Source organism: Cucurbita maxima, unplaced genomic scaffold, assembly GCF_002738345.1.
Source record: "Cucurbita maxima cultivar Rimu unplaced genomic scaffold, Cmax_1.0 Cma_Scf00029, whole genome shotgun sequence".
Lineage (NCBI taxonomy): Eukaryota > Viridiplantae > Streptophyta > Magnoliopsida > Cucurbitales > Cucurbitaceae > Cucurbita > Cucurbita maxima.
Genome location: NW_019272045.1, coordinates 715,176 through 783,243, shown reverse-complemented (window position 1 = coordinate 783,243; position 68,068 = coordinate 715,176). Strand labels below are relative to the sequence as shown.

General features: G+C 36.4%; 3 protein-coding genes and 24 non-coding genes across 31 annotated transcripts; 2 read left to right on the top strand and 25 right to left on the bottom strand.

The window, feature by feature from the left end:
* Positions 1-180: 180 nt before the first annotated feature.
* On the bottom strand, positions 181-252 carry TRNAC-GCA. Its single transcript has one exon. It is a non-coding gene; the product is annotated as a tRNA-Cys (tRNA).
* An 86-nt stretch (positions 253-338) lies between these two features.
* On the bottom strand, positions 339-410 carry TRNAC-GCA. The gene has a single exon. It is a non-coding gene; the product is annotated as a tRNA-Cys (tRNA).
* Positions 411-657: 247 nt separating this feature from the next.
* Positions 658-729, bottom strand: TRNAC-GCA. Its single transcript has one exon. It is a non-coding gene; the product is annotated as a tRNA-Cys (tRNA).
* An 86-nt stretch (positions 730-815) lies between these two features.
* TRNAC-GCA lies at positions 816-887 on the bottom strand. The gene has a single exon. It is a non-coding gene; the product is annotated as a tRNA-Cys (tRNA).
* An 87-nt stretch (positions 888-974) lies between these two features.
* TRNAC-GCA lies at positions 975-1,046 on the bottom strand. Its single transcript has one exon. It is a non-coding gene; the product is annotated as a tRNA-Cys (tRNA).
* Positions 1,047-1,292: 246 nt separating this feature from the next.
* TRNAC-GCA lies at positions 1,293-1,364 on the bottom strand. Its single transcript has one exon. It is a non-coding gene; the product is annotated as a tRNA-Cys (tRNA).
* Positions 1,365-1,594: 230 nt separating this feature from the next.
* On the bottom strand, positions 1,595-1,666 carry TRNAC-GCA. The gene has a single exon. It is a non-coding gene; the product is annotated as a tRNA-Cys (tRNA).
* Positions 1,667-1,913: 247 nt separating this feature from the next.
* Positions 1,914-1,985, bottom strand: TRNAC-GCA. The gene has a single exon. It is a non-coding gene; the product is annotated as a tRNA-Cys (tRNA).
* A 246-nt stretch (positions 1,986-2,231) lies between these two features.
* TRNAC-GCA lies at positions 2,232-2,303 on the bottom strand. The gene has a single exon. It is a non-coding gene; the product is annotated as a tRNA-Cys (tRNA).
* A 247-nt stretch (positions 2,304-2,550) lies between these two features.
* On the bottom strand, positions 2,551-2,622 carry TRNAC-GCA. Its single transcript has one exon. It is a non-coding gene; the product is annotated as a tRNA-Cys (tRNA).
* A 246-nt stretch (positions 2,623-2,868) lies between these two features.
* Positions 2,869-2,940, bottom strand: TRNAC-GCA. The gene has a single exon. It is a non-coding gene; the product is annotated as a tRNA-Cys (tRNA).
* A 246-nt stretch (positions 2,941-3,186) lies between these two features.
* TRNAC-GCA lies at positions 3,187-3,258 on the bottom strand. Its single transcript has one exon. It is a non-coding gene; the product is annotated as a tRNA-Cys (tRNA).
* Positions 3,259-3,504: 246 nt separating this feature from the next.
* Positions 3,505-3,576, bottom strand: TRNAC-GCA. The gene has a single exon. It is a non-coding gene; the product is annotated as a tRNA-Cys (tRNA).
* Positions 3,577-3,822: 246 nt separating this feature from the next.
* TRNAC-GCA lies at positions 3,823-3,894 on the bottom strand. The gene has a single exon. It is a non-coding gene; the product is annotated as a tRNA-Cys (tRNA).
* A 246-nt stretch (positions 3,895-4,140) lies between these two features.
* Positions 4,141-4,212, bottom strand: TRNAC-GCA. The gene has a single exon. It is a non-coding gene; the product is annotated as a tRNA-Cys (tRNA).
* Positions 4,213-4,299: 87 nt separating this feature from the next.
* On the bottom strand, positions 4,300-4,371 carry TRNAC-GCA. The gene has a single exon. It is a non-coding gene; the product is annotated as a tRNA-Cys (tRNA).
* A 247-nt stretch (positions 4,372-4,618) lies between these two features.
* On the bottom strand, positions 4,619-4,690 carry TRNAC-GCA. The gene has a single exon. It is a non-coding gene; the product is annotated as a tRNA-Cys (tRNA).
* Positions 4,691-4,776: 86 nt separating this feature from the next.
* Positions 4,777-4,848, bottom strand: TRNAC-GCA. The gene has a single exon. It is a non-coding gene; the product is annotated as a tRNA-Cys (tRNA).
* Positions 4,849-5,094: 246 nt separating this feature from the next.
* On the bottom strand, positions 5,095-5,166 carry TRNAC-GCA. Its single transcript has one exon. It is a non-coding gene; the product is annotated as a tRNA-Cys (tRNA).
* Positions 5,167-5,252: 86 nt separating this feature from the next.
* TRNAC-GCA lies at positions 5,253-5,324 on the bottom strand. Its single transcript has one exon. It is a non-coding gene; the product is annotated as a tRNA-Cys (tRNA).
* Positions 5,325-5,556: 232 nt separating this feature from the next.
* On the bottom strand, positions 5,557-5,628 carry TRNAC-GCA. Its single transcript has one exon. It is a non-coding gene; the product is annotated as a tRNA-Cys (tRNA).
* Positions 5,629-5,714: 86 nt separating this feature from the next.
* On the bottom strand, positions 5,715-5,786 carry TRNAC-GCA. Its single transcript has one exon. It is a non-coding gene; the product is annotated as a tRNA-Cys (tRNA).
* A 247-nt stretch (positions 5,787-6,033) lies between these two features.
* TRNAC-GCA lies at positions 6,034-6,105 on the bottom strand. Its single transcript has one exon. It is a non-coding gene; the product is annotated as a tRNA-Cys (tRNA).
* An 86-nt stretch (positions 6,106-6,191) lies between these two features.
* TRNAC-GCA lies at positions 6,192-6,264 on the bottom strand. The gene has a single exon. It is a non-coding gene; the product is annotated as a tRNA-Cys (tRNA).
* An 8,237-nt stretch (positions 6,265-14,501) lies between these two features.
* Positions 14,502-20,571, bottom strand: LOC111465726 (INO80 complex subunit C). 3 transcript variants are annotated; one of them, XM_023110244.1, is made up of 5 exons: positions 20,503-20,571; positions 20,179-20,389; positions 16,278-16,345; positions 16,005-16,132; positions 14,502-14,837 (listed from the first exon to the last, which is right to left on the bottom strand). In XM_023110244.1, exons 2-5 carry the CDS (start codon positions 20,351-20,353, stop codon positions 14,834-14,836), a joined length of 375 nt encoding a protein of 124 aa, XP_022966012.1. In that variant the 5' UTR covers positions 20,354-20,389; positions 20,503-20,571; the 3' UTR covers positions 14,502-14,833. The 3 variants fall into 3 exon arrangements, with proteins under 3 accessions (XP_022966012.1, XP_022966011.1, XP_022966013.1); XM_023110243.1 differs by having other exon boundaries at positions 20,179-20,529; XM_023110245.1 differs by lacking the exon at positions 14,502-14,837 and having other exon boundaries at positions 16,001-16,132; positions 20,179-20,530.
* A 1,409-nt stretch (positions 20,572-21,980) lies between these two features.
* On the top strand, positions 21,981-30,103 carry LOC111465564 (GPN-loop GTPase 1-like). Its single transcript, XM_023110006.1, has 7 exons — positions 21,981-22,125; positions 22,825-22,914; positions 23,791-23,926; positions 26,591-26,817; positions 27,862-28,152; positions 29,248-29,453; positions 29,539-30,103. The coding sequence occupies exons 2-7, from the start codon at positions 22,831-22,833 to the stop codon at positions 29,813-29,815; spliced, it is 1,221 nt and encodes a 406-aa protein (XP_022965774.1). The 5' UTR covers positions 21,981-22,125; positions 22,825-22,830; the 3' UTR covers positions 29,816-30,103.
* A 1,396-nt stretch (positions 30,104-31,499) lies between these two features.
* Positions 31,500-64,791, top strand: LOC111465339 (protein CHROMATIN REMODELING 20). 3 transcript variants are annotated; one of them, XM_023109657.1, is made up of 25 exons: positions 31,500-31,921; positions 32,082-32,144; positions 34,128-34,223; positions 34,300-34,392; positions 38,875-39,065; positions 39,150-39,396; positions 39,738-39,851; positions 43,067-43,150; positions 45,930-46,481; positions 46,789-47,078; positions 47,866-47,956; positions 48,062-48,277; positions 51,745-51,864; positions 52,880-53,046; positions 54,368-54,509; positions 55,757-55,906; positions 55,984-56,039; positions 56,119-56,422; positions 57,458-57,593; positions 60,095-60,156; positions 60,322-60,548; positions 62,190-62,393; positions 62,915-62,993; positions 63,082-63,350; positions 64,030-64,791. In XM_023109657.1, the coding sequence occupies exons 1-25, from the start codon at positions 31,802-31,804 to the stop codon at positions 64,403-64,405; spliced, it is 4,449 nt and encodes a 1,482-aa protein (XP_022965425.1). In that variant the 5' UTR covers positions 31,500-31,801; the 3' UTR covers positions 64,406-64,791. The 3 variants fall into 3 exon arrangements, with proteins under 3 accessions (XP_022965425.1, XP_022965424.1, XP_022965426.1); XM_023109656.1 differs by having other exon boundaries at positions 38,875-39,067; positions 39,146-39,396; XM_023109658.1 differs by lacking the exons at positions 31,500-31,921; positions 32,082-32,144 and having other exon boundaries at positions 34,123-34,215; positions 38,875-39,067; positions 39,146-39,396.
* The last annotated feature ends 3,277 nt before the right edge of the window (positions 64,792-68,068 follow it).

Sequence of the window (68,068 nt, the reverse complement as noted above, 5' to 3'; positions counted from 1 at the left end):
ACATTATGGTCGATCAAGAAACGGGGTGGAAAAAATATGGGCCCAACCAAGTTTGAAAGTGTGACCTCTTGATATGCAATCAAATACTCTACCACTGAGCTATGGACCCTCAATTGCTAAAGGAATTCATTGGGCTTTCTGTCAAGGTTAGAAAGCAAAACATTATGGTCGATCAAGAAAAGGGCCCAACCAGGTTCGAACTGGTGACCTCTTGATCTGCAGTCAAATGCTCTACCACTGAGCTATGGACCCTCAATTTCTAAAAAAATTCATTGGGCTTTCCGTCGAGGTTGGAAAGCAAAACATTATGGTCGATCAAGAAGGGGGTGGAAAAGAAAAGGGCCCAACCAGGTTCGAACTGGTGACCTTTTGATCTGCAGTTAAATGCTCTACCACTGAGCTATGAACCCTCAATTTCTAAAAAATATTCATTGGGCTTTCTGTCGAGGTTAGAAAGAAAAACATTATGGTCGATCAAGAAACGGGGTGGAAAAAAAATGGGCCCAACCAGGTTCGAAAGTGTGACCTCTTGATATGCAATCAAATACTCTACCACTGAGCTATGGACCCTCAATTGCTAAAAGAATTCATTGGGCTTTCTGTCAAGGTCAGAAAGCAAAACATTATGGTCGATCAAGAAACAGGGTGGAAAAGAAAAGGGCCCAATCAGGTTCGAACTGGTGACCTCTTAATCTGCAGTTAAATGCTCTACCACTGAGCTATAAACCCTCAATTTCTAAAAAAATTCATTGGACTTTCCGTCGAGGTTGGAAAGCAAAACATTATGGTCGATCAAGAAGGGGGTGGAAAAGAAAAGGGCCCAACCAGGTTCGAACTGGTGACCTCTTGATCTGCAGTCAAATGCTCTACCACTGAGCTATGAACCCTCAAGTTCTAAAAAAATTCATTGGGCTTTCTGTCGAGGTTAGAAAGAAAAACATTATGGTCGATCAAGAAACAGGGTGGAAAAGAAAAGGGCCCAACCAGGTTCGAACTGGTGACCTCTTGATCTGCAGTCAAATGCTCTACCACTGAGCTATGAACCCTCAAGTTCTAAAAAAATTCATTGGGCTTTCTGTCGAGGTTAGAAAGAAAAACATTATGGTTGATCAAGAAACGGGGTGGAAAAAAAATGGGCCCAACCAGGTTCAAAAGTGTGACCTCTTGATATGCAATCAAATACTCTACCACTGAGCTATGGACCCTCAATTGCTAAAGGAATTCATTGGGCTTTCTGTCAAGGTTAGAAAGCAAAACATTATGGTCGATCAAGAAACAGGGTGGAAAAGAAAAGGGCCCAACCAGGTTCGAACTGGTGACCTCTTGATCTGCAGTCAAATGCTCTACCACTGAGCTATGAACCCTCAAGTTCTAAAAAAATTCGTTGGGCTTTCTGTCGAGGTTAGAAAGAAAAACATTATGGTTGATCAAGAAACGGGGTGGAAAAAAAATGGACCCAACCAGGTTCAAAAGTGTGACCTCTTGATATGCAATCAAATACTCTACCACTGAGCTATGGACCCTCAATTGCTAAAGGAATTCATTGGGCTTTCTGTCAAGGTTAGAAAGAAAAACATTATGGTCGATCAAGAAAAGGGCCCAACCAGGTTCGAACTGGTGACCTCTTGATCTGCAGTCAAATGCTCTACCACTGTGCTATGAACCCTCAATTTCTAAAAAAATTCATTGGGCTTTCTGTCGAGGTTAGAAAGAAAAACATTATGGTTGATCAAGAAACGGGGTGGAAAAAAAAATGGGCCCAACTAGGTTCAAAAGTGTGACCTCTTGATATGCAATCAAATACTCTATCACTGAGCTATGGACCCTCAATTGCTAAAGGAATTCATTGGGCTTTCTGTCAAGGTTACAAAGCAAAACATTATGGTCGATCAAGAAACAGGGTGGAAAAGAAAAGGGCCCAACCAGGTTCGAACTGGTGACCTCTTGATCTGCAGTCAAATGCTCTACCACTGAGCTATGAACCCTCAAGTTCTAAAAAAATTCATTGGGCTTTCTGTCGAGGTTAGAAAGAAAAACATTATGGTTGATCAAGAAACGGGGTGGAAAAAAAATGGGCCCAACCAGGTTCAAAAGTGTGACCTCTTGATATGCAATCAAATACTCTACCACTGAGCTATGGACCCTCAATTGCTAAAGGAATTCATTGGGCTTTCTGTCAAGGTTAGAAAGCAAAACATTATGGTCGATCAAGAAACAGGGTGGAAAAGAAAAGGGCCCAACCAGGTTCGAACTGGTGACCTCTTGATCTGCAGTCAAATGCTCTACCACTGAGCTATGAACCCTCAAGTTCTAAAAAAATTCATTGGGCTTTCTGTCGAGGTTAGAAAGAAAAACATTATGGTTGATCAAGAAACGGGGTGGAAAAAAAAATGGGCCCAACCAGGTTCAAAAGTGTGACCTCTTGATATGCAATCAAATACTCTACCACTGAGCTATGGACCCTCAATTGCTAAAGGAATTCATTGGGCTTTCTGTCAAGGTTAGAAAGCAAAACATTATGGTCGATCAAGAAACAGGGTGGAAAAGAAAAGGGCCCAACCAGGTTCGAACTGGTGACCTCTTGATCTGCAGTCAAATGCTCTACCACTGAGCTATGAACCCTCAAGTTCTAAAAAAATTCATTGGGCTTTCTGTCGAGGTTAGAAAGAAAAACATTATGGTTGATCAAGAAACGGGGTGGAAAAAAAATGGGCCCAACCAGGTTCAAAAGTGTGACCTCTTGATATGCAATCAAATACTCTACCACTGAGCTATGGACCCTCAATTGCTAAAGGAATTCATTGGGCTTTCTGTCAAGGTTAGAAAGCAAAACATTATGGTCGATCAAGAAACAGGGTGGAAAAGAAAAGGGCCCAACCAGGTTCGAACTGGTGACCTCTTGATCTGCAGTCAAATGCTCTACCACTGAGCTATGAACCCTCAAGTTCTAAAAAAATTCATTGGGCTTTCTGTCGAGGTTAGAAAGAAAAACATTATGGTTGATCAAGAAACGGGGTGGAAAAAAAATGGGCCCAACCAGGTTCAAAAGTGTGACCTCTTGATATGCAATCAAATACTCTACCACTGAGCTATGGACCCTCAATTGCTAAAGGAATTCATTGGGCTTTCTGTCAAGGTTAGAAAGCAAAACATTATGGTCGATCAAGAAACAGGGTGGAAAAGAAAAGGGCCCAACCAGGTTCGAACTGGTGACCTCTTGATCTGCAGTCAAATGCTCTACCACTGAGCTATGAACCCTCAAGTTCTAAAAAAATTCATTGGGCTTTCTGTCGAGGTTAGAAAGAAAAACATTATGGTTGATCAAGAAACGGGGTGGAAAAAAAATGGGCCCAACCAGGTTCAAAAGTGTGACCTCTTGATATGCAATCAAATACTCTACCACTGAGCTATGGACCCTCAATTGCTAAAGGAATTCATTGGGCTTTCTGTCAAGGTTAGAAAGCAAAACATTATGGTCGATCAAGAAACAGGGTGGAAAAGAAAAGGGCCCAACCAGGTTCGAACTGGTGACCTCTTGATCTGCAGTCAAATGCTCTACCACTGAGCTATGAACCCTCAAGTTCTAAAAAAATTCATTGGGCTTTCTGTCGAGGTTAGAAAGAAAAACATTATGGTTGATCAAGAAACGGGGTGGAAAAAAAATGGGCCCAACCAGGTTCAAAAGTGTGACCTCTTGATATGCAATCAAATACACTATCACTGAGCTATGGACCCTCAATTGCTAAAGGAATTCATTGGGCTTTCTGTCAAGGTTAGAAAGCAAAACATTATGGTCGATCAAGAAACAGGGTGGAAAAGAAAAGGGCCCAACCAGGTTCGAACTGGTGACCTCTTGATCTGCAGTCAAATGCTCTACCACTGAGCTATGAACCCTCAAATTCTAAAAAAATTCATTGGGCTTTCTGTCGAGGTTAGAAAGAAAAACATTATGGTTGATCAAGAAACGGGGTGGAAAAAAAATGGGCCCAACCAGGTTCAAAAGTGTGACCTCTTGATATGCAATCAAATACTCTACCACTGAGCTATGGACCCTCAATTGCTAAAGGAATTCATTGGGCTTTCTGTCAAGGTTAGAAAGCAAAACATTATGGTCGATCAAGAAACAGGGTGGAAAAGAAAAGGGCCCAACCAGGTTCGAACTGGTGACCTCTTGATCTGCAGTCAAATGCTCTACCACTGAGCTATGGACCCTCAATTTCTAAAAAAATTCATTGGGCTTTCCGTCGAGGTTAGAAAGCAAAACATTATGGTCGATCAAGAAACAGGGTGGAAAAGAAAAGGGCCCAACCAGGTTCGAACTGGTGACCTCTTGATCTGCAGTCAAATGCTCTACCACTGTGCTATAAACCCTCAATTTCTAAAAAAATTCATTGGGCTTTCTGTCGAGGTTAGAAAGAAAAACATTATGGTCGATCAAGAAACGGGGTGGAAAAAAAAATGGGCCCAACCAGGTTCAAAAGTGTGACCTCTTGATATGCAATCAAATACTCTACCACTGAGCTATAGACCCTCAATTGCTAAAAGAATTCATTGGGCTTTCTGTCAAGGTTAGAAAGCAAAACATTATGGTCGATCAAGAAACAGGGTGGAAAAGAAAAGGGCCCAACCAGGTTCGAACTGGTGACCTCTTGATCTGCAGTCAAATGCTCTACCACTGAGCTATGGACCCTCAATTTCTAAAAAAATTCATTGGACTTTCCGTCGAGGTTGGAAAGCAAAACATTATGGTCGATCAAGAAGGGGGTGGAAAAGAAAAGGGCCCAACCAGGTTCGAACTGGTGACCTCTTGATCTGCAGTCAAATGCTCTACCACTGAGCTATGAACCCTCAAATTCTAAAAAAATTCATTGGGCTTTCTGTCGAGGTTAGAAAGAAAAACATTATGGTTGATCAAGAAACGGGGTGGAAAAAAAATGGGCCCAACCAGGTTCAAAAGTGTGACCTCTTGATATGCAATCAAATACTCTACCACTGAGCTATGGACCCTCAATTGCTAAAGGAATTCATTGGGCTTTCTGTCAAGGTTAGAAAGCAAAACATTATGGTCGATCAAGAAACAGGGTGGAAAAGAAAAGGGCCCAACCAGGTTCGAACTGGTGACCTCTTGATCTGCAGTCAAATGCTCTACCACTGAGCTATGGACCCTCAATTTCTAAAAAAATTCATTGGGCTTTCCGTCGAGGTTGGAAAGCAAAACATTATGGTTGATCAAGAAGGGGGTGGAAAAGAAAAGGGCCCAACCAGGTTCGAACTGGTGACCTTTTGATCTGCAGTTAAATGCTCTACCACTGAGCTATGAACCCTCAATTTCTAAAAATAATTCATTGGGCTTTCTGTCGAGGTTAGAAAGAAAAACATTATGGTTGATCAAGAAACGGGGTGGAAAAAAAATGGGCCCAACCAGGTTCAAAAGTGTGACCTCTTGATATGCAATCAAATACTCTACCACTGAGCTATGGGACCCTCAATTGCTAAAGGAATTCATTGGGCTTTCTGTCAAGGTTAGAAAGCAAAACATTATGGTCGATCAAGAAAAGGGCCCAACCAGGTTCGAACTGGTGACCTCTTGATCTGCAGTCAAATGCTCTACCACTGAGCTATGGACCCTCAATTTCTAAAAAAATTCATTGGGCTTTCCGTCGAGGTTGGAAAGCAAAACATTATGGTCGATCAAGAAGGGGGTGGAAAAGAAAAGGGCCCAACCAGGTTCGAACTGGTGACCTCTTGATCTGCAGTCAAATGCTCTACCACTGTGCTATAAACCCTCAATTTCTAAAAAAATTCATTGGGCTTTCTGTCGAGGTTAGAAAGAAAAACATTATGGTCGATCAAGAAACGGGGTGGAAAAAAAAATGGGCCCAACCAGGTTCAAAAGTGTGACCTCTTGATATGCAATCAAATACTCTACCACTGAGCTATAGACCCTCAATTGCTAAAAGAATTCATTGGGCTTTCTGTCAAGGTTAGAAAGCAAAACATTATGGTCGATCAAGAAACAGGGTGGAAAAGAAAAGGGCCCAACCAGGTTCAAACTGGTGACCTCTTGATCTGCAGTCAAATGCTCTACCACTGAGCTATGGACCCTCAATTTTTAAACAAATTCATTGGGCTTTCTGTCGAGGTTGGAAAGCAAAACATTATGGTCGATCAAGAAGGGGGTGGAAAAGAAAAGGGCCCAACCAGGGTTCGAACTGGTGATCTCTTGATCTGCAGTCAAATGCTCTACCACTGAGCTATAGACCCTCAATTTCTGTCGAGGTTAGAAAGCAAAACATTATGGTCGATCAAGAAATGGGGTGGAAAAGAAAAGGGCCCAACCAGGTTCAAAAGGGTGACCTCTTGATATGCAGTCAAATACTCTACCACTTATCTATGGACCCTCAATTGCTAAAAAAAATTCATTGGGCTGAAAGGAGGTGGAAAAGAAAAGGGTCCAACCAAGTGACCTCTTAATCTGCCGTCAATTGCTCTACCACTAAGCTATGAACCCTAAATTGCTAATAAAATTCTGGGCTTTCTGCCGAGGTTAGAAAGAAAACCATTATGGTCGATCAAGAAAGGGGGTGGAAAAGAAAAGGGCCCAACCAAGTTCAAACTGGTGACCTCTTGATTTGCAGTCAAATGCTCTACCACTGAGCTATAAGTGATCTAGATTAATTTATTTATCCGTCGTATAAACATTTTTAAATAATTTTTATTAAAATATTAATATTTCTAATTTTTAAAAAAAAAATAAAAATATTAATTAACAAAAAATAGAAACAACTTAAGGGGTGTTTGTGTAATTTACCAAAATGCTCACTATTACTATTTGATGAGTCACAAACCAATAGAGAAAAAGAATGGTAATGAGTTGGCTCACATTTTATTTTGATATTATTTAATTTTATTTAATACTATTTATTTTAAAATTAGAAGTCTTTTCTCACCAAACTGTGAGGCATAAATGGTGACACGTGTACAGAACAGTAAAAAGTTAAAAGTTAATTTGGAAGATAAATAAAGACTTTGATGACTCATCATTCTTATCCTTTAAGTATTAATTATTTATTGAAAAAAAATGTTTTTTTTTTTTAATTTCATCACATTAAGAATAAGAAATGTTCACCACCATTAGCTTTTTATTTATTTATTTGACACAAGAACAATTGGCTTTCTCAATGGGGTAAAATAATAATAATAAAAAGATTCCATTTCAAATAAAAAAAGATTCCATTTCAAATAAAAAAAGATTCCAGGTCGGTCTCTACAACGGTAGTGTTATTCAAACAACATTCAATTTATATAACCTAGTCTAAGTCTAATTACTTTGTTGGCTTAATCACTAATTCCTGCATCGATATTCGGTTCATCCGGTTTGTCGAGATGTAAGTACTGAAACGACGCGCAAAATTCAAACCCGAAAAGGATCAGGGCCGGTGGTGGGCATTTGGTGAGCTTTTTCAATCCTCTCGAATCATAAACGGGAAAAGGCATTAGTTGACCGGCCTTAAGAAAGAAATTCTACATTCTCGATGGTTTCGCGACCAGGTTACCGGAAATGACCAAAGAACAAAAAAAAAAAGCCAAAATTACTTACGGTGTTTTACGATATTATAATTAAAATATTTTTAAGAAATGAAATTATCTAACTCCGATAATTAATCGAACTTAGCTCCAAATATTTTTAATTGGCTATACAATAGTCATACTAACTTAAACGCTCGTAAATACATTAAACATGGCTCTAAAATGGTCCAAAATAGTACAATAGCATCTAAACTTCAATTTTAGACATTTTAAAATTGGACTAGAAGGTAATGTAAAATGGTCCAACGCTTACGGGAGGTTACACTAGAAGGTCGATGTAAAACGTGGATCTTCATCTGACACAATTAATATTGGCACTTCGTGTAGAGTAACAATCTCCCTTATATATAACTGTGCACCATTGTCTACCGTATAGGTTGTCTTCCTAGGTAGGAAGTGAGCTATCTTGGTAACTTTGTTGATGATCACCCATATTACCGTGTATTCTTGTAACGTTCTGGATTAACCTTTGATGAAGTTCATTGCTATATTTTCCTATTTTTATTCGAATGCATTTGAAGGTTGTAACAACCTTGTTGTCCACTGCCTTGATGCCTTCACCTACTAGCATACCACGCATGGTTCACAAATATTCCAATGTATTTTTTATACTACGGCATCAGAAGTTTTGTTTCAAATTATTGGTAAATTTTAGTGCTACTTGAGTGCATAGAGAATGATGAATCGTGCACTTCCGTTCGTATCTCATCCTTCAATTCTTCACTCATTAGCAAACTTCTAACTATAACGAACCCTTGTGTGGAAAACGAGAGAAAAATCATGATAAACGTTGTTTAACTGACATAGGGGCACGCTTTATGTGTGGTAAGAACAATCATACACTAGAAAATTGTTTTAAGTACAATACTTCTGGCTCGAAATGACCCACAACTTCAGATCAGGTAAGTTCCAGCAATTAGACTCAACGAAAGGGTATAGTGTGTGCCTCCATTTGTAGGGTGGTTGAGGACACGAACGTCGTAGTGAAGTAGAATGTCTATTGTTGGTCACTACGTCATTTGTATTGTAAGATTCTACTCAACTCGTTCATTCATTTGATGCATTTGTGAGACAACTTTAGTTAGAACGAGAACCATTTGATGTGGAGAAAGTGAACGACATGTTAAATGTTAGTATCAGATCGTTTATTGAATGTGATACCACTAATAGTTGCAATCAGGGTTCTTTGATATCATTCTCAATACAAATTGGTGGGTCGAGAACCATGTCAACATTGATTACTACTACAAGAAAGTTGTATTCATGCAATGACGAGGGCAAAGCCTTTCAACCAATGTGAGGAACATCAGGTGCGTTGAAGTTATCGTGGCCTTAGTACCACTTGTTAATGGGTTTGTCGATGTTGTGAAAATTAAATACAACTTCTAATAAATTTAATTTCCTCATTTCATGTAACTACACGAAATTTTCTACCTAATTTAAGGTTACTACTATATACATATCATGAACATTGAATGCAGAAATACTTCATTTAACCTTTCATAAAATGTCGAAAAAAATTAATTATTCTTATAATCATGGTAACTTGAATTCTAAAAAAAAATTAATAAGTTTCATTTTAAAAAATAATAATAATTATACATCACTCGAAATAAAATCGAATACGGGACTGATTTTAATCCTTAGCCAAATTTCATAAACAAAAAAAATAGAGGAAAAATATTAACTGATACTAAATTAAATACAGAAATTCAACATATCAGCCAAAAATAACACAAGATTGATACTTAAAAAAATGATAGAAGGAAGAAGATGATATGTATAGAAATATATTAGCCAAGCGTTAGACTTGCCAAGAGGACGATTTTCCTCGGAGTAGTAGCAGTTACCTAAGCATTTCACCTGCATCTTCCTTTGAATTCGGGCCACGGCTCGATCTCGACACAAATTTTCGGTACTGAATTCTCGACAACACGTCGATTACAGCCTCTCATCATTTGCTTTGCTTCGGCTCGATCGAGAGAGAATTTTAGAGAAGTTCAATGAAGAACTTGTAGTAAAAGAATGGTACGTGTAAGGCTTGCCTTTATAAATAAAAATATTAAGAGAAAATTATTTTTTTTTTTAAAGAAATATGTAATTATGTTTAATTAATTGAGTGGGAATCTTAGGTGAACTATCTAATTGGTGGTCTTTTTAAATTTATTTATTTATTTTTTTAAGATTAATTAAAAATTAAAAGTGGTTCATTAAGGGTCCACTAAGGATTTAATTATATATAATTTTTTACATCTTAAACTATAACAAACCCTACCCATAAGCTAAAGTTGGTCGAGGTCGAGGCCATGGTTATGTAAAAGCTTTTCATTTTAAAGATTGTCATGATCAAAGCTAGGAGTTGAGGTCGAGGCTATAACCGTGCCCTATTTATATCAAGTAAAGTTTATGTTTAAACGAGGGTCATTTGATATAAAGATAAGAGGGTTTTCTGTATGTGCAGAGCACAGTACGATGAAAGTTGTAAGAATGGTCGAGGCTGAGCTTACGGTCATACCCTACTCATATGAAGCACTATTTATTGGAATCGAACTGATGGGCATCTCCCAATCGAGTAGGGTAGGTCCATAAGCTCGGTTAAGTTATCTCCAAGTAATTGTAATCGTCTTTATGTTGGAGGTGTTACTCCTAAGGAATCTTAGAGTCATCTCCATGCAATTTGACGAGATATCCTAAGGATAATTCACGATTCACCTTGGAGCATTTGAATCTGAGAAAACTCATAATCAGCTCAAAAGGTTTGATGAACCATTCTTAGGGTTATTTTGGAAGACGAAAGGAAAGTCACCCAATAGGGACTGAAGAGCAACATCTCGAGAAGACATGTTCAATTAGAGGGTTATACTCCCAAATTTGGTTCCTTATATCGAGACTATAACCACTCAAAGTACAACTATAATTCCAAAAAGACAAAATAAACCCAACAACGATCAAACTTGAGGAAACACAAGGGACTCGAGATCAAAAGGGAGGAATTGGATCGACTGCCAAGAGGATACGCGTCATGCATATCGAAGAGTAGGAATTGGATCTTTATTGCTTTTAATTTTTTATTCCCTCGTTCTCCTCCCCACCCAATGTGGGATATCACAATCCACCACCTTTAGGGTCCAGCGTCCTTACTGGCACACCGTCTCGTATCTCGTTGGCACTTGTTCCTTTCTCCAATCGATGTGGAACCTCCACCAAATCCACTTCATTTAGGGCCAGTGTCCTTACTGGCACACCGCCTCATGTCTACCCCCTTCAGGGAAGAGCCTCCTTATTGGCACATCGCTGGATGTCTGGCTCTAACATCATTTGTAACGACCCAAGCCCACCACTAGCAGATATTATTCTTTTTAGGTTTTACCTTTCAAGCTTCCACTTTAAAACGTGTCTGCTAGGGAAAGGTTTCCACACCCTTATAAAGGGTATTTCGTTCTCCTTCCCAACCAACGTGGGATATCACATTAATGTTCAAACCTTAGTTTTCAAACTTATTAAATTACATAGACCAAATCTTTAGGATAAAATTTTAAATTATATGAATATTAATTAGTATATGTTAAGCACACATAAAGGAAGATATTAATTATTATAATATTGAAAAGGAAAAAAAAATTATTATTATTAATGGACGTGAAGGCTGAATTAATTAAATCTTATAAACCAAAATTAGGCCATATCCCACAAGTGCTACTTTAAGTTTTCATTTAATTTTTTTTTTTTTTAAATATTCATTCATAACGTTTTTGCAAAGTAATAGTCCTTTTCGATATATTTATTAGATTAAATATTTCAAATATTTCAATAATATCCTTAAAATTTAAAAAAAAAATCTCAAAAATATTCTTATTGTTAATTTTAAATGAAAGTCGTTACTAATTTGTTTCAAAAATGCTCTTGAACTTTACAAAGTTTTATTAATATTTTTTAATTTAAAAAAAAATCAAAAATACGGTTAATACTATTTGAAAAAATACCCATAAAATTGTAAAATTAACGTTAACGTCATATATACATATTGTCAATATATGAACAAAAATAGTCTATCGACACGTCATTGATTATGTACAAACGTTTTAATGTAATTTTGAAAAATTCATGAATATTTTTTAAACGTCGTGCTAACATTTTTTGAAATTTTTAAAAAATTGAAAAACAGTATTTTTTTTTTTTAAATAAAGTATTAATAGTTTTCATTTAAGGGTATTTTTTAGATTTTTTAAATTTAAAGGTATAGTTGAAACTCGACACAAAAATACAAATTTCAAGAGTATTTTTATTTATTTAACTTATATTATTAATACAAAAAAAATTATAAAATATATTCGATATGGTATGAAATGGGTTCAAATTATTGTTTTTGTAACGAAAAGTTCAATACAATTTTAAGTTATTAATATTCGTAAAATTTTAACGTTTATTAACCGTTAATTCTTTGAACTCGAGTCTCCAATGGTAATGATTATAAACAGTTGAAATGAGAAACCAAGTTAAGGTGACAACAGGGATAAATTTCTCGACATAATTGATTGAAGAAAAAAATATAAGACGAACGATTTTTTCGTTCGTTGGTTCGTTATCTACTTATTCGATGTGTTAGATGAACACGACTCTCCACAATGGTATGATATTGTTCACTTAGAGCATAAGCTCTCATAGCTTTGTTTTGGGCTTTTCCAAAAGGCCTCAACCAATGGAGTTAGTATTCCTCACTTATAAATCCATGATCATTCCCTAAATTAGTCGATGTGAGACTTTCATCATCCAACACCTCCCCTCGAACAAAGCACGCCTCCCCTTAATCGAGGCTTGACTCCTTTGGAGTCTTAGTCATTTTTTACTGCCTTCGCACCTTCAAGGAAGCTTGACTCCTTTTTTCTTTTTAGAGTCTTTTGTACGACATTCGAGGATTTGCCAATATATTGGCATGGCTAAGTTTAGGGCATGATTCTGATACCATGTTAGATGAACACGACTCTCCACAATGGTATGATATTGTCCACTTTGAGCATAAGCTCTCATGGCTTTCCTCAGCCAATGGAGTTAGTATTCCTCACTTATAACCCATGATCATTCCCTAAATTAGCCGATATGGACTTTCATCATCCAACACGATGCACTATGCCAATAAATTTTAAAATAAAAAATAAAAATTGTGGTTCGAAATCCAATGGCCCGAATGCAACTAGAAAGTTTTTTTTGGGCTAAGTGGAAAAAATAAATAATAAAAATTAAGGAAAAAAAAAGTTGCTTTATGAATAATTGGGTCACCAAAATTATAAAAATGGTTTCTTCTGTTGAAACTGCTTTAATGATGTCATCAATGACGTCATAATGCTTTTGAGCCTTTTCCATTGTTTATCCCATTATTTGTGTTTTTTTTTTTTCAATAAAGTTGGAAAGGATTCGAGAGTAATTTTAAAATTATTAAAAAAATACTTTTATTATTATATTTAATAATTCTTTAATTATTTAAAATTAATTTAATATTTAATTTTGTCTTCTAATCATAGAAATTAATTTTAAAATTAAAGATATGTTTTGAAGTGATGATTTTAATCAATTTTAGTTTATTATTAAATTGTGTGATTAGTTTATTGTGTTTTTTTTTTTAAAAGTCAAACTTTTAAGTAAATTTAAAATAAAATAAAAAAAAAAAAAAGTGGCTTTATTTGCTACCTAACATTGGAAAATAAAAATAAAATAAAAACTTTAGTGATCCAAAATCACTTTGTGACAAACACACTCAAAGTAGGTTTAATTTATACCATATTCCTCAACTTTTGTATTTATCCTATTTTAATCTCAATTTTCTTTTTTAAAATTATGTTTTTTTTTTTCTGTATAATAAATTATCCAAAAATTTAAAAAAATCATAATTTTTTTTTTTTTTTTTTTGAGTTTCTAATATTTTGCTCAACAAAATAAGAAAATTGGCGACAGTAATATTTATATAAGTTAAAATTTTCAAAAAAATCAAATAGTTAATAGTGGAACGGTTCGATGAAAATCCCACGTTAATTTAGGGAATGATTATGAGTTTATAATTAAATAATAATATTTTTATTGTATGAGGTCTTTTGCGGGAGCCCAAAGCAAAGTCATGAAAGCTTATGCTCGACAATATCATACTATTGTGGAGAGTCGTTCATAAACTTTTTATCTAATTAGAAATGTTTTTAATGTTACATATTTGAAGCTTAAAGTAATTGTTTTAACCATTAGCCCAAAGCCTAAAATTAACAGATATTGTCTGCTTTTGATCCGTATCATTGAGGATTCCAGACCTTTATAAAAAAAAGGATGATTTTAAAACATGTTTGTTAGGTAGAGGATTTCCATACCTTTATAAAAAAAGGATGATTTTAAAACATGTTTGTTAGGTAAAATCTCGTTGTAAATGTTACAAATTTAAAATCAAATTTTAAAAACTCATAAATTAGAAGTAAGAAAATTACAAGTCTCAAAACCCACGGGATAGGAATAGAGAAAGAGGGAAAAAACGAAGATTTCACATAGTACTTTTGATTGAAAAATCAATCTGATTTATTTCGTACCTTTCGCTCAATGAAAATATGGGTCAGATTCTACCGGATCAAACCTATGGGACTTAAGGAATGATCGAAGGGAATAAAAAAAGAAAAAAAAGAGGGAAAAATAAGTAAATAAAAATGACGTAGAAGAGCCCAGATTCCAAATGAATGAAAACGTGACTAAATTGGTCCCATAGAAGTAAGAAAATTACAAATCTCAGTCTTTTGAGACGGCTAGATGACATAAACCATCACGTGCAGTTATTTTCTTTTTTAAAACAAGGTATCAAATCTCCTTTCTAAACCATAACGGGTCCTTTCATCGAATCATGTCATTTGTTCGTCGAATCATGCATGATCAAACAATATTTGTACAATAAACGTGACATATCATTATTTAGTTACCGACATGGATGGTACATAGAAGTCCTAGAAATCATTCAAGATTCGAGGTATAGAACCGAGTTTTAAGCCTTTAATTTCCTTCAACTGCAATCCCATTAGGGGGATGTTTTCAGCTTGGAGAGTTTTAAGGCTAATAGTTCCAAAGGCAAACATAAAATGTATTCCAAGACCATTTAATACACAAAATGATTGAATCAATACACAAATGATACATTTAAGTATTCACACTGCATTTTCTGCCACGAGATGGAGGGCTCGTTCGACACCGAGCTAATCGGCAATAGAAAAGCAGTATCTCCTCACCTGTAAGAGTTAGATGCATCGGATTGAAGTACTCAGCCAAACATAGAACTTGTGAGATAAAACTCCAAGAAGCAGTTAAGCAGGAAGATATTCTAATGAAAACTCAGTATTTCAGAACCCATTCATATCACTAAATATATGATGCTTTTCAGGGCTCGACGTGACATGATTTCTACTTAAGAAACAAACCAAAGAAACAGCCTAGATTATTGGTTGAATATCGAACACATCAACTATAGAACTGCGTGGGGTTTTGAGACCAATATTCATATCGATTCCTTAAAGTTATTTTTCCAAATAACTTGCACTAATTGGTGTATGGTTTAACTGCTCAAGCCCACCGCTAGTAGATATTGTCCTCTTTGGGCTTTCCCTTTCGGGCTTTCCCTCAAAGTTTTTATAATACGTCTGCTAGAAGAGGTTTTCACACCCTTATAAAGAACGTTTCATACTCCTCCCCAACCGATGTGGGATCTCACAATCCACCTCCCTTCGGGGCTCAGCGTCATCGCTGGCACTCGTTCCCTTCTCCAATCGATGTAGGACCCTACAATCCACCCCCTTTTGGGGTCCAGCATCCTTGCTAGCACACCGCCTTGTGTCCACCCGCCTTCAAAGCTCAGCCTCCTCGCTAGCACATCGTACGATGTCTATCTCTGATACTATTTGTAACGGCTCAAGCCCACCGCTAGCAAATATTGTCCTCTTTGGGCTTTCCCTTTCGAACTTCCCTTCAAGATATTTTTAAAACGTGTTTGCTAGAGAGAGGTTTCCACATCCTTAAAAAGAATGCTTCATTCTCCTCCCCACCAATGTGGGATCTCACATATAGTATCTGGGTGCATACAAGGTGCATAGAGGCAAAAGCTCCTCATCACTTCGCCATTGAATTCTTAATACCTTGAATCTTTAGCTAAGACTTGATAAAAAAAAATGGAGTCTGCCTCTTTCGGATCCGCATAGATGAAAGAAGATGGCAGTCAACAAGTGATTGTTTTTTCAGCTTAAATATAGGAAAGGAAAAGATTACTCAAAACTGAATGAAATTTAATGTGTTCAACTAGCTACCAGGGCATGTGACATCATCTAAATTCCATGTTCAAAGACGGTGTCAATGGTAATGATTAAAGATGAAGTGATCTTATAAAAAGAAACTTCAGAAATTACCTTAAAACAACAGCTGCATTTCTCATGGCCAAATACCTCTGAACGTACTCATTAGGAAGTGATCTTATGACCTTGAAGATATCAGCATTTGCATATCGAAGAGTAGTCCTGGGATCATAGTATGGTGCCTGAATAATAACAACGTCACTTCCTGAAGTGATTTCAAAAAGGGTATCTTTTTTTTTTCTTTTTTTTTTGAAGAGAACAAAGAAATTAATTGTTGTTCGAGTTTAGAAAGCAATGTTGAGTCATAAACTGCCAAAAGTCACATACCTCATATCCTGTTATATCACAAATTTTCTTGCATGGATGCATTGAGGGAGGTGACTCGATATTAACATCTGAAAAACGAATGAAAGGAACAATTTATACTCATTTAGTATAAAATTCAAAACTTTCAATAAGGGGTATAAAAGTATAAAATTCCAAGACTGCTTAGTTTTTTAATGTGTTATTGCCAATGAAAACATCAATACTCGTTAAGAGACCCAAAAACAGCAGATTTATTGCTCTCTCCTACTGGGTTGGTGCCTCCTTGATCAGAGGGAGGAAACTAGCTCCATCACACTAGTTCAACACACGGAAAAAGCTCAGGAAAGCAGAACTCATTTCATTGGCGGAAAAGGAAGAGCAATCTTGGAGACAAAAATGTAAGAAAACTATGGTTAGAGAAAGGTGACATAAACTCCAAATTTTTCCATCGTATCATGGCTACAAAGAAACGAAAGAGTACCATCATGGAAATTTTATCCACACAAGGCAGAAGTTGTTTAGTAAACGAAAAAGAAATTGTATCAGAATTTATGTCCTTTTACACGTCCTTATAAACAAAGGACAATGCCCTCTGCGAATTTCCCCATGATCTTGACTGGAATCCTATTGATCAACAGCAAACTGCCTCCCTCGAGGTATGTATATGTATATGTAGCCATTAACACAGTACATGTATGTAATATGTAGCCATAAATGTCATGAGCATGAAGCAAGACAGTTTATGGTTTTACAAAATGTTTAGGTATGAGAGTAGCTAGCCTTCCTGAATTTGGAAGGACTGTCAAGTATGGTGCTCTTTTGCACCCTTGGGCACACAGACATAACATAGTTAGTTCCTAAAAGTTTGGTGTCCACACACATTACGAACTGAGTAGGAGATCAAAATGGCTCAAAGAAAATGGGGGGAAAGAATGGAGACCATGGAGATGAAAATGCAAGAAATGAATGAGGAATTGCAAAGACTCCTACAAATAAAAAAAGTGATGGAACACCTTGCAAAAAGTGTGTTGAGGTGACGGTACTAACCACATAGCATGACATCCAATAAACTAATGCTATAATACTCCCGAAATAACCCATAATAAAACAGAAATCAATGGCGTACTTAGGGTAGGAGAAACAGTTGGTAGAAGAGGAGAAGCACACAAAAGGGAGAGTACATGAACCACCGGAGACCTCGAGAATACAGAAAGGAGAGAACCACATGGAAGAAAAAAATAATGAGCATCTAGATTGGAGTAATTTCAACAATGCCAATTATTTTTGTGAGATCCCACATTGGTTGAGGAGGAACGAAGCATTCTTTATAAGGGTGTGGAAACCTCTCCCTAGCAGATGCATTTTAAGAACCTTGAGGGAAAGCCCAAAGAGGACAACATCTGCTAGCGATCGGCTTGTGCTGTTACCATTTTAGATGAGAACCCAACAGATGGCTATCTCAAAATCCATCAATTTTTTAATTTGAAGAAGCTGACTGTGGTGATAGCGATACTTCATAGCAAAGCTCTACCTTGGTAAACAATCCATGATCAACTCTATCCCCTTTATGTAACTAAGAATCCTCTTTGCGAAGTTGTGGGATATAAAAATGCATAGGATTTCCAAGAAATCCTTCGATTTCTTCCGGAGCCACTACAAAGAAGTTCCAGGAGTTACAAAGGAAACTTCGAGGTTCAATCCACTTTTGTATCTTATTGAACAAAAGTGGTGATATTGTTCCTACATTGATCAAGAATTTTGATTTTTGGGAAGTATCATGATCATCCAATAAGAAAGGTTTCAATTTCTTCGCTTTCGTGTCTCTCTAAAATTGCAGTCATGGGTGATGTCTCTAGTACAAATCCAGGATGGCCCAGCTATGCCAAGGAATGGTGGTTTCATAATTGGCTGGAGAGTGTTCATTATGTTTCCAACTCTCCCTTCAGGGGGAGCTTGTGTGGGCGATTCTTGGCCATCAAGAAGAAACGATGTTGTCAAAGAGCATGACAACTTGTCAGGGAGATGCTTAAAGGAGCTTTCATTAATAATTGGACCTGGTAAGTTTACCAAAAACAGCTTTCACAACCACAAAAGCCACTATGCATTTCTTGTGATGCCCTTCAATTTGTCCCGTTGTTGGCTTCCCAAGCATTAATGAACCACAAAGATTTTGTTCTTACCTTTTTATCCAAAAATATGAATGAATATACAGGAACATGGATTGAAAAAACAGCCCAACAAAGGAAGCACCATAAGCTAAAAAATGAACTTCAATTCAAAAGAATAAAGCTAAACCAACCAATACAGAAAGACCATAGTCACCGAGATCAATATGGAGGCGTTAAACTTAATAATCTCCCGTAACTCCCCCACAGATCTCTCGCCTCTCCGAAAATTCTATGGTTCCTCCCCATCCAAATCCTCCAAATAATGGGAGGGAAGAAACAAGTCTTCCATAGAATGTTGCCTTTCCCACTAATAGGAGGAAACAACAATCCCTATTCCAAACCAAAGACATTTCAAAAGCTGCCAAAAAAGGTCCAAATCGACTAAGCAGTTTGGCAATGTAATAGCCCAGCCCACCGCTAGCAGATATTGTCCTCTTTGGATTTTCCCTTTCAGACTTCTTCTCAAGGTTTTTAAAACGTGTTTGCTAGAGAGAGGTTTCCACACCTTTATAAAGAATGTTTTGTTCTCCTTCCCAACCGATGTGGGATCTCACAATCCACCCCCTTCAGGGCCCAACGTCCTCGATGGCACTCGTTCCCTTCTCCTATCGATGTGGGACCCTCCAATCCACCCCTTCAGAGCTTAGCTTCCTCGCTAGAACGCCACCTTGTATCCACCCCCTTTGAAGCTCAGCCTCCTCGCTGGCACATTGCTCGGTATCTGGTTTGATACCATTTGTAACAGCCCAAGCCCAAGCCCACCACTAGCAAATATTATCCTTTTTGGGCTTTCCCTTTCGGACTTCCCCTTAAAGTTTTTAAAACGCATATGCTAGGGAGAGGTTTCCACACCCTTATAAAGGATGTTTCGTTATCCTCCCTAACCGATGTGGGATCTCACAAGCAACCTTTCCAAAGACACTTCAAAAGCTTCCAGAAAAGGTCCAAATCGACTGAGCAGTCTAGCAACCTTTGGAGATAAAAGATGACAAAAGCTTCAAATTTGCTTCAAACATCTATGAATTGGTAGAACTTTGATATTGCTCATCTTAGATGACCTTGTTTTTCTCCTCTTAACTTTCTACTAATTCAATATTATATCATATGAGTTTATAATCAACCAATATTACCATTCTAAATTGAAAGCTTTAAAGAACATAAACTAAATTTTAAAAAATGCTCCAACATCAAGAACTAATTCATACATCTAACCTATTAAATAATTATCAAACAAAAACATCGCATCCCAATCCGCACATCAACCTCAAGGTTTTTAAAAAACGTCTGCTAGAGAGAGGTTTTCACACGTTATAAAGGGTATTTCGTTCTCCTCCTCAACCGATGTGAGATCTCACAATCCACCCCCTTCGGGTTCCAACGTCCTCGCTGACACTCATTCCCTTCTCCAATCGATGTAGAATCCTCAATCCACCCCCTTTGGAGCCAGCGTCCTTGCTGGCACACCAACTCGTGTTCACCCCTTCGGGGTTTAGCCTCCTCATTGGTGCATCGCTCGACGGCTCAAGCCCACCGCCAGCAGATATTGTCCTCTTTGGACTTTCCCTTTCAGGCTTCCCCTCAAGGTTTCCACAATGCATCGCCTTGGGAGAGGTTTCCACACTCTTATAAAGTGTTCCGTTCTCCTCTCCAACCGATGTGACAAATAAATTTACAGACAAATACCTTAGGTGTAATCAAATATGGGAGAAACTGTAAGAGACAAAATGATTAAAACTGAAAGAGAGAAATCTTACAGTTGGGTTCATCAGATGAGTAGTTGTGATAATTCTCGGCTTGAAGAATTTGCTTCAGATGCTTCCAGTGCCTGCCTCTGGATTGACCTTTCGGATACTTCTCGTACATTTGAATTCGCTTGAAATTCAGGTGAGTCGGCAACACTAACTCTGCTTCTATCACCTCCGGCTCCATCGTCAACTTCTATTAACGCCTTCTGGTTTCTGAAATCTTTCACGACATTCAAAGGTTATGAAGAAATTTCAAAGAAACAAAGCTCTATAGAAGCATAAAACCCTACGCATTGCTCGACTCCATTAGCGGCCGGTTGAAAAATCTCCTACCTGTTATAATCAATCAAGACGACTGAGAAAATTGAGACGAACGATCTCCGATTTATTTAATTTCTTGAAATAAGTCATTTTTAATTTCAGAATTTAACTCTCAATTTTATTTTATTTTAGTTCATGTTTTAGAATGAGTTATTATAATTAATTTATTGTTATTTTTTTAAATTAAATTAATAAAAATACCCTTCTAATTTTTTTCTCAAAAATATTTTTAAACTTTCAAAATTTTAATAATGCCATTAAAATTTTAAAAAAATTAAAAAATATATCAAACTCTCAAACTTTTATTTTATTAATTATTCACGTACAACGAAAATAAACAAAGGAATGGTGAACGATTCGGAATCTGAATACAGCACTTATATGCACTGACATTCTCATGTGACATGGTCATGTTATTTACTCATCGAAAGTTCCTATGATTGAACCACCGAAAAAAAGTGCACATCGTTGGTATACGTGCTAACTTTCATTCCTTTAAGTCTCTTTTAGTCCTTCTATCCTCAGGATCATATCATTAGAATGTGATATTGATTCATTTATGAATCCCTCTTAAGACGTAACAAAAAACATGTATGAGTTCCATTAAACATACATTTGAGACATGGGTATCGTCTAATTTAGCATAAAAGTACGTTATTGTGTGTCTCCCTCAAGTTGTGCGTACTCCTTAAGGAGGCCAGGTCGACCTAAGTTGGCATCGACTTGGCGTGACAAGGGTGTGCTACCACATGTGCTGGGTCATGTTATATGTAAGCCTAACACATCTACGGTGTGTAGATGCGCCTCAGTTCAACCGTCTTTATTTCATCATCCATAAACATTACAAATAAGGAGTTTAAATTTATCTTTTCTCATACTCGTTTTGTTATGCAACAACTCTCACGATAAGCATACACAATCATCGGTAGTAAATGTAAAGAACATCGATCCCATCGAATCTTTATAGACTTTTTAAAAGACTAAAAAGAACTAATAACTTAATAGGTTACTTATTTACTAAAATTATTAATTAATAAAGATTGATTTGCATAGTTATACCTAATTACATAATAATTAATTAATTCAAATGTTTTAATAACTATAATTAATAAAATAGTATATTGTAATAATTATCATATTTGATAAAAATTATAATTATATCTCATTTAAAATAATTTAATCACCGTATTTAATTTTTGAAATACAAGATGTATAATTAATTTTTTTTTATTTTAATTAGTATCCTACTTTTTAAACATTAAAAATAAATTTTTTAATTAAAATCATTCATTTAAGAATTATTATTAAGACTATGGTTAAATAAATAAATAAATAAATAAAACGTAAAATTTAAACTATAATATACTTAAAAACTAAATTAAAATAAAAAGTTAAAATTTGTTTAATAAAAATAAAATATTGTATGCGAAAACTGAATAAAAATACTAACCCATTTTATTTAGAATGGGTCCGTTATACAGCAAATTTACAAGAATTTGCCTATCCAATCAAAATAAACCCTTGACCTCTCATTTTCTTCCCTCCGGCTACTCCTTCCATTCCCTTTCAGCAGCTCAGTGCCGCCGCAGCCTTCCTCCCAACGTTTTGGCACTTATTTTCTACTCTTTATTACTGGTACTTTCCCATTTTTCATCTATGTCTTCCTTTTTTGATCGCTTGAGAACTCAAACGAGGACAATAAATGAGTTGTTTTTGCTTATTTTTTTAGTAACAATTGCTGAATAGCAATGGAAAAGTAATCCTTCCTGGGAAGAATTGGGACTTCTCGAACTTCCGCGTGCTACCCTCTGCCTTTTGATTTCTTGCATGTGTCTGTCAATTTAGGGAATTGGGTTTTGCCCAATAAAGAAGGGAGGAAATTGTTTTGATCGACTGAAGAACTTCCTCTGCAGATTAGAGTTGGTTTGATGAGTTTATGAATTAAATTTATGGTCGTCTAGATGTATGCTGGCGTTTTAGGGGCTGTTTGTTAGGTTATGGAGCCTAATATCGTGTAGTTTCTTAGATAGAATCTTATCTATTCTCATATTTAGTTTCTTAGATAGAATCTCTTCTCGTATGTAGTTCTTAAAATGGATTATCTTATGTATAACTACGGAAGTCATCGATATATAAACTCCTAGTCGCATGAAGTTTTCTATCTCGGTGTCTCTACTTATATTTCTACTTGCATCATTTTTCTTTTGTTCTTCATTTAGATTGAGTGTGTGAGTTGTGCAATCCTCGCACTGTTCTCGACCAACTAGGAGGAGGAAGGAAGAACAAGTTTGAGGCTTATTTCCTTGATTCATTAACTTTTGTTTGTTGTTTCAGCTGAAAATGGAGGTCGATTCTGATGTTACCAAACCACACGATGATGCCGGGTGCAAGCCAATGGAATCTGATGATTTAAATGCACATCAAGTACTTCTAAGTTCCTTAGTTATTTTTTTTTTTTCTTGTTTCTCTTGTGAATGTGAAAATCCTTTCTGTTTACTCGTTAGGTTGGAGATATTAAATAAGCATTGCGTTTTACTTTCTTTATTATATGTATATGTTTGGATCATTTTTGGACCATGTTCCAATAATTTGTTGAGTGGTTGTCTTGATTTGCGTTTTTTTAATATTTAGGAGAAGGGTAAAGAAAAAAAGGAAAGTGTGGATTTGTTTAAGAACTAAATATTGAGTTATAATCTTATTTTTGTCTTGTTTCTTCAAAAATATGTACAATAAGAAAGTTGGAGGCTAGTTATGAGTTAAGAAGTATTGATACAGATACAAGACACGGATATGACATGACGCAGACATTGTGACACGTACTTTTTAAAAATCAAAGACACAAACACGACAAAGATACATTTATTAAAATGTATATCATTTTTACACAAGAAGGAAATTCAATGTCCGTAAGCTTGTGCATCTAAATGCTTAAGAATATGAATTTGATATATTTTGCTCTCAATGTTATTGTATGTCTATTAAGTATATTTAATGATCGATATGTGCCTTACAAATATTATACCTATAATCGACTTTGTACTACTTAGTGTTAATGAGTGTCTGATACGTGTCCCACAAATGTCAGTGTGTCCAATTGTTTGACCCTTGTTGGACATGGACATGCTAGCCAAACTAAAGTTGCCGTGCTTTTTAGGTTATAAGATTTTAAAAAAGACATTGGGTTTTACTTTCTATGTGTGTTTGTGTGATTCGGTCCGTTTCAACTGCCTTGTTCCAATAATTTGTTAAGAACTCAAGATCTTTTCTTGATTTGTAGTCTTTTTGGTATTTGATATTAAGGATAAGGGTAAAGCTAAAGAGGAGCTTGCTGATTCAATTAAGAACTTAAATATTGAAGAATCATCTAGGCAGGCAGGGTCTTCAGCCACAAACTTCAGGCGAAAACCAGTTATTATCATTGTCATAGGAATGGCAGGTAATTTTCAATGAAAATTCTTGTCGCTGTTGGAGTTTGGATGCATATTAAATATTTGAACTTATTTATGGTTTTTACCCCATGGTTTATGATGTTTGTCACTTCCAAAAAGTAAAATTAATAAATCCCCTATTTCATGTGGGATGGACACACTTCTGCTAGCTAGTTTTTTGAGTGTACCTACCCATGTTCCTTCATTTTTCTCGAATCTCATATGGTGTGCCCAAGACCATTTAGGTACTGTTGAACTTTTTCTAGGACCAAATTGAGGAGGTTCTACCTGGTGAGGTGGGGTTTTGTCACCGTTTCCAAGGAGCTCAGAAGCTCGAGCGTAGGAAATATGAGTGAGTAAATATTGCCTCCTTCCTAAAGGGATCTGGAGGTTCCATTAGGACTCGAGGCTCCTCAGTATAAGGATCATGTTAATATAAAACAGTCAAATCTCTTGGAAACTTCTTAGGCAATCTAAGGCCCGGGTTTTGATATCATGTTAGGTTTTTTATCTTCTTTTCCACGCTTCTAAGTGTTTTCAATATCTTCTGTACGGTTGAGGCTAGAACGAAATAGAAAAATGATACAAGATAGATAAGAGAGTTTTAGTGAGTTATAAAGCAGAGGTTTTATAAAAGGAATATAGTGTGGAAAAGAGCTAGTTTGTTTGTTTATTTAGAGATATACATCTTTGTCTTTGGAGTTGATTGTCTTTGTTCTACAAAGGCTTGTTTATTTCTTCTTGTTCTTGTATCATTTTCAATTGTAAAGAGGAACAATTTAGTGGCGCGCTTGGAAGATAAGTCATTGTGCATCTGTAACGGATGGGTAGATTTGAGATAAATTTGGGTTCATGGGTTCTTGCGGTTTAAATTAACATCTCCTTGAAGAAATATTTTAAAGGGTATCTTCACAAGTTGGTAATTTAGAGATCATAAAAGATCTGCAATATCAGTTTCTTGCTGATATAAAGTTGATATGAAGTTTTTGGTTTGAATAAGATTGTTTTACAAGTGGTGTTTCCCAAGCTCGTGATTTGTTTGTTGTCCCAACTATTGAGTTTGCTGGGTTACACGAAGTTGCTGGTTGTTTTAATGATTTATTTGATATTTGGAGCGGAAGACATCGCAGAGTCCTTGAGATGGTCATGAGTTTGGTATTGCTGTTTTGGATTGTTTTGCTAGATATATAGCAGGATCTTGAGATCTAATTGTTGGGAAAAAAACGGCTCGTTTGCTCGCTTTTGGATCTTTTAGTTGGTTCCCTATTTGTTTCATGTATTTAGTTTTGTTGGTCGTTTTTCCATGTAAGCTCTTGCTACTCATTTTTTTATTTTTCATTTCATCAATGAAAACTTATGCTTCCTTTCGAAAAAAGAATCTCTGGGATATTATGTAATAGCCCAAGCCCACTGCTAGTAAATATTTTCCTCTTGGGCTTTCCCTTTCGGGCTTCCATTCAAGGTTTTAAAATGTGTTTGCTAGGGAGAGGTTTCCACACCTTTATAAATAATGCTTCATTCTCCTCCCCAACCAATGTGGGATCTCACAATCGACCCCCCTTCAGGGCCCAGCATCCTCGCTATTGTAAATTGTCATAAGTTTTGATTTGATTTGGTTATTTGGATTAGATTTGATTTGGTTTTTGGATTAGATTTGATTTGGTTATTTGAATTAGATTTAGTCATACCAGGGTTTAGTTATATATCGAGATTTGATATCGGAATTTGATATCGGGATTTGGGAGAGTTTTGAGGGCCACATTGTATTTCTTGAGTGACATATTGGTGAGAGTGAGTTTGTAGTGTGAGAGTGAGGTATTCACTTGTAACACTTGGTTTATTAGTGATTGGTTGCTACTCGTGGATGTAGGGGAACTTTTTCTCTCTGAATCACGTAAATATCTTGGTGTCTCTTTGTGTAATTCCGTTCATTGGTGTTGTGAGTACATTTGTTCCACTTTCGGCACACAACACTCGCTGGCACTCGTTCCTTTCTCCAATTGATGTGGGACCCTCCAATCCACACTCCTTTGGGGCTCAGCCTCCTCGCTGGCACATCACCCGGTGTCTGGCTTTGATACCATTTGTAATAGCCCAAGCCCACTGCTAGTAGATTTCATCCTTTTTGGGCTTCCCCTCAAGGTTTTTTAAACGTGTCTGTTAGGGAGAGACTTCCACACCTTTATGAATAATCCTTCGTTCTCCTCCCCAACCGACATGGGATCTCACACATTGAGGCTTAGTTTATTTTGTGATTCAGAAACGAGTTTCTAAAAAAACATGGAATGCAATATGAAACGAGTTTTTAGATGGATTGTTGTTTTGAAACCCCATTTCCAAAAATAAGTTTACCAAGTAACCCAAGAATTCTTATGAATGTCATGGCATTTGGTCATTTATCAAAGCTAGTCTTCTGATGATTTGGATTGGAAAGGAATAGGAGGATCTTCAAAAGGTTAATACAAGCTGTTTTGTTGTGTGGGGTACTGCGTTTGGTCTCGATCTTTTGTAATTATGATTTCTTGGTGCCAATTGGTAGATTTTTTTCGTCTTCTTTCTTGGCTTTTACAGGCTTCTACCAGCCGTGTTCGTTTTATTTTCCTAAAGGAACGCTCGTTTTCTTAAAGAAATGTTATATAGTTGTGAAAATTTAGTTTTTTTTCTTTTTCCAGGAAGTGGGAAGACGACCTTTCTTCATCGTCTGGTGTGCCACACACAGGCATCAAATATCAGGGGTTATGTAATGAACCTTGATCCAGCAGTAATGACACTACCTTATGGTGCAAATATCGATATAAGAGACACCGTGCGGTACAAGGAAGTGATGAAGCAATTTAATCTTGGGCCCAATGGAGGAATTTTGACTTCACTTAACTTGTTTGCTACAAAATTTGATGAGGTGAAAGTTCATATGGGTCTCTTTCTATTATGTTCTTTTTTCCATCACAACAATCAACATGGTAGGCATAGCCAATTTCCCCTCCCCTCCTATGATCTTTTCGGTGGTTATTGTGTGTTCAGGATGTTAATTGTTTGTAAAAGTCTAAGCCTACCGCTAGCAGATATTGTCCTCTTTAGGCTTTCCCTTTCAGGCTTACCCTCGAGGTTTTTCAAATGTGTCTGCTAGGGAGAGGTTTCCACACCCTTATAAAGAATGCTTCGTTCTCCTCCCCAACCGATGTGAGATCTCACAATCCACCCCCCTTCAGGGCCCAGCGTCCTCGCTGGCACTCGTTCCTCTCTCCAATCGAAGTGAGATCTCACAATCCACCCTCCTTTGGGGCCCAACATTCTCGTTGGCACTCGTTCCTCTCTCCAATCGATGTAGGATCTCACAATCCACCTCCCTTTGGGGCCCAACATTCTCGCTAGCACTCGTTCCTCTCTCCAATCGATGTGGGATCTCAGATCCACCCCCCTAAGTGGCTTAGCGTCCTCGCTGGCACACCGCCCTGTGTCCACCCTCCTTCGTGGCCCAACGTCCTCGTTGAAACATTGCCCGGTATCTAGCTCTGTCTGATACCATTATGACAATCCAAGATCACCGTAGCGAATATTGTACTCTTTGAGCTTTCCCTTTCGGGCTTCCCTCCAAGGTTTTTAAAACACGTATGCTAGGGAGAGGTTTTCACACTCTTATAAAGAATGCTTCGTTCTCCTCCCCAACCGATGTGGGATCTCATATTTTTTTCATCATTTGTTTTCTGAACGGTAAAAAGGGAGATTTAATGCTTTGTTAAGTTCATGAATTGTTTTAACAGAAGAAACAAGTTCATGTATTAAAGCTTGTTTCTGTTTTTATGCTATATTTTCCTCATATCATGTGCATCAAGATATGACCTTACTTTAACTGGATCTGTACCATGGGTTGTGTAACTGCCCTTAAGTACAATTATATGCATTGAGTTGAGATTGATGACATATTTCCAATGTTGTGTATCAGGTAATTGGAGTGATTGAAAAGCGAGCAGATCAGCTTGATTATGTTCTTGTTGATACTCCTGGTCAGATTGAGATATTCACATGGTCTGCATCTGGAGCCATCATTACTGAGGCTTTTGCTTCAACGTTTCCCACTGTAATTGCTTACGTCGTTGACACACCTCGTTCATCTAGTCCCGTGACCTTCATGAGCAACATGCTTTATGCCTGTTCTATCCTCTATAAGACAAGGTTACCAGTTGTGTTGGTTTTCAATAAAACCGATGTGGCAAAACATGAGTTCGCTTTGGAGGTAATTTGTCGGAGTAATTATAACCTTTCTTAATGATTATTTGTAAGAATAGAACGGATCACCTAATCGTTGACCCTCGTGTTATAGACCTACCCTTCAAGTTCTGAGTTTAAGTCGTTATAAACATAATAAGTTAAATGTCTCATTGTCTATGTTTATTAAGGTTGGTTTAAGGGAGGCGAAGTCTCTCAAAACTATTGTGGTTAGTCGGGTGAGTCATGTATGTGATACGAGGATTGAGCCTTTGACATTGTGGTTATTAAGGTTGCTTTCAGGGTGAGCAACACCTCCCAAAATTATAAGTCTTAGTGGTGTGGAGTTAGCCATGAGCAATGCTTTTGTGAGATCCCACATTGGTCGGAGAGGGCTACGAAGTATTCCTTGTAAGGGTGTGGAAACCTCTCTCTAGCAAACACGTTTTAAAACCGCGAGAATGGTTGGAGAGGTGAACAAAGCATTCCTTTTAAGGGTGTGAAAATCTCTCATTAGTAGACGCGTTTTAAAATTGTGAGGCTGACGATGATACATAACGGGCTAAAGTGGACAATAGCAGTGGGCTTGAGCTGTTACGAATGATATCATAGCTAGGCACCAAACGTTGTGTCAGCGAGGACGTTGAGTTTGTGAGATCCCACATTGGTTGGAGAGGGGAACGAAGCATCCTTATAAGGGTGTGGAAACCTCTTCCTAGCAGACGTGTTGTAAAACCGTGAGGCTTACGGCAATATGTAACGGGCAAAAGAGGACAATATTTGTTAGTGGTGGGCTTGAGTTGTTACGAATGGTATTAGAGCTAGGCACCGAACAGTGCGCCAACAAGGACGTTGATCCCCAATGGAGGTGGATCGTGAGATCCCACGTTGGTTGGAGAGGGGAACGAAACATAACTTATAAGGGTGTGGAAACCTTTATCTAGCAGACGCGTTTTAAAACCATGAGGCTGACAACGATACATAACCGGCTAAAGCGAACAATATCTGCTAGTGATGGGCTTGAGCTATTACAGCTTTGTGCACGTATTTCTCTTTTTAGATTATCATTATATTACAAAGCTCTAGAAATTTTAGACTGTTAAAGAAGAAATTATGCTTGCAGTGGATGGAAGACTTTGAAGCATTTCAAGCCGCAGTCAGTTCGGATACTTCTTACACCTCCACATTAAGTCAAAGTCTTTCCCTTGTGCTGGATGAGTTCTATAAGAACCTGAAATCTGTTGGAGTCTCTGCAGTTTCCGGCTTCGGAGTGGATTCTTTCTTTAAAGCAATAGAATCCAGCGCTGAGGAGTACATGGAAAACTACAAGTAATGATAACTTGACATCGGCCGTGCTGGTTCGAGACTTGCTTCAGTTCGATATTTACGCTACTTTTGGCTTTTTTATTTTCAGGGCAGAACTCGACAAGAGAATTGCCGAGAAGCAGCGATTAGAGGAAGAGCGTAAACGGGAAAACATGGAGAAGTTGAGGAAAGATATGGAGAGCTCCCGGGGACAAACCGTGGTTTTGAGCACCGGTTTGAAGGACGAGAAGAGTAAAACTAAGATGGTTGAGAACGAAGATGAAGAGATTGTCGATGAAGATGACGATGATTACGATAGATTTACCGAAGAGGAGGATGTCATCGACGAGGATGACGATGAAGAGGTTACTCGTTTCTCCTTTTAGTTGTGAAACGGACATGATTGCTTATGGGAAAGTTATTATGAAAATTGTGTATAGGTTTTACCGAGAAACGAGTCACTGGGTCAACCCGAACACGATATTCTGGCATTGTTTTCGACATTTGGACAAGGTTTCCTTCTTGGATGCTCTTGTGATACTTGATTTTTATGATGATTCATGCCATCTTGTCGGATTTTTGGTTTGGAAGCTTGCTTTGTATGGTAGTAATGTTGTACATTTGGATGGTTTTATGATGCTATTTATAAAATCAAACGATGAGAATTGATGTTCACTCGATATCGCTCTCGCTCTCTTTTTCGGACCCTTTCTATTCTCTTTCTAATATGGTTCCCATGACCTAGAAATCAATCACTAAACCAATTTGAGTACCCCCACATAGATTACTCCAATATAGCATGAAGTCGCTAACGCTGAGTTGACTCCTATGCTGTTTAGCTATGCCCTGTTTGGTCTCTTGACATAGTAGAGATTTCGTAGCACATCATGAACATCGGGTTAAGGGGCAGTTGAGCTACTCAAGTGAAACGCCCTACCTTACTACCCTTACTACAACATAGATCTACCGTTAGAAATCACTGTTGTGTTGAATTAAAACTAGAACTTCAATTTTAAGGACGCTTACCATTTATGTATTTGATTCCTAAACTTTCACAGGCATTTATTTAGTTTTTTACTTCAAAAATTGTACGATAAGGTCTTGACTTAATTAATATATTTCAAAATTCACGAATCAATTAACACTGAAATTGAAAGTTTATAGTCTTATTAAACACGTCAATATGTTGATATCTCGTGGAGTAAGTCCCCGAACATGTTTAATTAACAAAAAATCTTAAATAGAATTCATGTCCAAATTTTCATTAACGTAACCTTCTTATAAATATTTCCAAATAAAAATGTAAAAAATTTCAACACTCAAAATAAAATTTATGTGACGTAATCTTACGTTCAAAATAACTGTTCCGACAAAAAGTCATATCGATGTCCCATTTGTCCAATTTTTAAGTTACTTAACTGAGCAATCAAAATGGAACTCAAAACTTTACGTTAAAGTATAAAATTCAACCACTAACATTTAATATAGTTAAAACGTTTGGAGAAATCGATGAAGATCTATAAGCGGAGAAATTGTACAAGAAGACAAGAGCGTATCTAACAATAGTAACCGTTATTTTTTTTTAAAAGTTTAAGTATTAATCTTACTTTTTAAAATTATAAATATTTTTAAACTTGGGGTTACGTTAAGACTAATATTAATTTTTTAATTGAAAATATTAACAAAACTTTTAGGGTTTAATTTTTTTTTAATTAGCATATATACTCTTAATCTCTAAAACGTTTTAAATTCCTCAATTTTGGTATCTTTATTATTAAATATAAAACTTTAAATAAAAATGAAAAACACCTAAAATAGATAATTATTTTTTTATTTATTTATTTTAATGAATTAAAAAATACCCTTCGTTAATATTACGTTTCAAAAATACTCGTAAAATTTAAAGAGTTTAGAGATATTTTACGAGCGGTTAATAGATGATTTTTGTCTATATATTAGCGATAACTTTTTTTTTTTAATTATTAATGTTAATTTAAAAAATATTTAAAGATATTATTGAAATATATAAAAATATTTATATTATTATTTAAAAAATAATTTAGCCATCCGAGCATCGACCCGAAAACCTCTGGATGGTCTACGACGTTTGAACTCCCAACCACGATGGTCTGAATATCAAGTCTTTGAAGTGTCGAGAGCAGAAGGGGCTTGATTTCAACCAAAGTTGCTTCGAATTCCATTCTCAAACTGAAGCAACTGAAATTGAATCAACAAAGCGGATAGTTCGCTCTGCAATCCGTTTCCAGGAGTTTGGAAGCATCATTTTTGCATTCAACTACTGCCGTCAAGCTTGGTTTTATAGGTCACCTTCTTTGAACTTATGAATTTTTTGGTTTTGATTTGATTTTGAGATGACGGAAAAGCACGAAGACGTTGAAGATGTAGGCAGTGTGTCTACCGATTCTTTTATCGATGACTCTGAAGATGATGGGCCATCTACATCTGGGCAGGACGAGCAATTGCATCTCGAGGCAAGCGACATTTTAAATTTTCATTTGTGTTTGGGAAGTTTCGAGTTCACTTGTTGCTATGTATCTTGCTAGTCATTAATATCTGTTTCAATTCTACTAACTTCTCTGATCTTAAGTATGGTAAGTTCGTTGTTTGTGTTTGTTTTTGTTCATTGAGCAGGAATCTTTGACAGAGCAAGAGATAGAGGATTTGATGGCTGAGTTTTTGGAAGTTGAGAGTAAGGTGACATATTATTCTCTTAGCTTCAAGGACTTTGTTCCTCATGTTTTGTGATCGTAGTATTGGTATTTAGCTTCTATTCTGATAGACTCCTTACTAACAAACTTACATTACAACCATGGTGAAAGTACTCTAGATTGTGTCACATACCATCGGATTTCTCTCAATGTGTAGTTGAGATTTTCTGCAGCAGTGGAGTTCAAGGAGTTAGACATCTGTGTCCAAAAATATTTCCGAGGTTTTGAATTTCGGAGATGTTGATAGAAATATCGATGTTTGAGGGCTATTTTTTTGAAAAAGAATGGAAACTTTAACAAATTTTAAACTAAGCCATTTAACATTATTTTTAACACATATATCCATGAATATGAGATCATATCATTCAATACAAAAAGAAAGAAATTAGGAAAGAAGATTCCATGAAAAAAAATGGGAGGGGGTTATAAAATATAAAAGTAGAGAGATGGAAAGAAGTGAGATTAAAATAGTTAGAGATAGAGACCAATTGAGAGAGTACATGGATTCCAAAATAGTTAGTTATGATAGAGAAATGTTGGAACTTGTCGAAGGATTTTTCCAAGTCAAGTTGACAACTACACCTTTTTGTTTGTTTGTTTGTTTCTATTCATTTATATGTTCCTTTGTCATGAGGGATGCATCAAGGATCTACAATCCCTCTACGAAAGCTATTTGCTGCCTAGTAGTCGTGAAAGGGAGGACTTTTGTAAGACGCTTTGATAGCACCCTTGCTATGATTTTGTATAGTATGGTCGCAAGACTTAAGAGTTGAAAGTTGGTGATAGAGCAGACATCCATTTTCTTTGAGATCAAACAGTTGTATGTTTCATTTAGGTTACCACTGATAATTCCATTGTGAAAAAAATCTCGAACCACTCATAATCTCGGCTCTCAAAATGTTCCAACATTTTTTAAAAGTTCTGAGGTAAAACCATCCGATCATGGGGTTTTGTTGGAGTCTAGGAACTGTGTCGCTTTGCCTACCTCTTCTTTGGTGAAAGCAAACTTGAGGGAGGTTGCTTGCTGTTTGTCAATGGGCTCCAGTCAAGATCATGGGGAAATTCAGTGACAATATCGACCGTTGTATATAAGGACGTGTAAAAGGTCACAGATTGTGATACAATTTCATCTCTGTTTAGTAAACTTCTACCTTGTGTTGATAGAATTTCCATGATGGTACTCTTTCGTTTTTTTTTTTAAGCCATGATATGATGGAAAAATTTTGAGTTTATGTCACCCTCCTCTAGCTATCATTTTGTACATTTTTGTCTCCAAGATTGTCCACCTTTTCTGCCAACGTCATAAGTTTTGCTTTCATGAGCTTTTTGTATATGTGTTGAACTAAGGCGATAGAGCCCGTTTCCTCCATTTGATCTAGGAGAGCAATTTCAATAAGGGGTTGGTTTCTTTTTGTAGAGGTACAACTAAAAACCTCCTTGTTCCATTTCTTTTAAGACTTCTTTTAGCGTTTTAAGTTTGTTGATGAAACATTGCCTTGACCATCTACGGAGGGGTGTGATCTTCCACCATTATTCTATAATTGACAAAAATTCAGAGTTGTTCAGCTACATATTCCTGAAATGGAAGGGAGAGGGGCTATTTATAGCAGCCCATAAAAAGTAACTGAGATAATGATCTGATGTAGGCCTCCCTTTAGATTTTGGTACTAAGAATTTTTTTGATGACCTTGTATTTCTCATTCTTTTGAACTGGTGGACTTTTTCCTAACCGTAATTTTGTAGTTTATTAGCTTTAGAGTTTTTTGTTCTTGGCTCCTTTTATTCTAGATTTTAAAAAAAGTTGCACTTGCATATTCCTTTGTTCATTCTCAATGAAAGTTGGTTTCTTCGTGTAAAACAAAAAATAAAAATGAAACCCATTGGTTTTGGCCTCTTTTGCATGAGCTTTCTTTTTAATATATATTTATCAGTTTTCTAGCACGAAATATCTACCTTATGTTCATGTTAGGCCGCAGAGGCTCAAGAAGCACTTGAAAAGGAGTCTCTTTCCAAAGTGGAGAATGAAGTTCGAGAAGAATTGGCATTGACTCTTAATGGTGATGATGTTAGTTGTTGCCTTGTCTCGGTCTTTTTTAATTCTGTTGTATTTACCATCAATAATGTGCTTTCTTGTCTTACAGCTTGAAACTGCGGTTGCAAATGAAATGGCTATTTTGGTAGAAGAGTGGGAAGGTGTGCTTGATGAACTTGAGATTGAGAGTGCTCAGTTATTGGTATGCTTTTCGCTTTTCTGTTGGGCGTGTTTAACATCAAACTAATATTTTAATACCTAAATTTGTTAAATTGCAATCATGTTTGATCATAGCATCGGGAGAATTGGGAAGTTTTTCTGTAAATTTATTCTCTCTCATGCTTTGCTTTCTGATTTTAGCTTTTTCTCCCTCGTGAGTTTTCTATCTCTTCTCTAGTATTAGACTCTTATTTATCTCATCAATGGAAAGTTTCGTTTCTTGTTAAAAAAAGCATAGAAACAAGGGCCAATTTGTCATTCCATTTACTTGAGATTGTTCGTTGTTGGTTTGGCTGCAATTAAAATGGAATTCATTCTTTCGTTCAGTTTATCAGTTGTTTGGTTGGGGATGACCAAAAAAAAAGTTACGGGAGGATCATTGGGTGGGTGATAAGCCATCATGCGTGTTATGTTTGCATCTCTGTCATTGTTCAAATAAGATGCTGCATTTGGTGGCCTTGGTGATGCTTTCTCTAGTTCTTCCTCTTTTATTTCCTTAGAATTCTGGTGTTCGATGTCTGACCGTGGGGTGAATGATGTGGTGGGTCTCATTTCTCTTCTACATCTCTAGTTTGCGATACCTAGGAGAAGGGATAATAGAATATGGACCCCAATACTTTTAGGAGCTTTCTCGTGCCATTCCTTTTTCATGTCTTGTCCAACCCTTTTCCTTCTCCTGTTGTCTTGGTTTCTTCTGCGTTGGAAAGTTATAATTCCAAAAAAGGTTGAAGTTTTTGTGTGGCAAGTGTTACAAGATGGTGTGAATACTTTTGATTGCATCAAGAGGTATTCTTCCTATGTGTTGCACTCAGAATGGTGCATTCTTTGTTGGAGGTATGAGGGGAGCCTTGACCATTTGTTGTGAGAGTATCAATTCGTTCTTTACCTTCGGGGTTATGGAGGAGTTCATTCAAGGTTTGTGGTGTGTGCACAATAGAGATGAAAAATTGATGGTGATGGAGGTGCTTTTAAATCCTCCTTCTAGGAAGAAAGGAAAGTGTTGTGTCAAGCAAGTTTCTATACAGTATGAGGTATTTGGAAACGATAGAATTTTTAGAGATGTTAAAAGATTGGGTGAGGAGGTTGACTTAGTTTAATGCCTCCTTGTGGGTGTGCTCTCTAATCTTTTTTGTAATTATGATCTTAGTATTGTTCTCTTCGATTGGAGTCCTTTTACATAGGTAGGGTTATTTTATTTTATTTTTATTTTTATTATTATTATTTTGTATTCCCTCCTGTTCTCCTACGTAGAGAGGGGGAAAAAAAAAAAAAAAATTCCAAAATGGTTTTTTTTTTGGTGGATACATTGATATATGGTAAATGCCCTTCCAACCATTTCCCCTTTCTTACCTTAGGTCTCTGTTAGGCAGAAAATAGACCTTTGAGCTTCTGGGATCTCATTACCATGAAGATCTCTTTAAGACTTGGCACATGGTTTGATTCTTCTCCAAAGGGTGCAAACTTATGCTTATACAATCTATATTTATAAATATATTTTATAAGAACGAGATATCCTGTATAAGAAGGCCACACAAAAAACAACCTAAAGGCTGGGGTAGAGAGAACCCCTACAAAAAAAAGAAAGCTTTTACAAAATATCCTTCCCAATTCCTCAAGTCATGGAGAGGCTGTCGTTACACGAGAAATCCTTTTGAAAAGAGTTTCCCTACATATTTTTGTTTAGTTTACACTTGGTAAGCGAGAAGGGAGCTTAATATCTTCCCACTGTTTGTGAGCATGCTAACTCCGAAAGGCAGTGGTTCAGCATTCTCAACTCAGAAGCACTTTTAGCAAACATCAAATCTTATTTCTGACGTGATGATTGGTCGAGCTCTGGCTGCCATAAACTCAAATTCCCAGTCAGGATGCCAAACTTGTGATCAGTGGGACAAAAACAAAGGCAGTTGGGCAATTTCCTTAAGGAGACCTATTGAAGGTGGTGACACAGAACGATTGGAACACTTTTACCACCGCCCTTTAGAGAAACATCCTCACTGCCTTACCTGACCATCTTTCTTGGACTCTAAAGAGAGATGACGTTATCTCTGTCAAGTATTTGTAGATTTCCTCTCAATTAATGAGCAATCTCTGCTCCCACTTTTTTGCAAATTTTGGACTGCAAAGCTACCCTAAAAGTGGAAGGTTTTCCTTTGGTCTTTATTGTTGGGAGCTTTCAATGAAGCTGATAAAGTTTAAAATGGAAAATCTCGACAGGGCTCTCTGTCCAACATGGTGCTCCTTGTGCAAGTGTAATGGGGAGGACTCAAGCCACTTGTTCATATCCTGTCTAGTTGCGTCCTACCTTGGTCCTCCTCCCACAAAGGCTTCAGTATTCCTTGGGTCTAGCATAGAGACATCAAGGCTACGCTGTTCCAGAACTCCCCTGGCCTTCTTTCTTATTCAGACCAAAAACGAATTTTGTGGCTCCTTTCCACCGCTGCTATCTGTTGGGTTATCTGGCTTGAAAGAAAAAGGGCGTGTTTTTGAGGCATCAACCACTTGGTTAACTCACAGATGATGTCTACTACTCTACAACTTTGTGGGCTGTCAAATCAAAATGGTTGTGTAATTACTCTTTACTTTGCTTCCAACAAAATGTGAGCTCTTATACAAGCTCCTCAACTTGTTAGTTCTTCATCAATAAACTTCCCTGTTTCTCTATGCATAAAAAGGGATAATTAATTATTGTATCTTCCATCAGTTTTGGACTAGAGAAAGATCTTTTGTGGGTGCCACTTTGTCTTCTTCCCTCTTTTATGGAATGCCTGGCTGGGGAGAAATTGAAATACTTTTTGAGAGCTTGAAAGCTTTAGGGGGAGGTTGCTCTATAGCTAGGTTTCATGGCTCTCTCTGTTTGGATGTTGATTTCTGAGGATTTTTGTGGCTATCATTTTTCCTTTTATCTCAGTGAGTAAAGCTCTTTTTGCAATCTTTATGTTGTTTCTTTCTATAGGCTCCTTTTCCTTTTTCCTTTTTTTTTCCTGTATTCTCGGTGTGCACTCTTTCATTTTTCTTGGCAAAAGCTTAGTTTTTAATTGAAGAAAAAAGATGTTGAACTTTGGCAAGTCAGGGAGGTATTAAGTATTAATAGGGATGTATTGGATGTTATTAGGACGTTAGAAGTGTAATTGTAATTACTTGGGAAGCAGGTTAGAGTGGATGGTTATACACAAGGGAGTTTGGGGTTGGCAGAAATTTGGAAACTGGTTCATGGTGGTACTTAGGAGAGAGAGCCCTTCATAAAGGTCATTGCATGTGTAGAATGTTATAAAAAATAAGGCCATTACTTGTGTAGTTATTCTTCGCTATTGTACTACAATTTCAGTGTTATTTTCTTTGTATGAAGACCCTAACATGAGCTTGATAACACTCTCGGTAAAGAAGTTAGCGACTGATGGTGAAACAAATACTTCGCCTGACAACACTATTGCATCAGCCACTGCAGCAAAAACTTATTCATGTCTCCTGCAGGATTGCTGCAAACTGGCAGCCTTAACGATCCTTGAGTATATATGGGATGTTATTACCATATAATTTGTTGATACGCTTCCTCGAATCTTCAGGGAAGATATTTTTAGTGACAGGATTGTTAAACAAAAAATACATGCCCCACTCTTTATATCGATGTAATATAAACACCAATGTCTTTTAATTTTTTTTTGAAATTTAATTTTCAAGGACAAAGAGGTTTCGTTGATGAAATGAAAAACTAAGGTTTGTTTGTTAACCATTTTGTTTTTAACAATTTTGCTTGTTTTTTCATTATTTTTCTGCAATGAATTTCGTCTTTCATGAGAAAACGAAAACAAGTTTTTGATAGATACATTTTTAGTTGTTAAAACTAAGCTTGGTTTTTGAAAACCTAGGTAAAAGGTAGATAATAAATCAAGGAAATACATGGGTGGAAGTAGTATTTATAAGCATAATTTTCAAAAACCAAAAAACCAAAAACTAAATGGTTATCAAACATGGCCTAAATGAGTAACAAATTGGACTTGAAGATCTATAAGAAAGCAACTGAAAACAGAAAGCTACTTCCCAACAACTATGCCAAAAGATCAACACAAACCAACCAAATAAAGAACACCCTAAACAATACAACCAAAAATGGTCAACTAAGATCACCAAAGCTTGATATAGTTTACACTCCCAAGCAACTAGACAAAAGAGGAGATTCAAACTTTGAAACCATGCACCATTTTCTCATGAACCAAATACAGATGTTTTCCTTATCAAATAATAAAAGCTCTAGGTGATATCTCTTTTAGCAGTTTTTGATAGTATTAAAGCTTCTCTGATATTTTAGTCATCTTCTTATAAATGTATAGTATCTTTATATTCGTAATTTTCTTTATGAGTTGTGTGTATGATCTGGGGTGTTGTTTATGCTCTGTAATATTTTTATTCTGTGAGTTATGAATTTCTTTTATCCAGGATGCTTTTATTTATTTATCTCTCTGAATAGGAGCAACTTGATGGTGCTGGCGTCGAGTTACCGAGTCTCTTCAAACAAATTGAAAGTCAGGCTTCTTATGGTTGCTATACTGAAGCTTGGAAAAAGAGGATACACTGGGTAGGGTCTCAAGTAACTGGCGATCTTCTTGCATCAGTATCTGACGCAGAGAAGACCCTTCAAACCCAAAGGCCTGTAAGGAGGTATAACATGCCCTTATGATTTTGTGAAGCTTGAAAAAACTTTGATTTTCATTCATATGCATATAAAGTCTGCTTTGGGCGTAGACGACATGGTAAACTTTTGGAGGAGGGCGCAAGTGGATATCTGCAGAAGAAATTCTCCACTCACGAGATGGAGGGAAATGGATCAGAAAATTTGGAAGTTGATTGGTGCTCTCTTAATAAAGTTTTTTCAGAAGGCTCAAATAACAATGAAACATTATTCGGCAGCAAGAATTGGGCTTCTATTTACTTGGCCAGCACTCCTCAGCAGGCTGCAGAAATGGGACTAAAATTTCCTGGAGTTGATGAGGTACGATGTGTTTTTTTTTTTTAATCATTATTTTTGTTCCTGGAGTTGATGACTGTTTGAAAGGAAAGATTTAGTGGGGTAGAGTCCTCGATGACTATCCAATAAAAGATAATGATAAAAACTAGTCATCATTATTTTGTTCCTGGAGTTGATGACTGTTTGAAAGGAAATGCATGACCGGCTGATTAAACTATGTAAGAAGATTTGCTGTAGGCTCTTTAAAATATGTTGAGGACAATTTTTAACTCTTGTTATTATTGACGTGTGTAACCTATTGCCTCTATATCTGTTTATTCTTCATTGTGAACAACCTAAGAATAGATTTCATATCGTTTTATCAGGTAGAGGAAATAGATGATGTTGATGGAAATTCTAGTGATCCGTTTGTTGCTGCTGCCATTGCAAATGAAAAAGAGTTGGATCTTTCTGAAGAACAAAAGAGAAATTTCAGAAAGGTAAATAACTTCTGTTAAAGAAACGTTCCAATTTATACTATTAAAAATCCTTGTATTCATGAGAATTTCAAAAAAGAAAAGTGCAATAATATTATTTAAAATCATTGCATTCATTAAAACTCAAAAAGTTCTTCAAGGGTTTCTTCAAACGATATTCTATTCTGATCGAGACAATAAACGAAGATAGAAACCTGTGGTGGAAAAGGTTTAGATGGAGCACTCTTCTATGTTCTCTTTATTTGGCTATGTTATATGCTTGGTCAAAATGGATCTTAATCTTGCTTTAAGCGCCCAATGTTTTTCTCAGAAACATTGGTGGCAAGGAGATGCAAACCGTTATGTCATTTTTCATTTTTCTAGTTGCTGGAAATCCTTGGTTGCCGATTATTGAGGAGTCCTGCCCGTCAAAAAGCTAGACCAAGCTCATTTGCCAGGGGCTTGAGGTTCTGAAGTGGGCAAGAGACAAATCAAAAGGCACACCCGGTCGGGAGTCTTCCAGAGAACCGTTCGCATTAGAGGAAAAATGTCAATGGTTGCAATTGGGGAAGTCGGGGATCAAATGAGACAAGTGCCAACCAAGTGCTAAGTTCAGCACAATGTAAGTCCTTATGGGGGGACGACACTGGTACAGAGAGGAAACCTAGTAAAGTGGGGGAGAGCCCAAGTGAATGGGTTGCTCACCCGGTAGATGTGCTCCAAGGTGGGAGCACGCGTATATTCCTTGAGTCACTACCTAATGTCTTAGGTGGGTGACTTCACAAGAGGGTCAAGACCAGCATCAGCTGGATGTGGGCAGAGAGATGAAGCTGCGGCAAGACCAGAGTACTGTCAAGGCAAGATTTGCCACATGAAGGGGGCCAGTGAGAGTTGGCTGAAGTGTAGTGCTAAAATGGGTTGTGTCAAAAGCTTTGACTTTGCTTCTGTATGGGATGTGGCCACGATGCGAGAATGTTGTGGATAGGCTTGAGAGCCCCACCCAGAGGGGTGTGCCACCTATGTACTCAAAGAATACGAGGGAGAGGCCAGGTGGCCATTTTTGGGGCACACTCCCCCTAGCTTAGGTGAGAATATGTGGACGCTAGTTAGTTTTCCATGGTTTGTCTGGTGAGTCTCGAGTTGAGTCCAAGAGAACAGCGAGGGAGGCCCCTGATAAAGCTCACAATCAGTGGGCAAGTTTTTTTTGTCATGCTTATGTTGTGAGTCTCGAGGACTGAGGGAAGGTTCATTAGTGGGATATTCCTTAAGTAGTGTGCAAATTTCGTATTTGTTTTGATCCATGTCGATTTCTAACAAGTTAGTTAGTAGTAGTCTAGACTCCTCTTTCGTAAGAGTTGGTGCCATGAAGAGGAATGTTGTGTTTGGCTTGCGAGCCCCACCTCGAGGGGTGTACCGTTTAATTGCTCATAGAATATGTGGATTGGCCAAGAGAAGTGCCAATGTTGAAGTTGGGGCAAGGTTGTCCCCAAGCGTTAGTAAGATGAGCATTTTGACAAAAGAGGAGTCAGATGCTTAGTAAGATGATCAATTCTAACGGGTCAAGTCGGCAGCCAGTCTAGAGTTCAGATCGTCATTGAGGACGACGCCAAGATTTAGTGGGGTAGAGTGTCACAACGATTGTGCCCCTGAAAAAGTCGTTGAGGACGATGACTAGTTTAAGTGGGGGAGAATGCCACAACCATACTATGAAGAGAGTAGGTTGTGGCCCTCACGTTCAGTCATGATAAGGTGGCAACACGAAGTTGCACTCAACCGACCATGCGAGGGCCAAGACAAGACAATATCGTGATGCGACCAAGGATGACGGTGCATCATCCAACACACCATATAAGGTGTAACGAAGCCATAAATCCAGGCGAAAATGTGAATGAGGCTTTAGTTCCTCGTAAGGCTTATCGTGAGCGTGTCGTGATCACAACGCTGCACGGTTGAAAATGTTTGACCATGAGATACCATGTTAGGAACAACAACCCTCCACAATGGTAATGATCTTGTCCAATTTGAGCATTAGCTCTCATGGTTTTGCTTTTGGTTTCCCCAAAATGCCTCATACCATTGGAGATAATATTAATTTTTTATAATCCCCTGATCTTCCCCTTAATTAGCGAATGTGGGACTACTCTTCTCAATAATCCTCAACAGTCCTCTCCTCGAACAATGACATCATAGAGCATTCCCTGAGGCCTCTGTAGCCCTCGAGCAGTCTCCCCTTAATCGAAGCTCGACTCCTTCACTAGAGCCCTTGAACAAAGTACACGCTTTTTTCGACACTTGAGTCACTTTTAACTACACCTTCTTGGCTCACAACTTCTTTGTTCGAAACTTGATGATTCTATTGATATGACTAAGTTAAGAGTATGACTCTCGTACTATGTTGCAATGTTGCAAGTCTAAATTAGCTTGCTATTTTTCTTATATATTTTTAGAGAATCATATGTACATTTTATGAGGATTGTCATTTCGCTGGCATTAGGTGGTTGACATTTTATTCATGTGATGATGGGATTTTTGTAAATAGAAGAGTTTTCTTGTTGCGAAATGTTAAGTGATTTTCTTAAATGGCTTATTGTTGTTCGGGAAGTTTCCAAGTTCCCACTTTAGTAGCACAACCTTTGGAGTCGAAAATTGTTTCAAGTTATGTTGATAAAGTAAAAATGCTTCCAAAGGAAAATCCTAAATCTCAGGAAAATCCACTGTATCAGATAATTTGGAGAACTTTTCATCACTTGATAAAGACAGTGGATTGCAATTTCTTTGCCTTTAATTACAGTACCTGTGCCGATAACTCAACAATATCTGTGGGGTTTTGAAAGCTCAAGTTGAGTTCATTGTGATTCTTCTTATCCCATTTCCAAAGGCCACTACGAAGTACTTATCCCATTTCCAAGGGCAACTGTGAACTTGAAAGCTCAAGTTGAGTTGATTGTGATTCTTCTTGTTCTATTGTGAATGATGTGGTTATCATGTTCACCCTTTTTCCCATTTGAAGCTTTTTTCTTCCAAATTGATCTGTTTGGGTGCGAATAATGAGCGTTGGATGATGTATTTATTAAATACCCAATTTATAGGTTCCATTGAGCAAATGTGTTAACTTGATGATCAATACTTCTGGTTTCTTTGACCACACATATTTTTTATACCTTTTCTGAGTGCAATTTACCTGTCTTAATTTTTAAAGGTATTTTAAGTTTGAGAAGATGATTAGTTTGCATTGATAGGTCAAAGAAGAAGATGATGCCATTTTTGATAGAAAACTCCAAATGCATTTGAAACAAAAGCGATATCAGAAGAGATGTAAACAGGTATAATTCATTTGTCTTCTCCTGGTTTTGTTTTCTTGTGTATCTCAGTCTACCTTTGATATTTAGTACTTCTGATTTATATTTGTGTTAAAATTTGTCTGTCTATCTATCTATCTATCTAAAGCAAACTTATTACAGTGCGTCCATATTCAAAAAGAGTTCAAACGAAGGTTCCAGTTTTATGAAAAATGACATAGGGTAGACTTCAACTCTCGGGTAGGCAGATTTATTTATGAGAATAGAGGTTCAAAGTTCTTAATTCTCAAAGGAACATGGATACCTTTTGGAATTCTTGGATTACTGAGATTGAATGAATACCTGTGAAGTCTGTAGTTTTGAATTTTGCGATCTGCAGAAAGACATAAAATTCATATTTCTGAATTTTTTTGGTTGGCAGACTCTTGGGATATCAAACTTTAGCCTTAGTTGCCCGTGGTTTAACATTTCAAGTTCTTGGTGATATTGTGGGATCAAATGTGGGGGAATTTCATACTAGTAGAGACAAATAGGAAGGAGATGGATTGGGAGAGGATGGTAGGAAGCACAAGTGTATAGATAAAAATATCATCCTCCTCTCCCTAATTCATATGAAGTAAGGAGGAATCGAAGGGTTTGTCTTCAAAGAAGGAAACACTGTGAAATACAAGATACCTATTCGAACTTCACACAAAAGCATTTATATCCTTATGAAAACGAGAATGAGCATAAAAAATGCACTTCAAAGATTGAGGTCAAATTTTGTTAGATTAGGACTAACACCTCAAAACAACAGGTACCAAAAATTATTTTCAGCTCAATGGGAAACCAAGATTTTGTTGGAAATAAAGCATGCCAAGGAACTAGACTAAGTACAAATGAGGGCATGTGATTAATCAAGATGAAAGCCGTAGAAATTGCATCAACCAAAAAGTGCTATGGAACACGCATTTGAAAGGATACTGCTTTTGCAGTTTGAAGAAGATGCCCATTCTTGCGCCCAACAACTTCATTTTGAGATGGAGTACCGGCAAAAGATGACTGATGAATAATTCCATGCTTACATAGGTACAACCCAAGTGCTTCAGAAAAGTATGGACTAGCATGCTTCTCAAAGTTTTGAGGAAAACATAAGCATGAAAGTTTCCAAAAGGGGAATGTAACTCAAACTTTTCTTCATAAAATATAACCTACTCATATGAGAGTAATCACCAATAAAGAACGAAATCTTGAAATCCAGTTTTGGACACAACTAGACAAAGACCCCAAATATCGGGATGAAATAATTCAGGAGGCACACTTGCTCTCTTATTTATTCTATGGCTCATATAAGATGATGAAATTTGAAAAATTGACATGTGTCACAAATTAATGAAGACAAGTTATGAAATTGAGAACAAAACTTGTTTACCATGGAAAGAGATGGATGACCTAGACGACAATGGGCATCAAAAAGAGAAATGACTCTAGAGAATGCAACTTTTGACATTTGATGACCAAGAATGTAATGTTCTCCAGATTCATGTTCTTTACCAATAATCTCCTTCTTCACAAGATCCTAAAACAAACAATAGCCAAGATAGAAGGAATCACAATAATTAAGATCGTTAGAGAGTTAACTAATAGAGATCAAATTATAGGAATGTGGGGGTAAAAGTAGAACCAAGGACAAAGAAAGAGACAGAGTTAGATCTACTATGCCAGTTCCAAGAACAAATGCTTTTGGTCCATCTACAAGGTAACATTAGCTAGCAAGGATGAAGATGATGAAAGAGTGAAACAAATTGGGATTACTAGTCATATGATTAGTTGTTGATGTAAATAGTCTTCTGAATAATTTATCAGTTGCTAATGTTGGATGTTTTGAAGACTCTCGTAAATGGTGTTTAGAGGCTTTAGATTTATTCTCTTTGAAATCTCTATCTAGTTAGTTGAATACTTCATTTCTTTGACTAAGTATTGGTTCTCTGCCTTGTGGAAGTTAAAAAAGTCCAAAAAGAAATAACATTCGTTCTTGGATATTGCTAAATAGCAGTCTAAATACAGTTGATGTTCTTCAAAGAAGTTTCCTTCTTGTCTAAATCCTTCCATCTGTTGCCTTTGTCATGAAGCAGGAGAATTTCTTATCCACCTATTTTTTGGATGCCTTTTTCACAGACTTGTTGGTTCAAATTATTCAGCATCTTCATCTTGCATTGGATTTTCTATTCTAATGCCAAATGTAATTTTGTTCTGATCTTATTGGGCCTTTGCATTTGCGTTCACTTTTTCTGTGGGTTGATATGGTAAAAGGAGTTATTGTTGGAAAGAAATAAGTAGATCTTTGAAGATAAATATTGTTCTTTGTTAGGTCGAAGCTCCTCTTTGGTGTCCTCACTCCAACTCTTTTGATGATTTATCTTTACAGGATATGTAACTCTGTTTATCTTATTTTATTTCACTTCCTATGAAGTTTGTATCTTTTGAGTATTAGTGTCGTTTCATCATTTTATTGAAAAGTTTAGTTTCTTGTTTAGAAAAAGATAGATATGGATCAATGGCTTTAGGGAAAATGATTGAGGATGTTACTAAAACTGGCGCTAATAATTTAGGGCTTAGAAAAGTTGAATAAAGTCTTGTCTTTATACTGTGGGATCGAACTGTAGTTTCACCAGTGCTTTTGAATCTCCAATGTGAATGATGAGGGCTACTCGTGGTGCTAGGATTAAATTGGTTCTTCAGAGGCTACATACCTTAGTTTCTGGTGTTTTTCAAGTGGGCCGGATATTTCCTGCATTCTTGACTCATTTTTTGTTTGATTTAGGAGGTCTTTCAAAAAGATGTTTCCACTGTTGATAAAGTGATACAAAGAGATGAAGAGCAGCTTGTATCTCCGGTTGACTGTTTGAACCCTGTTTTAGATGAGAAAACTGAAGGAAATCGAAAGGGTCTCTCGGATGATGAAAATGCAGATGGTGCTTCAAGTGATATTGACATGGAAGGGTCTTTGGAGAAAACTGCTTCTTTGCATCCTTCAGCGTTATCTGATTTTGTGGAACCTTTAGGTTCAAAGCGTTTAAACGATACTGAAGAACTGATTATTCAAACTAAAAAGAGTCGTACCAATGGTGTACATGAGGATGGAAGTCCCCTGATAAAGGAGGATTCTGCTTTCAATCCAACAACGTTGGATACCCTATGCAACACCAAACAAAATGACCATGGTGCTGATTCTCTTCCATCAGAGTGCCTGAATGAGAAGATCCGTTGTACTGCGTGTGATCAAATGGTTATTAAAGCGCATGCACACCCTTTTCTGAACGTAATTGTTTGTGAGGATTGCAAATGTTTGATGGATGACAAGAAGAATGTAAAGGTACGGAAAAATCTCACTTGTTGATCTTATTGAAATTTGTATTTTGCTTCTACAAAGAGAAAAAACAGTATATCTGATTCTGTTCAGTGTTATTGGTTAAAGTAATCACTTTACTGGTAAAAGTAGTCACTACTGATTTGTTCTGCTGAAAAAAAAAATCATCATACCATATTTGGCATGGATGTTTTTGTTATCTCACATGAAACGGAAGTAAAATCATTATAGTCTCTTAGTCTTTTTCATCTTATTATCCGTACTTAATTAGGGTTTTCTTAAAGTTCTTGGATTTCATGTTGGAACAATTCAGGAACCTGATTGCTCTGAGTGCTATTGTGGATGGTGTGGGCGAAATGCTGACTTAGTAAGTTGTAAATCATGCAAGACACTATTTTGTATCAGTTGCATAAGGAGGAACCTCGGTGTCGAGTGCTTGCTTAAGGCCCAATCTTCTGGCTGGCATTGTTGTTGTTGTCGCCCAAGTCTCTTGCAATCCTTGACCATGCAGTTGGAGGAGGTCTTAGGATCTGGAGACTTGACCGGTTCTAGCTCTGACAGCGATTCAGACAACCCACATGCAGATATTAATGCAACCATAAGGTAATTTTCCAGCCATTAGTAATTTCTGCGCTTCTTTTTTTTTTTTTTTTTTTTAATTGGAAACAGATACTTGTAATTCCTTAAAACAAAAAGATTTAGAAAAAAGGAGATTGAACTATTTCCGAACAGCTAATGGGCCTACAAAATAGGCTCTTCCAATTTTTCCCTGACAAAACTATCAATGAAGTAATGAAAAGTTACAAACATAGTTTAAAATATCCTTGGAGGAGAATAAACCATCACTACCCGTACAAAACTCCAAAAAATATTTAATAAATACCCTAAACTTCAACTGGAATAAAAGTAAAACACAACGTAATTATCCATTTTGAAAAGGGAAAAAAAAAAAAAAAAACTAATAGCCAGTGTAAAACCCACCTAGGAGCTATATCAATGAAACACCTAAAGTGACCGACCTTGAAGCGGGAGTCTTTTCTTCACAACACTAGATTTTTTGTTATCTAAGCCAGACCTTTTTTGAGACGCTTGCAATGTCAAAACTTTTAACATGAAAAGCCACCTGAGAGGAAGATAATTAAGAAAACCTATCACTCCTTGCTCCTAGGAGTTTTGTATGATCTGGCTAAATAAAAATTTCCAGATAATAACATTTTGAAGCAAATTATCAACCTTTTCCTTCTGTTGCTTTTTTTTTTTTTTTTTTTCTTGAGCTTCAGTTACCTAGTACAATGGCTAGGTTTTTGTTACAGTTATTATTATTATAATAATCTAAATGAACTTTTGTTTTTCTGTTGTAATTTGATCACTTTTCCGATTTTCCAATCAGCTCAAAGAGAAGGCGTAAGAAAAAGATCCGGCGGATACTTGATGATGCTGAATTAGGAGAAGATACTAAAAAGAAAATTGCCATAGAAAAGGTAAATTTTATGTGCAGTTTTGTATGATTTTACCTTGTAACTTGTTCAGAATAACTCACCATGTTTTACTTTTCTTTTCATTTTATTTCATTTTTCTCTCCAAAGGAACGCCAAGAACGTCTAAAATCACTAAAAGTTCAGTTTTCCTCTGATTCTAAAAGAATGAGCTCTGCTGGCTTTTGTGGTAATCTACCTGAAGGTGCTAGTGCTGAAGTCCTTGGTGATGCTTCAACGGGATATATAGTCAATGTTGTAAGGGAGAAGGGGGAAGAAGCGATTAGAATTCCACCCAGCATTTCATCCAAGTTGAAAAGCCATCAGGTTTGAGCATAGCTACACATGCACATCAATCTTTTTTCAAATTTCCTGGATTTGGTTTCTGTGTTTTTTTTCTTGGGGGGTAGGGAGTAAAATGATATATTTCATTTGACGTATTAAGTAACAAACTTAATTATTACCATTGTTATACCTGTCTAATGAACAAGAAAAGTAATACATTTAAATAAGCTTACAAAGAAAGAGTGAACGATTGTAATACCAATTTTCCTTAAGAGGGCTCCTCAAGAGGCATATTCTCCCGTAGTACGAGGAACAATCTCTTTATTAGAGAATCCAACCTGCAGGATATGTCTCTCCTCCACACTTCTTTTACGTGGTTAAGTATTAGAGAAACCACACTCTTCAAAGTTGACAGATACCTTTGAATGAAGAATCGGATTAGTTTGATGAGAAGTCCAGTCTCCAAATGTCTCACAAGATCTACAGCTGACAAATTTTCCTAGAGAAGTCTATGAAAATGTACACTCAGAAAAACGACATTTTCTCCTAGATTCACTTCGTGGACCTGAAGGAGGCTGATAGTATGATTACTGATATAGACAGCTTGAAGAAAGTATCTCCAATTTACCTTCCTAGATCTCACTCTTAAAAAACACAGATTGTAGGCACATAAATGCATGCTTATGTGGAATCTTGAAGACGATGAAAGCACCTTTTTCTTCCACAACTTGTGCTCTATTTGAAGAAAAAGGAAATTTATCACAGAAACTATTTCAATGAACGGTGGAACTCTTGTCCATGAGGAAGATATTGAAAATGTGTTTGTCAATTACTTTGGAATCCTATACGCTGATAATGGTAGTGCTTTGGCTCCCTGTTAACCTAAATTGGTCCATTATTTTGCCCTTAAATAGCCTGGCTCTAAAAAAGTATTTTGATTTGGAGGGGATAAAATGACCTACTGATTACTGTGGCAGCAATAAATAAAGGAGGACAGCCTAGAGGCATGGGTAGGAGGACCCGGCTGTACAAGAAACTAAATGGAATATTAGAAAAGAAGGGTCTTCAAATGGTTAATAATCATTGGAAGACTGGTTGCAAACGAATTTTGTGTGATTAAAACACCACCAAGAGGAAGAAAACTGCATGTATCACAAAAAGAATCACAAGAATTAAACTTATCATCAAAGATACCTTGCATTTTGTTCTAGCCAAAGATACTACAAGAGAATTCTAGCTGCACAAGTCCACTCTATCTTCCACTTCCCTTTAAAGCACAATTCTCTCTTGAATAGGGACTTGTATACTGCAACTTTCCTTAAAACCGGGGGAATCTTGCTCACGAGATAATAGACCAATCCCTTCTTCAATTGGCAAAGCAATATCTGTTCCAAAATTTGAAGACAATTCCTCTTAATCTGTTCTACTTAGTTAGACTTACTTTCAAACCCTTCTATGTATCATATGGGCTAATAGAATTATATTTCCCATTCAAAGAACTCTTAGTTGAATTAATAACTTCATCGGGTAAGTTGTTATTCACAGAAGTAGGAAGATTCTATTTTGAATTAATGGAAGGCAAACAGTTGGGAACATTCTGTTCCCTAAAAATCTCCTTTTAAATTTGGACCTTTTTTTGAGTGTAGAAATGATAGTTGGCCTGAATAAAGGAATTTTTAATCTCCTTGACTCACATTGAACGATCATCTAAGACCCCATATCCTTCACATTAGTAACATTAATATTTAATTCATTAGAGAAGCAGGATTAGCATGAAATCTGATAATTACTACTTTCTCTCGCTGATTTCAATGGAGGACTAACTCCCTCTTTATAGTCTCAGAGAAACCCAAGAGACTGTATTCACAGAAGTATAAAGGGCTGCCTTAGTTTTCAAAGTCTACCATAGTCTATTAAGAGCAGCCAAATCCTTGGAAATTAAAAGATTGGAATGAACCACCTTAGTATCTCAAAAAGGCATTAAGGTCGCCTTGAATGATTCACATGGAGGGTGGGGAGAATGCTCACGTAGACCATGCCCATTTAATGCACCAGTTGATTGATGAGAGATTATTAAATTTTTTTCTTAGATGATATGGCTTTGCTTGGATAAAAAAAAAAAAAAACTCTTCAACTTCCTCTTCTAAGGACAATGGTTGTTCCAAAATGTTGTCTTCAAAATGATTTTGCAAAGCAAGAGAGATGTTTTTTCCATTCAACAAAAGCATTGAGTCTTGTTACAACCATAAGAGAGTCCCAATAGAAAGCTAAGATTTTTTTCCCTTTCTAACCCAATGTTTATTCGAGGAATCTTTTCCAGATAGCACAACATTTTCTTTCACAGCCTCGGCATATGAATAACCGGTCTTTGATACTCTGAGATGCAATATTTTTATTGACAGAATAGCAAAAGAACCCCAATTCCCATAGTCTATGCTAGCCAATAAATCTTTTATCATCTCTCAAAAGGTCAACCAACCTCTTTTGAAAGGGCCATTAGGAATCTGCTTAAACTTTAACCACCTGAGCAAGGCTACTCCACACATTCCATCATCCAACCTATAGGTATTTTCCTTTTGTGAGTATGACAGCTCTCCCAATCATACCTTTCTTGCTTGAAGAAATTGGAGAAATAAGTCCCTTGCATCATTTCTACCATAACTTTTTCAAATCATTTAATATGGGAATGTTGGAGGGAAAGAATCACATTCCCGTAATCTTTTTTTTGTTTTTGTTATCGGTATGACAATATATTATTTTTTTTAGTTGATGTAATTTTATTTCAATAGCTATTATTTGTGAAATCAAAAAAGTTCTTCAAACAAAAAATATTGTTATCAAATAAAATAAATTAAAAATTTATATTAACTTCTATTAAAGAACATTCAATGAATAATATTTTTATTGCCCTTGATTCATTTCCAATTGATTTTCATTTTGATTATTGGTAAGTAAGTGGGGCCTAAGTGTGTCCTCTCCCCTCATTTTGTCCTTGTGTGAACTTCTCTTATTTTCGCATATGGTTTTTGGAAGGAAAAAAAAAATCCTTGTCCTTACTACAAGAATCTTGTGGAAGTGAGGATTATTGTCATCTTCTTTCAACCATTTTATTTCTGACTCAAATAGAAGCTTCTCCATTCTTCCTCGTAGACTATGCTATATAATTTCTATTTGGGCTCATTTCTCCTCTCCTTCTCTGTCTTCCAAGCATCCAGTTCCATCTTGACCCATTTCTGTTAAACCTTTTCAGATTACTTAGCTCCTAGTATAGTTTGAAACCCGGATGACTATCAGAGTCATAATCTTTTACTTACTAATATAACTGAGGCTGATAAATGCTTGGTTTTTTATATAATGAGCTTTAGGAGTTGTGTTTTGTTTTCATTTAAACTTTTTGACAAGCCTACTACAATGGTCCTGGATGACTGAGTTTTAATTACTATACTGAAAGGTGGAAGCCTTCTCTGGTCTATTTTTATTTTATTTTTTCATATTGTTTTCTGCTGCAGGTTTCTGGAATAAGATTTATGTGGGAAAATATCATTCAATCAGTAAGGAAAGTGAAGTCTGGTGATAAAGGTCTTGGATGCATTCTTGCTCACACAATGGGCCTTGGTAAAACTTTTCAGGTATTTGATTCATCCATCTCTAACGTGCCCTTGTTTTCATATTGGAAAAGTGGTATTTTGATTCTTTTTTCCCCTTTTAAAAAATGATAAATAATGTTTAGTTAAAAAAATGATTAAGAAGAATTAGAATAGGCATCCTCGAGATCCATTAGGACCGATTGATAACTATTTAGTTTTTAGTTTTGAAAATTAAGTCTATATTACTGATTCCACCTATTGGTTTTCTTGTTTGGTATCTACTTGTTACTTATGTTTTTTTAAAAAAAGAAAAAATTTGGAAATTGAAAAAAATGGTTTTCAAGATTTAAAAAAAAAAAAAAGAAAATTGGACAATAATTCAAATATCTTCGAAGAGGAAACTCATTGTAGAGAAACAATATGAATACAAGAATAATTTTTAACCAAATGCTTGTCAAACGGAGCATCACTTCATCTACTAACAGTACTTGGAATACAATAAAAGATGTCTCTTGCTTCGAATAATACTAATTTCATTGTCAAAAACTTGCTAGCGTATCTAAATCACATGAACTTGAAAACTGCAATTAGAGTTCAATTATGTATGCAGTGTTTACACAACTATAAGCCACATGGTTAACTTCTATTTCTCTTGGAAAAAGATGAAGTCTGTTTTCTTTTATAAATATCCTTTATGAAAAGAACTTTTATGCTGACCAATTGTGGATTTGATTATTCTTCAAGTAAGAAGAAATGTGCAAAGACATTATTATTGCGGTCCTGAAAATGATTTTTTTTATGAAAGTAAAGTTAAATAATTAAATTAGAATAAAAACTAATAGGTAATTAATAATAAAATAATAATAAAAAAAAAAGAATTAAGAGATCATGACTGCTACACTCCCTCGATCAATGTAAGAAGGGTAATTATTTAGAAACCTTCTAACTAAACGGTGCATAAGTTTTTATAACTACAATTTTGAGTTTTAAATTGATTATAACTTGTTTCTCATGGTTTGTGAGTACCTTCTTTTGCTGAATTGAACTATGGTCTTAGGTTATAGCATTCTTGTACACTGCAATGAGGAATGTGGACTTGGGTTTACGAACTGCAGTTATAGTCACCCCTGTTAATGTGTTGCATAATTGGCGGCAAGAATTCTTTAGGTGGAAACCTTCAGAATTAAAGCCTCTTCGTGTTTTCATGCTTGAAGATGTGCCAAGGTAAATATCATTTGATTGCTTTATTCATATCTGTTTATCGCGATGATTGAGTTGTGTTCTGTCTCCAGTAAATTGTGTAAATCATGTAGTCAATATTAAGTCATTTGAGGTGCAAGTGATGTAAACCAGTGCTATTGTAGATGCTCTCATGAAGAAACACCGTCCGTGTACAAATCATCTAACAATCTCTCAAATAAGGAAAATTGTTTCTTCTTGGGACGGTGTTTCCTCTTTTTGATGATTTGTACAATCATTGTTGAGACCTGCCAAAAAAACCGCAAACACAATCTGCTTCAATAAATTTCTTCAAAATTACGGCATACAGTACACTTCATCTCGAATGCTCGATAATAATTAAGTTCTTGCCACAATGTTTGAAGGGCATTGGCATATTCAGTAACAATTCTTCCTTCTTCCTTTGTGGCTTCGGTCATTGTCTTGATCTCAAAGATTGAGTTGCATCTCAAGCCTTGGAGTAAGTGCAATGAATAAAGTGACTTATGCCTTGAACATTCTGTAAAAACATGCATGTATCACTAATGGATGGCTCCATAGAATCCCAGAGCCATGACATGATCATGGAATCCTCCTCATCTCATGCAACAAATCCTAGGTCTGTCTCCGCTGGTCTTGATCCAACGAGATATCAAAGTTTTTCCTTTTCCTTAAGGTATGCCCATACAATTTGCATTTTCTCAGGCATGCCAAGGCATGACTTCAACGTCAAGGCACAACTTCAACCATATGATTTCAATGGTATTTATAAAGGATCCAAATAAATTTGGTCAAAGTGGAAATCAATAGCTTCGGCTCCAAATAAACTTGGTCAAGGAGGAAGATTGGTAGATATGAAGGCTTTATCGATTAATTAGACCTTCTAGAATAGGATGTCTCTAGTACCATGTTGCTGAGTACAAATTATCTTGCTCTCTTATTAGCTTCAGAGACGTACTTGTGTCTTTTATAATACAAAAAAGCTAACTAAATCCCTAGATACTAAGTAACAATACAGAAAAATACAGAAAAATATGGAGGTTAACTAATTCTCTTATTCACAAATGTTTCTTAAACTAAGTCTAGGAATTACACAATATGTGCGAATAATCAATAGGTCCTATGAGAATAATCAAGATCTGCGAAACTGGCTCGAACACTCACGAATATGAAAACAAGCATACATATATATTTATTTATATTTATATTTATATTACCATATTGATGTTAAAAAGAAAGAAAATTGAAATCTATAATTTACAATTCTTAGGCTTGTAGTTATGACTTGATTTCTTTTTTATTGTTGACGACTTTTCTTTCTTACCAGGGAGAGGAGGGCAGAGTTGCTTGCTAAGTGGAGAGCTAAGGGTGGTGTCTTTTTAATTGGTTATAGTGCTTTCCGAAATTTATCTCTTGGTAAACATGTCAAAGACCGGCACATGGCCAAAGAAATTTGTCATGCCTTGCAGGTGACCATCTTTATATTATTCACTCTTTTACCTTTCATCCTGCTTCTCATATTTTTTATTTTTCTTTTGAAAAACTAAATTGTGATGTTTATACCTTCCAGAAACTGTTCCCTGTACCTCATTTTAACTTAATTTTACATTTTGATTTTATTTTTATTTTTTGGTTATATTATTGAATGCCTTATCTAGTTGGTAGAAACCATATAATTTCTGAAAGTCTCGAGAAAAAAATTAAAATTTTAATTGAATTGTAGATTTGTTGCCTTGTTTATTGAATCCGTTCGCTATTCTAATGAAAGGTTAATTTCTTTATTAAAGCAGTGTTGATATTTTTCATCGTCTGCATGCTTTAAACTTGCCATTGGAAAATGTTCTGGCTAGAACTTTGCACTTGTTACAAACTTAAACATCATAAAGTGTCTATTATGGGTCCACTTGAAAACAGAAAAGCAGTAGATGGGAAGACTGTTTTGGGTGGAGTACTTTCTTTAAAGTATAGTTTGCATTTATCTTGATCTCTTCCTTGTTCGACCACTGTTACTAAGGTTCCATCGCAATTGTTATTTTCTTATTGCTTGGACAGGGACTATATGAGATAAAATTACAACTAGTATTTGTCATATGATCAGTTGCACGGAATCAACGATTCAAGTAGGAAGTTCTGTTGAGAGGCTGTGCCTGAAAAGGCTACTGAACATGTTTCTTGGCTAGGAACCTTCTGCATGGACTTTAAAAGACTCCTCAGTTTTTCAATATCACTTGTGTCAACTCCCCTTTTCCTGATGTTTCTTCTTTCACTTCACCATTCCGAGTTGATAAACTATGAGCTTGTCCATGTAACCAATCACCCGTAATTAACCCTCCATAAAGTTTCACAGACTCCAATAGCTTACAACAGCATAATAGCCTTAGGAAAATACCTAGTTCTTTTATACTGTGTAAACCTAAAGGTTTGGAAAAATAAGTAATCATCATTCTTTTCACTGAAGATATGTATAGACATGAGTACAAGGTTAATCTAAATTAAACTATGTAAAGTGACAATAAAGAACAATATGTCTACGATATTTACATGTAATATACTAATATAGGTACCATAACACTGCTCATGTACTAATTTCATGATAACACTGCTCATGCTCATGGGATATAAGAAGTTTTTACTCCTCCAAGATAGAGTTCGTCTGGCTAGGGGTCTAATGTTAACTGTTGTATGTATATGATTTTTGCTACCCTTCAATTGCCAGGATGGACCTGATATTCTTGTATGTGACGAGGCCCACATGATTAAGAATACCAAGGCTGATGTAACCCAGGCATTGAAACAAGTGAAATGCCAGAGGAGGATTGCATTAACTGGATCACCACTACAGAACAATCTCATGGAGTATTATTGTGTAAGTCTTTGAAACAGTTACAGCAGCCGATATCCTTATACATGATGTTATATTCTTTGATATGATAATTGGCACAGATGGTTGATTTTGTGAGAGAAGGTTTCCTGGGAAGTAGCCATGAATTTCGGAATCGGTAAGACTTCACCTTCAGTCTTCATTTCTTCTGCCTTTTTGTCTTTCCACATTACTCTTCACATATTCTTATCATGCAGCTTCCAGAACCCTATAGAGAATGGGCAGCATACTAATTCAACTCTGGAAGATGTTAAAATAATGAACCAGAGGTCTCATATCCTATATGAACAGTTGAAAGGGTTTGTACAAAGGATGGACATGTCTGTGGTGAAGAAGGACTTGCCGCCTAAAACGGTCTTTGTGATATCCGTTAAACTTTCTCCCTTACAGAGGAAGTTGTACAAAAGATTTCTTGACGTGCATGGTTTTAATAATGGCAAAGATTCTAGTGAACTGTTGAGGAAGAGGAGTTTTTTTGCTGGATACCAAGCACTTGCTCAGGTATACTCATGACATCTTATCTTATTTTCAAGCTCCTATCCTATGTTCTATATACGTATATTTTATGGCATGGGTGCAGCTGCACTGCATCAATAGAAGTGTAGTCATTTGTACGCATTAATTAGGTTCAATTGATTGTTGCCCTTAAAGGTTGACTCGCACTTTTATGGGTAAATTGAAGGGGAGTCCTGGGGAGTGAGATTTTCACAATAGTTCATGTCTACATAATAAACTAAAACATAAATAAAAATTCTTAATTATTTTTGTCTATATATTCTAGTTTTCTTCATATGTTTTGTGCCCTTCATGATAGTGGCAGTGTCTTTTGTAAGTGTTTTGCCAGAAGGGTAGTGTTTTTTATCCTTTGTGTGTTCATTAAATTCTTTTTTCTTCTAGAAAACGTGTCAATTAGACCTGTGATGGGTCTTTGCAGTTTCACAATTTTGAAGTTGCTATAAATTTGTGAAATCTGATCCCATGGGCAGCCTAGTTGGTCTAGGGCTATAGGTTTTAATTTGCTACTAAGGTCTCTAGAGACCACAGGGGTCTGATTATCTGGGTATCAACAATTACGTATAAAATTGTAAAATTCAAATTCTGTTCTTAGTTTCGGTAATGGAAATATTTAATTGGTAGTAGTTTGTGCTTAAATTATGGCTTTTTAAAATATGAAAGTACGATTAAAAAAATCAATGTATGCACATCTGTCTTAGTTTTATACATAAATTTAGTTTACGATTGAAAGTTCATGACGTTATATCCATCTAAAGTATGAAAAATAATTTCTAGTAGTTCTCCAGATCCACTCAGCTTTTAGAAATTCAAAACAGTTTTTCTCCATCTTAAGTTGCCGAGACATATTCTAGTGTTCCTTTTTTTCATGTCCATGAAACAAGTATGTTTTCAAAATGTATTACCAAACTTGCCCTTGACGTTTTTTTTTATCAATCATTCCGACCAATATAATTATTTATTAGAACATGTCTTTGCCTTTGTCACTGCCTACATATATTTTCATGTTTTCTGTCATTATAGATTTGGAATCATCCTGGAATCCTCCAATTGACAAAAGAAGACAAATATTCCGTGAAGCGTGAAGATGCTGTTGAAAATTTTCTTGCAGATGAAAGCTCGAGTGACGAAAACATAGATTCTAATATCGGCATTGGAGGTATACCTGTTATTGTTTTCGATTTTTCTGTATTAATTATCTTGCGGTTATTGTAAAATATCAATTGTCAGTTTTGGATATTAGGGAAATTTAGCTGTCAATATTGCTTGTAATTTCTTTTGTTAACGTGATATTTATTCTCCTTTTAAAGTACCATGTAATCATTCTCTATTCAATAAAATAATATTATAATAATTTTGGTTTTAAAGTGATGTTTATCTTAATTTTGGAATCCTGTAACCATCAGTGGTCCCTCCTTTTCTTGGGCACAGTTTCTCCAGCGATTTTGGGTTTGTTTGTTTGTTTGTTTGAGGCTGTTATTTCTTCTACAATTTTCAGCATTTTGACCATAGGGGCTTTTGTCCCACTTGTTGATGCAGGTCTATTTATTTGCGGTCATTGTTGATTTGTTAGGTTTAACTCGATACTGTATTTGTCCCTTGTATACTTCATGCTGCTTGTTGTCATGATTGTGGTAAGATTTAACTAAATCTCGATAAAGTTCACAGAAAACCAAGTCATAATCCAAATTTAATCATATTACTTGACTTAACAAAGGTAACTTCCTTTAATGGTTTTAAAGTATTTGGTCCTGTTGTATATTCATGGTAACAGAGAGGACCATTTGTAAGTTGCACGAGATGCTAAAACCTCTATGGATGAAGATACCAGTGCTAGCTTTATGCGCTATTCGACAACAAAGGAATTGATGTTGAATAGCAAGACTTTGTAATTCCGTTCTATCTTGTGTTCTTCTATGTTACATGTCCCTATTCCTTATGCCTTTGAAAGTCAGCATTGATTTGGAGCATTTTTTGAGAAACTTCTTTTATGAAGACATCGAGGGTGGAGAAATAAATTGTTTGGTTAGATAGAGTTTAGCCTTAAATCTCAAGGCAATGGAGGGTTAGGTATTGGCGCCTTGAAGCATAGAAGCATGGCTGTCATTGCCTAATGGAGTTGGAGATTTATGCATGCGTCCATTTTGGTTAAAGGTAATTGTTGGCATGCAGGGCTTTTGATTGGCACTCAGCTGGAAGACTTTATTTGAGCCCTAGAAGCCCTCGGACTAGCGTCTCTAAAGTCCTTTGCTCAATTCAAACTGGGAAATGGCAATAGGATCTTTTTCTTTTTTTTTTTGGCATGAACCGGGCTTGAAAGTTTTCTTTTGAAGGTTTGCTATCCTCATTGTTTGGTGTCTCCTCTTCTCCTATTGGTTTGGCCTCAGATTTTTGGGATGCCTCTCTTCTCTTATGGAATATTATTTTTTAAAGATTACTAAAGGGTTATGAAATTGTTGATTTGCCTATTCTATTGGATAGCCTTTCTAGTGTAAAGGTTGGCTAAATGAAGATACAAGAAGTTGGTCTCTAGATTCTTCAGGCCTTTTCACAATGAAATCTCTTTCTAGGTATTTGGTAACCTTTTCCTCTTTGAAAAAGGAGATTTCTGTCGCATTATGGAGGTCCAATTGCTCTATGAGAATTAGTATTTTCTTATGGATTATGCTAAAGGGTAACAACTGCAAGTAGAAGCATGTTCCTTTTATAATACAGAAGGCTAAAAATATTCTTAGAAAAAAAAAGATTACACAAATAAATCTAGTGAAATCCCTAGATGCTAGATAACATTATTTTCCTTATTTAAAAAAGATTACACAAATATTCCTTAAATTAAAGTCATTCCTTCAAGAGTAACCTCAATACTTTAGATGTTCTTCAAAGAAAGCTTCCATCCAACTATCACATGCCTTTGGTCTGTTTTCTTTGCTGTTCGGATGGGGATGTACTCGATCAAGTTTTTTTTGGTTGCCCATATTCTTTTCCTTGTTGGTCCAAGTTATTTTCTTTTTTTCACAAACCGGTGGGTTTTCACCAACATCTTCAAGGAAAATGTTCTCCAGCTGCTCATTGGTCCTTTAGCTCCTATGGCAAACTATTTATGGGCTTGCGCAGTTAAAGCTCTCTCATTAGACTTTTAGTTGGAATGCAACCGAAGATCTTCCAAAGCAAGCATCTCTTATGAATTGATTGCTTTGAATCTTCTCGTTTGAAGGCCTATTCCTTGTTTTCTTTTCAAATCATTTTGACGGGTTTTATAGGATAGATATCTAATATTGGAATGCTTTTATTTTTCTCCCTTGTAATTTTTTTTTTCTTTCTTTTTTTGCATTTGTTTCACCCCTTGTAGAGTGTGTATCGTTTAAGTATTAGTCACTTTTTATTTCTTCAATGAAAAGCTGAAACTTAAGAAACACAATAGAATATTTACTCTTTCGATTGGCTATTTTGAGTAGAATTGGTCCCATCATTGTAGCAGGTATAAATAATTTAAATAAATAAACGCCCTCTTTGAAACTTAGTGATATTAACCTTTTCTTCCCATTTTTCTTTCACACTCTATCTCTCTTGTGAACATTTTTGTTTTTTAACCCTTATTTCATTAATCTTTGCCGTGCTTTAAGTGTTAAATAATTGTTTGGATATTTCTTTGCTTAACAGAGAAGCCAGCTAATGCCAATGGGAATCATCAGGATAAATATGCTGGTGGCTTTTTCGTTAAGGTATGAGTTATTATTTACTATCATGCTATTCATATTTGCAACTTGTCAATATGATGAATTACAATATTGGTGTCTTGATGTGTAGATTAGTCTGACTAAAACATTATAGTCTTGCATAAGCATTTTAAGTACTTATCATCAGCAATGCCCTTTTATTTCTTGTAGGATTGGTGGAGTGGTCTGCTTCACGCAAGTAGTTACAAGGAGCTGGATTACAGTGGAAAAATGGTTTTGCTAGTAGAGATCTTAACTATGTGCTCTGAATTGGGGGATAAGGCGTTAGTATTCAGCCAGAGCATTCCTACGCTTGACCTAATTGAATTCTATCTTTCAAGATTGCCCAGACGAGGGAAGAGAGGAAAATTCTGGAAGAAGGGTAAAGATTGGTATAGGTATGCAATACTGGGAAGTATTATGATTGACTCACTTTCTGCTGTAACATTGTAGTAATTTCTTGTTTTATCTACCCACAGTAACGGCCTAGGCCCACCGCTAACAAATATTGTTCTCTTTGGACTTTCCCTCAAGGTTTTTAAAACGTGTCTATGAGGGAAAGGTTTCACACCCTTATAAAGGGTGTTTCGTTCTCCTCCCCAACCGATGTGGGATCTCACAATCCACCTCCCTTCAAGGCCCAGCGTCCTCGCTGGCACTCGTTCTCTTCTCCAATCGATGTGAAACCCCCACCAAATCCACCCCCTTCAGGGCCCAGCATTCTCGCTGGCACATCGTCTGGTATCTGCTCTGATACCATTTGTAACGGCCTAGGCCTACTGCTGGCAGATATTGTCCTCTTTGAGCTTTTCCTTTCGGGCTTTCTCTCAATGTTTTTAAAACGTGTCTGCTTGGGAAAGGTTTTCTCACCCTTATAAAGGGTGTTTTGTTCTCCTCCCCAACCAAGGTAGGATCTCACACCCACACAAAAAGAAAAGGAAAAAGTGATCTTTGCTGGGCTGATATCCCCCACCGGTTTAGAGTTTCAATTTGGGGCTGACAACTATGTGATAGACCCCAGATTTAATTCTATAGCAGAGGAAACGAAAGAAACAGTAAATAAAATTAGTGATTATGTGATTCAGGTCATTAGAATGTTTAGGAGATACTCAGGTGATGGTTGTTTCATGATGAGAGTGGGGCCCCTGTGTTAGTTGGGCTCGTCTGTTTATACAAGCTACTTCAGCTCAAGGTTTAGGAGAGAGGGATAGATAAAAAATCTAAGTAGGAATTTTTATAATGGAGAGCTGGGTGATCTTTCAAATTGCCCACACATTGCATCTCTGAATTGAAAATTATACCGTAGACCAGTCCCGTTGCTTGCAGCGCATCTTTCTCTCTCTGTTTGAGAGTTTTATAAAGATTGATTTCCTTCTCTAACTTTAATAGTTGAAGGAATTGACTATTTCCATGCATTGATATCTAAACAAAGCCAAATTAGGATATCAACATCCAATGTAGACAGTTTTGAACGGCTATTACATGTTTGATTTTAACAACTACTTGGCTCCTGCTGATTGCAACAACCTATTACGTAATACTTTGTCAGTGCCCCTACCATGTTCATGATCCCTTTAGTTTCTTCAATGTACTTAAACATTTTTTTCTTTTTCATCTCTGCAACTGCTTTGCTCCAATGGAAGGAAACGGGGTTTTTGGGGAGAGGGAGAGGTTAATCAATAGAGTGGATCCATGAAAATTATGAGATCTTGATGCGGAAGGAGAGACCTTAGGTCCAAACGGTGAGGTGTTTTGTATGAATTCATGGGATTCATACCTTGATTTTCATGGGGGACCTGTAGTGGTGGGTTGTTGTATTATATTCTCATACTAAATCCAAGTGTTTACGAATGTGCTTCTCTAAAATTAAAGAATGGAAGCTTTGAAGTTTTTACGCTTGGATTAAAGAGCTATCTTGGAATAATTTTTATTTCTTGCCACTTTTTATGCTGTTTTGTCATTTTACTCCCTTTTAATGTTTCTATCCTTAACTTTTTGTTATTATTTGTTATTTTCATTCAGTACTTCTTTCTTCACAGGCTAGATGGAAGAACAGAGAGTTCTGAAAGACAGAGGATTGTTGAGAGGTTTAATGAGTCTCTAAATAAGAGGGTAAAATGTACCCTGATATCAACTAGAGCTGGATCATTGGGTATCAACCTTCATTCTGCTAACCGCGTCATCATAGTCGATGGCTCTTGGAATCCAACTTATGATCTTCAGGCTATTTATCGAGCTTGGAGGTAGTTTAGTTTTCTCTTTCTTTTTCCAGTTATTACACAATAATAAATGGCTCTGGAAATTCAGTGGCCATGCACTGGATAAGCTAGTACGAAAAGAATCTATATAAATGAAAAACGGATACGCCCAATACATTAGATACTCATTGCCAAAAATACCTTTTCGACATAAAAAAAATTGACGGTAATGTAATGAGAGTGTGGATTCCAAATAGTAACCTCCCATTACTCCAGATCCGATAGCATGCAGCAACTAGTTGTAAGAAAGAGAGGGGAGGAGAAAGATTATACAAAGGTAGCCCGTCTTTACTTAACTCGGCCCAAGAAATGCCCACTCCCATGCCTTTCTTGGTTGGACCAACCCAACCGACGATTTCTATCTTCCTGAATTCGGAGAGCCATTTTGTTATTTCTTTTTCATTCTCTTTTTTTAACAAGAGCCAGCCCTAACTTGGAAGCTACATTTGACAGTGAACACCAAAAAAATTATTTCGTTTTCGTAACATTATCTTTTAACCTTACAGATATGGCCAAACGAAACCCGTGTTTGCTTACCGATTTTTGGCACATGGAACAATGGAAGAAAAAATTTACAAGCGCCAGGTATGGTAAAACATTTCCTTAGATTTCACCATTATGGACGAGGGAATTCTTTTATGTACTTATATTTTACGAGAAGTAAATTTGATAGGTAACAAAGGAGGGACTGGCTGCAAGAGTTGTTGATCGCCAACAGGTATACCGAACAATTTCTCGGGAAGAAATGTTGCATCTTTTTGAATTTGGTGATGATGAGAATCCTGAGGGTGCCACTGAGTTGGACCTAGGAAATGGACATGAATCTCACCAGACTATGACTGGGAATCACGGCAATGTGCTGAAGCAGAAAGGGCCTCTTTCACATGGAAGTTGCTCATCTGATAAGTTGATGGAAACTTTACTTGGCAAACACCATCCAAGGTAGATTCTTTAAACGTATTTATCATCTCTAGATATAAAACTAGTATGCAATTAGAACATTAGAAAAGTGCTCCCTTTGTTTTTAAGAACTTTATGGAGAAAATTTGAATCACAAAGTTTGACGAAGATGAAAGGAAGAATGATCCACTTTTGTGGAAGCTTCTCCTTAGTAGACGCGTTTTAAAAGCCGTGAGGTTAACAACAATACGTAACAGACCAAAGCAGACGATATCTGCTAGTAGTGGGCTTGGGCTGTTACAAATGGTATTAGAGCCAAACATCGGGTGGTGTGCCAGCGAGGACGTTGGCCCCCAAGGGGGTGGATTGTGAGATCCTACATCGGTTGAAGAGGGGAATGAAGCATTTCTTATAAGGGTGTAGTGAAAACCTCTTTCTAGTAGACGCATTTTAAAAATCAGTGGCTGACGACAATACATAACAAGCCAAAGCGGATAATATTTGCTGGCGGTGGGCTTGGGATGTGGGATGCTACGCACCCCTGACAAAGTTTCATGTGGGATGTTACGCACCCGTGACCAAGTTCCATGTGGGATGTGGGCTTGGGATGTAGACAAAAGCATTTAAAATAGGATATTACATTCTTTTTCATTTGAAGTATGGAAATTCAGATTCCACCAAATTCCATACGATATAGTACTGATACCCTCTCTTTGTTCAGGTGGGTTGCCAATTACCATGAGCACGAAAAACTACTCCAAGAAAATGAAGAGGAAAAACTATCTAAGGAGGAGCAAGACATGGCATGGGAAGTGTACAGAAAATCATTAGAATGGGAGGAAGTCCAAAAAGTTTCACCAGGCGACATTACAGCCGAGCAAAAGCTAACCACATCGATCGTCGCAGGTCCAGCACCTGAGACCATCGATCTGGCACAATCTAGGGCAAGGAACCGATTCATTACTCGTAAATGCACTAATCTTTCTCACTTGCTGACACTCAGAAGCCAGGGAACAAAGGTTGGTTGTAGTACAATATGTGGGGAATGTGCACAAGAGATAAGCTGGGAAGAGCTCAACAAAGATAGCAAGAAGTGAAGAACAGCTTCTTCCACCATTTCATCTATTTTATGCTCAGCTATTAAAAAGCTTCTTTAAGTAAGTCCAACTCTTCTAACAGAACACAGCAATTTCTTTTTGGAATATGAAGCCCCAACCTTACCCTCATTTATTATTGCCTTTTCTTTTCTTTTTTTTAGTTGGGGGATGAAGTTCTTAGAGAAAAGGGTAATATTCATATTGTTTAGTTGAAATTAGGTCTGTATAGATCTTTTTTTTATGATCACTGACTATAAGTGGAATGGAATAGCAGCTAAGTTCTTGTTGCATTTAGGTTCATTGCTCTGAAACCTATAAATTTTAGGGGGAATCGTTGACTTGTTCAGAAGTACTGTAATGAAAGGAAGATAGGAGTTTGTTGCTCGGTATTTGACTTGATCTTCGTGAATTTATTGAAGATGCCTAAATTTTTACCCTAAAATTGAAAAATGACTAGAAAAGTTCGAATGGCTATTCTTTCTTTGTCGACTCTGTTGTACAATTAGTATTCTTTCTTTGTATTTGTTATTTTCTAATGCAAATCTTGGATATCATTTGGTTTTATTTTTTATTTTTTATTTTTTATTTTTTATTTTTTTATTTTTTTTTACATTAGATTTGTTTTAAAAGTTTTGAATTATATATTGTACTTAAATTTATTTGATATTATTATATAATTATTTACTTTTTAGGTTACTATTTACTAGAGAATTTTTTTTAAAAAGTATGCAAATTTGACTCTTCGATTTTTTTGTTTTTGTTTTTTTTTTAGTTCATGTACGGTTAAAAATCATTACTTTTTGTTAAGGATATTTAGTATTAAATTATAGTTTATCATATATATCATATTTGATATTTTATTGTAAGACAAATATCTAGATATTTGTTTCTTACCATAGTATCTTTCCATTGTTATTTCCATTTATTACTTTTTCTATATCTTTGTAATTTATTTGATTATAAATAGATAACTTTCACATGAGGAACATTCTCACTCTTGCTTCAAGAAGTCTCCTCTAATCTTGCTCACAAGTATTTGCAAATCAGGTCTTAATCTTCACAACGTTTGTTCTCATAAACCATTTGTTAGAAGTATTTAAAGTTGTCAAACATGCGTCAAAAATGATAACGTCTCGGTTTATGCATTTTAGAGCATCTCAATATTTTTTTTGAGACTTTTTACATTAATTCTTCGTTCTCTTGGCGGCTTCAAATTCCTTTTTCACCAACATTTTTCTAAAAAGGTATGTTTTGCTTCAATCGCTCGAATTTTATACAATAAACAAACGTAGATGCGAAAGTAACCGTTAAAATCGCAAAACTAGCAAAAATTATGGTCTAGAAATAACACATGTTATGTGCTATCAAATATTTCGGAACTAAGGCTTTTTCTTCAAGTTCGTCCAACACCAATTTTGTATTAAAAAAATGATAATATATAAACAATTTTGAATAAATTTATTACTTGTTGAGTAAATTTTAACTCAATAAATAGAATTTATTTTTAACATCAAATCATCATTTCGGTAATTTTTAGCATTTTATGATAATAGAGACTTGATTGGAAAAAAAAAAACAATTAATAAAATTAAAATTAAAACTTTAAAAAGAATTGGACCAAAATGAAAAATAAAAAAATAAAAAACTAAAGTTTATATTTAGTTAAAATATCATATAAATATAAGACTTTTAGCCTTTTTTTTCTTATTTTTTTTTACAAAGTTGACCATATGTCAAAAATTTAGTAATTTATTACAGCTGCCATTAGCAGCATATTAGATGACCAACTTTAGTATTTTAGATTTTAACCCCAAAAAATAAAGTACAATGTTAGCTCCAAATTGGATGAAGGTAGGCAGGAAACTCAATACAATCCAATATTCTAAAGACGAAAAACGAGTCTCGGACAAGAAAACTTCATAAATAAATAAATAATGAACTTATATATCGAAATTTTGCTAAGTTTTTTTTACAATCTAATATCTTAGAGACGAGAGAACTTTATGAAATGGGTCAAAGTGCATGCAAACTACCTCGAACATTCACAAACAAAAATAAATTAATAAAATATATGTTGATTCTATATGTGTGAGATTCCACTCGGTTGGAGAACGAAACATTTTTTATAAGAGTGTGAAACCTCTCCCTACCAAAGGCATTATAAAAGCTTGAGGGAAACCTCAAAGGAAGATGGACATGAAGTAGTATGCAAACAAGACGTTGACTCCCAAAGGGGGTGGATTTAGAGATCTCACATCGATTGGAGAAGGAAAGAGTGTCCGTGAGGATACTAAGCCCCAAAGATAGGTCCTAATCATTCTTTACAAGAATGTAGAAAGAACGTAGAAAGAACGGTAGAAATCTTTACCTACAAATTAACAGGAAATGGAAAGATAGAATTACAATATTCCATCTCCTTCCTTTGAATATATGTTGATTTAAAGGTAAGTGCTAAGCCCCCTAAAGTTTTCTGTACCATTCATCAACCATTAGCAGGCTTTAGAACAGATCCACCAGAACCAGAGCGAAGTTAACACAAGATCAATGAAACCCACCTCAAAATCAATGAAACCCACCTCAAAATCAATGAAACCCATCAGCAAAACTGCACATTTCTTCGTCCTCCTCCTCTTTCTTCATTGCCACTCTGAATCAGACCACACAGCCTTAATATACCACCACTGCACCAACAGCCAAACACCCACATCAACATCAACGTCCGAAGCCCTCACATCCCTCTTCAAATCCCTCATCACACACTCCACAAACTCCACCTTCCACACACAAACCACCGCCCAAAACGGCATCCTCATCTCCGGCGAGTACCAGTGCAGAGGCGACATGAGTTCCACCGCCTGCCAAACCTGCGTAACTCAGCTAGGCATTTTGTCGAACAGGTTGTGTGCAGGAGCTAGAAACGCGCGCGTGCAGCTGAAAGGGTGTTACGTGCGGTACGAGACGGACGGGGAGGTTGAAGAGGAAGTGAAGAATTGGGAGGTGGTGCATAAGGAGTGTGGAGAAATTAAGGTCTATGATTATGATGAAGGGAGCAGGGCGAGAAATGGGGCGCTGTGGGCGGTGGAGGAGGGGATTGTGAGGAGTGGAAATGGGTTTTGGGAGGCGCGGAATGAGGGAGTGAGGGCGGTGGCGCAGTGTGAGAGGGCGCTGTTTGGGTGCGATTGCGCGGAGTGTGTCGGCCGTGCTGCGGAGGTTGCGCAGGAGGACTGCGGCGGTGCGCTGTCTGCTGATGTTTATTTGAATGGATGCTATCTCAGCTATGCTACCTATGCCTACCCCTCAGGTAATTTTCCCTCTTTCAAAATATGGAAAAGACATTCTCGTCCCTGATCCTACCACGTCGTGTGAACGTCCCTACTTCCAAACATTCATTTTCCGATCCCGTAAATTCCTTAAATAGAATTTCGTAAGGATAGAAAAGTCATTCTCGTTCGTGTTCCTACCACGTCCCGTAAACATTCTTATTTCAGAGCATTCATTTTTTTATCGGGTAAGTTCCTCATCCCCGTTCCTGTTTCTACCACCTCCTTTGAACGTGTTTATTTCAAAACATTCATTTTTTTGATCCCGTAAGTTTTCCATCTTCGTCCCTATTCCTACCTAGTTCTGTGAACGTCCTTATTATAAAGCATTCATTTTTGTAAT

What these genes read in the sequence shown, in the direction of transcription:
- LOC111465726 (XM_023110244.1), bottom strand. Translation starts at nt 20,353, where the DNA reads ATGGAGCCGGAGGTGATAGAAGCAGAGTTAGTGTTGCCGACTCACCTG. An exon ending in CTCATCTGATGAACCCAACT is followed by an intron (nt 16,346 to 20,178) that starts GTAAGATTTCTC and finishes TTCGTTTTTCAG; the next exon opens with ATGTTAATATCGAGTCACCT. An exon ending in GTGATATAACAGGATATGAG is followed by an intron (nt 16,133 to 16,277) that starts GTATGTGACTTT and finishes GTTATTATTCAG; the next exon opens with GCACCATACTATGATCCCAG.
- LOC111465564 (XM_023110006.1), top strand. Translation starts at nt 22,831, where the DNA reads ATGGAGGTCGATTCTGATGTTACCAAACCACACGATGATGCCGGGTGC. An exon ending in TTGCTACAAAATTTGATGAG is followed by an intron (nt 26,818 to 27,861) that starts GTGAAAGTTCAT and finishes GTTGTGTATCAG; the next exon opens with GTAATTGGAGTGATTGAAAA. An exon ending in GAGTACATGGAAAACTACAA is followed by an intron (nt 29,454 to 29,538) that starts GTAATGATAACT and finishes TTTTATTTTCAG; the next exon opens with GGCAGAACTCGACAAGAGAA.
- LOC111465339 (XM_023109656.1), top strand. Translation starts at nt 31,802, where the DNA reads ATGACGGAAAAGCACGAAGACGTTGAAGATGTAGGCAGTGTGTCTACC. An exon ending in ACGAGCAATTGCATCTCGAG is followed by an intron (nt 31,922 to 32,081) that starts GCAAGCGACATT and finishes TTCATTGAGCAG; the next exon opens with GAATCTTTGACAGAGCAAGA. An exon ending in AATTTCCTGGAGTTGATGAG is followed by an intron (nt 39,397 to 39,737) that starts GTACGATGTGTT and finishes TCGTTTTATCAG; the next exon opens with GTAGAGGAAATAGATGATGT.